Consider the following 71,028-nt stretch of genomic DNA (forward strand, 5'->3'; position numbering starts at 1 on the left):
GGCACAACCCTAATCTTGGTAGTTTGGATAAAATAAAATGGGCAGGAAGACATTATAACTACGACTGGCTCTTTTTTTTTTTTTTTTTTAGTGGAAATAATATGAAACATTTATTTGGTATTTTGGACAAGAACAGAGCTAAATAGCCCAATTCCACTGTGCTTAGAAAAAAGATCACCCCTTCAGCGCAGTGTAAGATTTAACTGCAAACTGTACAAGGGTACATATTACATAAAACACTATGTAAGACTGCTGCTGCCCGGCCAGTACTTCCAGTCCTTAGCAAGATCATATTCAAATACTGGTGGTCCCAATAGTTATACTGAAATAAATCATCTTTAAAAAGAAAAAGAAACCGTTAAAAAGCCAAATCAAAAATGCCTTAGTATCCATATATCCAACTCAAACTTTATCTTCCTAAATGAGATTTGCTACCCACACAAAAAAGACAACTTTATTCATTCATACTAAAGCCATAAATCTTCACACTGAAGTATCTTCCTTGCCCAGCAATTCAAAGGAAAAACCTAAAATGACTAATAAAAAAAAAAAACTATAGGGGTTAATAGCCCCTTTGAATGTTTTAAATCTTTTTTTATGGTTTAGAACATGTTTAAGGTTTGTAATTCCTAGTAGGAAAACATTATCTGAATGAATCGCTAATGGTAAGCCATTGTAAAACACCTCAGCTCCATTTTGTGCAGAGGGGAAGGGATTATCTTTGAAGCACCCCAGCTCTCCTTATGAGGTCAGAGGTACACTGGTTTGTATTATTGGGAACATCCAGTAAGTGATCTAGGTTGCTTTTCCTTGAGAAAGGGCTTTGTTAGATGAGCATTATGCTTGACCTCCAAATTTGGCTGACAATTTCCTGATGAGATTCATAACCTTTGGATTACTCTGGTATTTTGACATATTTGCAGGATTCTGGGCCACATCCTGGAAGGCCACCATAACTTCTGGATCCTGCATGGCTGCAAGGACCTCTGGATCACTGAGAATCTCATGGAGCCCAGGCATTCCTGCCATGCCTGCTCCCATTCCAGGCATCCCTCCTGACATCACCAGGCATCCCCCAGGAAAGCCACCTGGAAAAGAGCCATACTGAGCTCCTGATAGTCGTCTGGCTTCTTCCTCCCTCTGGGCCTTCTCATGCTCTTCCCGAGCCTTCTTAACCCTTTCTATTCTTTCTTTGATCTCTCATTCTTCACATTTTTGCTCATACTTCCTTTGATGTTCAGCAATTTTCTGGGCCCTCAGCTGAACTTCTTGCAGCATTGCACTTGCATCCTCGTCATAATCCAGCTTACAAGCAAGGGCAAGATCATGGGCTGCTTCTTCCCAGTGGCCCAGAAGTCTGTGTGCTTTCCCTCGCCACTTGTATGGTTGGGCTGAATCAGGATTTATTTCAATGGCTCTGTCACAGTCTCGAATGGCAGCATTTGGCTTCTGCAATTTGATGAAGACACTGGCTCTCTTGGCATACCAAATGGCCAAGCGAGGATTCAGCTTGATGGCATCTGTGAACAAGTCAATGGCTTTCTGTAGCTCCCCATCATTTAGAGCATCAATGGCAGCCCCTTTCTTTTCATTCGCCTGATCCATCATCTCCTCAGTTATCTCTACATTTTCATCTCCTATTTCTTGAGGGCTATCAGTGTCTGGTTCAATTACACCTTCATTGTTAATCTCTAGATCACTTTCCTCACTTGATGGCTCATCTGTCTTTATGTTTTCCTCCGTCTTCTTACTATCTGTTTTTTCTTCCTTGATATTTTCTTCTGATTTAGCTTTATGAGTAGCAGGTGGTACTCTACCCCCATGCTCTCCACCCACTCCCTCAGGAAGCGCATCTCCTCGGTGTGCAGGATGCTCGGATCTTGCTTACACATTTTCGCGAAGGCATGAAGCTCGAAGCTCGTTTACTTTGCGGGGATCCATGGTCAGCACACCACAGGCGACTGCTATGGAGGTTGCGGCCCTATCCAAGGCCTGAGAGCTGCTCCCACGACTGGGCTCTTGAACTCTTGGTGATCTCCTGTTGCTTTTTTTCTTTGTTCCAGGAATCAAGTTTACCACTTCGTGCTTGCCAGGCAGGTGCTTATACTGATGAGCTAAATCCCCAGCCTTTCTCTTGTTGGCTCTGATTATCTTCTGCCACTGTGAACAATTTGCTTCTCTGCCATTCCACTATGTGTTGGAGTGAACCAATTATGAACTGAAACCTCTTCAAACTGTGAGCTAAATGAAGCTTTCCTTCCTTAACTTTGGCCATTGGATATTTTGTCTCAGCAACGAGAGAAAAGTAACTGAGACAACAGGCATGTACCGACACCACACTTGGCTGTTTTCACTTTGAAAATTCTATCCTTTTGCCAGGTATGGCTGTGCATGCCTGTAATACCAATACTCAGGAGGCTGAGGCAGGAGGCTCTCAGGAAGTTCGAGGTCAGCCTGAGCTACATAGTGTGACCTTGCCTCAAAAAATAAATAGACAACCATAATAAATAAATAAATTATATCCCTTGCCACCTGAAAATGATTCGGTTTTATTTTGTCCAATATATTTACCTTTTCTGATATTGTTTAGACATCATTTAGACATCAGCCTCCTATCATAGCATCTGACTAGTTCTTTGTTGGTTGGTGCAACTCAGTGGTGAGCTGATACCAAACCCCAGGTCTGCAGAGTCATTCTGCATACAAATGGCTGTATGCTGAAATTGGAAAAGACAATACTGTAATGAGACATACTCTGTGCTAGGAGTTCTGGGAGAGTTGCAGCCAGCCTGCGCTGTGTCCCGCGTGCTTAGACAGGTGTATCTATCCCTGCTTTGGTGCACCTGTTCCCACCAGCTTTCATTGCCTGGGGTCGACCAAGCTGGTGCTGCTGGAGCCACAAGAGATAAGTATGAGTTAGACTACCGAGAAAAAGAAAAAAGTGAAACAGGAGATAAGAGCTGTGAGAATAATTTTCTTCAAGGTAATTTCTTTTTTTTTTTTTTTTTTATCGGTAACTCACAACCGCCTGCTTGCAAGGCAGGTGCTTATGCAAGCTGAGCTAAATCCCCAGTCCCCTTCAAGGTAATTTCAAAGAAGAAAAATTAGTGTTGTCAAAGATAAAGCAGTGTGTTAAGATATAAGGGCATGATTTGTGGACCGTGGGGTGGGGAAGTGGGGAGAACCAGGGGCCTCCCCAGGAGGTGATCCCAGGCCTGGAAACCAGCCCCTTGTGCTGGCTGTTGGGAGGGAGTGGGCACAGCCACACCCAAGCCTCTCTCTGTGAGTCAGCACCATTCATGAACTGCAGAGGGAGAGACCAGAGCCTCCCCAGGAAGTGATTCCACCTGGAAACCGTATCTTTTTCATTGTTTTGTTGTGTTGGGTTTTATTAGTCTTGTTCTGTTTGATTATGTTAAATCTGAAGGCAGGAGCAGCTATTTGAAAGATAACGAGACATATTATGGTAGCCATTGTGGATTTACTAGTGGCTTGAAGTCCTTTATTGCATTCATTGTTTTATTTTTTTTTAATTTTTTTTTGTCTTTTTCTTTTTATTAGTACCAGGGATCAAACTCACGACTGCACACTTGCAAGGCAGTCGCTTATGCAAGGAGCTAAATCCCCAGCCCCCATTGTTTTATTTTTATTGTTTTTATTCTATTCTGTTCTTTTCAATTTTTACTACATCTGAAAATATCTACAGCTATTTTAAAAACAATAAAAGGCATTATGTACTATTGTTGGTTTTGAAGTCCTATATCACTTATACTGGTTTATTATTTTTTTATTGGTTTTATTCTGTTTTACTTTCCTGGGTTTTATCCTCTTTAAAATAAAATTTTAAAAAATGAGAAAGGAGGGCTGGGGATTTAGCTCAGCAGCATAAGCGCCTGCCTTCTAAGTGCACAGTCATGACTTCGATCCCCGGTACCTAAAAAAAAAGATATAAGGACATATTTTAGTCAGTCATATATTATTATAATAGGGAAGATTCCAGTGCGACCTGAACTCAGATTCCGTTTGTATGAGTACAAAGATGACTGAACATTTTACTTATTTTAGGTTTTATTATTTTATTTATTATAGGTATGTGCTCATAGTACATAATGATTGCTTTCATCTTGGCTGATTGGGTATATTAAAGGGAGAACGAGGCACTAGAGAATCAGAGGAACAGCGCTGAAAAATAAAAAGCAGGAAGTGAAAGTTGGTCTGCATGCAACCCGTCTATGTTTCTTATCTGCCTCTTCTCTGTGTTTATTAACTGGATCCAAGTTACCCTTTTAACCTCCACAGAGGCTGGAATATAAAAGACTATCTTCAAATGGTGGCTGGGACAACAGTAAATTCTTGGCAGTTATTTTCAGAGGGAGCAGAGCTGATGTAGGATTGTACCTTTGATCTCTTTGAAAATCCATGAAAACTTTGCATAATTTTTTTTTTTTTACACAGGGTCTCCTGTGTAGTTCAGGCTGGCCTTAAGTGCAGTAGATAGCCCTGACCAGCTTCAAACTAGCTTTGATCCTCCTGCCTCAGCCTCCTGAGTGCCAGGTTTACAGGTGTATACCACCATGCCCGGCAAGTTTTGTGTAATTGTTTATAGGCCAACGTTCTGGCCTAGCAGTGGGCTCAGAGAACCTGGCAGTTAGTCAGAAGAGAACACTCTTCACTGTTTGTCTTCCTAAAAGGACTTTTGTGAACAACATTTATTTAGCTAAATGTTTATTATTTGTTTGTTTTGAGACAGGGTTTCACTGTGTAGTTTAGGCTGGCCTTAAACTCACTGGGTAGCCCAGGCTGGCCTCAAACAGGTGTGTGCCACTCTGCCCAGTTTATCTTTTTAAAAAAATTTTCTGCCTGGTTTATTGTATAATCATACTTCAGCGATGTGGTAACTTTTTCCTCATGATTTTTTCATCCATTTTAAGTTTCACTGGCACTATTATTTTGAAAGGCAAGAGTAAAGAATGAAAAAGCCTTTCTTTTTTTTTTTTTAATTTTGAAAGTAGTAAAATACAACAGAACAAGACAGAATAAAGCCAACTGAGACCATGTAGTGAAATTGGTACAGAACTTCACAGCAGGTTACTGGGATAACAGTAATAGGTATCACAGTATATTTCGTTTTCTTTACAATAGTTGTTCTTTCAATCATGTATATCAAAATAAAATGAAATATAGAACATTATAGAACTTACCAAGACAGAATATTGAATAGAGCAGTAGCATTAATCAGAATAAAGCAAAACAGTAATAAAAATATTTGCCTTCAAAGAGATGGTAGAAGGAAATCCCCCTTATTTGCTATGATCAACCTCCCAGGAGATGCTCAGATGTCTGGTTCCCATTTGCTAACGGGGGTGGGGGTGGGGATAAGAGAAGGGGGGTATGGGAAGTGGGATGTTTGACTCAAGGGTGTGCACCAGTAGATTCACTATTGCTTAGCAGGGAGGCAGGCTGCTTGCTTGGTTTCCCAGCATCCTAAGTTCCACCATGGTGTGGATCTCAGGAGACACTGGTGGTTCTCCCCCTGGATGGGCTGTAGTCTGCCACACCACAGCCACTTACCAGGGAGGGGAGGTGCTTCGAAAAAGCCTTTCTCTTACCATTTGCAAATATTTTAAACTATTTCATTGAAGTGCTTCCTTGTTCAATAAATTCTTTCTCAAGATTTCAGTATCTAAACTCAGTTTCTAGATATGACCTGCGGGTCAAAGGTCACTAACATGGCCACTTTTAATCAACCAACAAATAGTTATTGAGGACCTTGTCTATTTAATGGACTGAGGGTATTACGGGTATAATGTAGTTGGAATGGGAACTAATAACCATGGTTTAATTTTTCTTTGTCATTTCTAGATGTAGTGAAAAGGGGGATTAAATCTCCTTATTTTATCTTCTTGAGTAGAAGTGCTTATTTCTGGCAGCATCTGCATCCTCACCCATGAAACCTTCACACCCTCCCTTCTCATTGTGTTCCTTTGGTCTTCAAGTAGTTCCTCAAACATGCCAGGCATTTGTTTGCTCTTTCCCTTCATATCTACATGACTCACTCCCTCACTTCCTAGGAGTTTTTGCTCAAATACCACTTACACGATGAGGCCTACCCTGAGCACCCCATCTATCTGTCTGTCTATCTATCTAGGAAACTAAAGAATTATGCTGGATGTAGTGGTGTATTACTGTCATCCCAGCACTTGGAAGACTAAGGCAGGAGGGTCACAAAAGTTCAAAAGTCCAGTCTTGGTTACACTAAATAAGGTCAGTGCCAACCAGAACTACATAGTGAGACCCGGTCTCAGAAAACAAAACAACCAGAACAAAAACTAAACCAGACAAAAAAACAAACTAAAGAATTATTTCATTTAGCAGAAAGAGGTGGGTAAATGAGAGCTGTTTATACACTATTAAAAATGATGGTTTTCCATAAAGGAAACTAAGGTGTGCTCTCCCATATCCAGCTAACCATCTTTAAAGGTTGGCAGTATTTGTTTTTTTTTTTGTCTTTTTCCTTTTTATTGGTACCAGCGATCGAACTCACAACTGCCTGTTTGCAAGGCAGGCGCTTATGCCGCTGAGCTAAATCTCTAGCTCCCAGTTAGCAGTATTTGAATACTGCACTCAGCTCTGTCTCTGCTAGGCTAGCACATGCCCAAAAGCTGTCTGCTTTTTAGCCTAGAATTCTTTTCAGCATCTGACAGGGCTTGACCAGCAGCTGTAGAGCAAGAAGCATTTTCTTCAGAATTTGGAGGTGAACGGACTCCCTGAGTTGTCATTCATCAGGATGTTCTCTCTCTTCACTGAAATGAACTTTCTTTTTAATTACTGAGGATGGAAGATCGTGACGTTCTGGACTACTTGCCAAAGGCAGTTGCTGCTGTTCCTTTAGCAAGCCGTAGCTCCTGAGCAGGCTCTCTGCTTTGGCCAGTGTGTCCTCTGCTAGTCTCTCTCTGAGACATAAAGCTCAGATTCCTTCTGTTCCAGTCTCTTTTCCTGGACTCTGAGGGCTCACTCCCACTTATACAACTGTATTTCCTTCAATTTCAGTTTGCTCAATAGGCTGGAATCCTTTCCTCTCAAGATGGCTTTTTTGCTTTTCTGTAGCCAAGTCTGCTATTAGAGGGTTCTCAGTAATTTCTTCAACAGAAGTGAGGGTTACCTTTAAATTCCATGTTCTCCTAATAATGTCATTCACTTCATCAAAGTAACCATATGGGTTTGGCCTGAATTCGATTTCTCTGATCTTCCCAGCTAGTTCTTGGTTGAAAGCTGTAAATAGATACATTAGTATACATAATTCATACAACAAACAACTCAGTGACCAGACATCTGATTTCTCCTTATAGGACGCATGATTTGTTTAGGAGATGTGGAATAAGATGTGCTAACGTTTTGGCAAAGCTCACACCATAGTTTAGTATTCTAGCTAGCCCAGAGTCCCCAAGTGCAATGTTTTCCTTGCCAACCAGGAAAGCATTGGCTCTTTCCAGACCCTGATGCAGAGCCGTCTGACAGCCATCATTTCATCTGTGGCATTCCCCAGAGCCAGGATCACTGAGTCATTGCTGGAAGGACAAACTTTTCATCTAAATGTGGTTCTTCCTTAGTTCCCTCACAGCAAGGTCTCCTCCTTGGAAATGTTCTATTCCAAATGTGGACTGTTGCATTGGTTTGGCCACTGATTGCATCATAGTAACAAATTGTGTTTGAGTATTTCCTTCAGGCATTTGTTTCTTAGCTTTGGTCAGGAACCAAAGTCAGATTCTTTCCAAGCTGATTGGTTTTTCAGGCTACAGTTGGCTGGCTCTGAGCAGGCAGGCATGGTGGAGGGCCTCGGTAAGGGAAAGCTGCTGGCCTTATGGAAGTCAGGAATCAGAAAGAGCCCAGTGTATTTAAAATAACAGTTCGCTTGCCAGTATTGTTACCCCATTCCTACATTATAACATTTACTTATCTATTCTAATCATCATTCTCCCTTCTCTCCCTCTCTCTCATTAGAACATCAGCTTTATTATAGTAAATATCTGTCTATTTATTTATTTTGGTCTTTTTGAGACATGGTCTTGCTATGTAGTTCAGGCTGGTCTTGAACTCACTATTTTTTCTTGGCTCTCTTAAGCTCATAGTAATCTTCCTGTCTTAGCCTCCTAAGTGCTGAGATTACAGGCATGGAACATCATGCTGGCAGGTTTTTTTTGTTTAAATCTGATTTTTCACAAGCATTGGTCCATTGCCTGTCACTTAGAATGAACTCTAATATTTTCCCAGTTAATGAATATTTTTTTGCTTTGGATTTTCTACTCCATGTTTCCAAGTTCAGTATTTCTTTTTACCTAACTCAAGTTTCTTCGTTTCCACTATTCTTTTTTTTTTTTTTGTCTTTTCTTTTTTATCGGTACTGGGGATCGAACTCACGACTGCCTGCTTGCAAGGCAGGCACTTATGCCGCTGAGCTAAATCTCCAGCCCCATTTTTTCTTTTTCTTTTTTTTTTTTTTTGTCTTGTTTCTACTATTCTTTATGCTTATTTAGTAGTTACTTTTCTTTCTTTCTTTGGGAAGGAGTATTATAAATTCAGAAGTGGGATCATGCTTTACTCATCATTCATCCACTGGCTTTTCTCAACTAATAATAGCAAGACAATAGTTTTGAGTATGCATAACATTTTACTGTATGGCATCAGTACAGCATCAATATGTAGTATATATAATTTTCTGAGTTCTTGGTTGGGACAGACTCTTGTAAGAAAAGACAAATTAATGAGAAAAAAACAAAGCTTGATAATTTATATTTCACGTATACATGGAAAATACCCAGAAAAATAAGTAAATCTCAAAGAAGTGGCTTCAAATTCAGGTTTATACAGCATAGTCCACAAAGGGCAATATATTGTTAGTGAAATATATTGAAATATATTTAGTGAAATACTGAAATTTTTAGTGAAATTTTTAGTGAAAAATAAAAAGGATTTTTAGTGGCACATGCCTCTAATTTCAGGCTTCAGGAGGCTGAGACAGAAGAATTTTTAAATTTATTTTTTATTTTTTTATTTTTTGAGGCAGAAGAATTGATGCGAGTTTGAGGTGGGCCTGAGCTACAAAGTGAGTTCAAGGCTAATCTGAACTGCAGAGTGAAACCCTGTCTCAAAAAGTCTCCAGGGATGCCAAACTGTGGGGAAGCAAGAAAAGGGTACAGACAAGGTCTTTGGTACAGTTTGTCATATAGATTCCTCTGCTCCTGGCTGATTAAAATCTATCAAAAGACAAAGTTACAACAAATTTAAGGTTCAGCTTTTGTTGTAGTTGTGTGTATGCACTGAGTATCAAACCTTAAGTACGCTAGGCAAACACTTTATTTTTGAGCTATGTCCTCAAAGCTCTTCACCTGGGCTTTAGGAAATGTTCCTGTGAGCTGAGCAGTAGATGTTAACTTTATAGGCAGAAAAAGCAGAGGAAAGCAGAAACAGAACAAAGAGTGGATGGGTCTTTTTAGATACTCAGCAGAGGGAACTTCCTTATTGTGTCTGCTAAAACTAACTTTGTCTTGAGATTCAGCTATTGTGTATCTCTCCCGATTTTTTGAAAGGTCACATAGGTTCAGCGTGGTGGCAAGGAACTTAACCATAAGTGGCTCCATTTTGGTTTGGTCTGTTGATCATAGTGTACCTGCTCAGTCCAAACCAATGTTTTCCTGTAAATTCTATTTAAAAGATCTAAAGTTGTCTTTACCAATTAACTCTCGTCTTTCCAGGTTCAAAGGGGAGGAGGGACACTTTGCTTTTGTAAATTTGTGTCCTGTCTTTGGGTAAATGGGGGAGGGCTGAGAGCTTTTCTTGTATCACATCCTCTCAATTGCCTTCAGTTCAAAATAATTCTCAGAGCAGACACATGTTTGGGGTGGCATATCCTGGTCTCCTGTAGGCACACTACTTTTATTCCTGTCCATCGCTAGATTCCACTCCCCTCACTTTGCAATGCCCAACCCTCAGTCTCTTTCATTTTCTTTTCCTCTAGCACTATTTACCCATTCATTTCTTGCCCAAGATTCTCTGAAACAAAGGCATGGTTAGTATCTGTTGCTCCCTTGGCCTGTTTTGACATTCTCTGTGTGTATTTTCTGAGTCGGTGCCACTGCGGAGACTCCAAGGGGGTACCATCAAAGCCGCTTCACCCAGAGATGGCGAGGAAGGAGAGCATCTGAGTCTCCTCCTGCATCTTAGAAGTCTTCGGTAAGAATGTGGGCCTCGGACGGCCGGGAGTGCCAGGGAGCCCAGCGGCCTAAGGGAGGGAGCTGCCGGAGGGCCGGCGTGCTTGGGGGTGGGGGCTCGGGGAGGGGCGGGGCTGGAGGCCTGGGCGGGGCGGGCGAGCGCGCAGTCGCGCGGCGATTCGGAGCCTGCAGGACGCTCCCCGCTGTCTGCGAGCTCTGAGAGGCCATGGGGCGCGCATCCGTGGAGCTCGAGTCGTGGCTGCTTACGCTGTGGCTGCTGTTGTGCAGCTGGGGGTGCCTGGCGAGCGCCGAGCTGAGGGCCCCGCCGGATAAGATCGGTAGGCCAGAAGGGGGCGGCGTAGGAGGGCGCCGGAGCGCCGCGGCCGCGCCGCGCAACTCATTTCGCAGTCTCGTTGTTCTGGCCTCTCCGCGGCTGTCAGTCTCCCTGCGGACCGGATCGTGCATTCCTGGGCAGGGAGAGATGCCCAGTAGAGGCAGGGGCGGGGGTGGAGACCACGCGTCCTACAGTTCAGACTTGGCGCTGGGCTCTGGGGAGACGAGGATCCCTCTTGCCACCCTCCTTGTGCTGCACCTTGCGGAAACAGTCGGTGCCCAGCAGACCCGGCACCGGCCGCGGGGGGAACGCGCAGCGTGTCTGCGGCGCCGAGGCTGCGACCCCTCCCCATCTCCGCTTTGCTGAGGTCGGCCTGTTCAGAGGCCCCAGGCCTGCACAATTTCTTTGCCTAGGACTGCTGTAGCTGCCGAAACAATCCGCAATCTGTTGACCTTTTCGTTTCAGTCCCTTTGGATTTTGGCTCCCCCCCCCCCCAGTGAAAGCCGCACCCCTTGGGATCGTTAACCTGTCTACACTGAGTCTACTCTGAGACAAAAGACTGCAGCTAGGCGAAAATGGCGGCCACTTTAAAAAAGGCGTGCTTGGTCTCTTACAATGACTTGGGGACTGAGAAATGGGTGATGGCCTGTTGTTGCCTTTAGAAAAACCAATGAGAATCTTTGGGCATTTGGAGGAAAAAAAAAGACTTAATGTCAATTTGCAATTTTGGAAGCAGGGATTTTTATCTTTAAAGCAGCCCTTCCCACCTCCATTGTTCTCTAAATGGTTGAGTAATCTCTATTATTAGTGAATGGACTTCAAGAAATAAAATCCTTACTGGTAAGAGAAAACAACTGTCCCCTTTTTCCCCTCATAGCCATTATTGGAGCTGGAATTGGTGGCACGTCGTCAGCCTATTATCTGCGACAGAAATTTGGGAAAGATGTGAAGATTGATGTGTTTGAAAGACAAGAGGTAGGGGGCCGATTGGCCACCCTGAACGTGGAAGGGCAAGATTTTGAGGCAGGCGGTTCTATCATCCATCCTTTAAATCTGCACATGAAGCGTTTTGTCAAAGACCTGGGTATGTAATTTTGGTCTTAGAGCTAAACAGATTTTTGTGTGACCGTCCCTGGGTATTTTTGCCATATGGAGAACTGAAACTTTTCTGTCTTGCTAATTATCTTTTACAGTGGAACTGGTAAAACTGAATCCCTTTGTGTCCAGTTGACTGTTGGTACTAGTTTAGTTAAGAGCCATTCTCTTGTAAGGGGACACTGGTTATCTGTATCTTCAGTTATCTGGAATTACAGCCATGGGGTGGGGTGAGGATGCCTGCTGTTGTGAATTCTTAAACCTCTGGGTTTGCATTGAAGAATCAGTGACTGTTTTGAGCTAGCTGAAACCTTAGAATGCTCATTTTACAGCTGAGGAGATGAGGCCCAGAGGCTAGCAGTGTCTGACTTGAAGTCATTTGTACAGCTCTGGGTACAACGATGTGCTTGCTCATAACACATAGGATATCTGGCTGCTGCCACCCTCCCCGCTGGCAGAATAGCTGAGCGGGTTGTGGCAGCAGTCTGGCAGGCCTTGCAGACTCCTCAGGGAATATTGTGTAATTTTGGCTTCTTTCCATGTAACTGAAATGCCCAGTTTTGCAAAATAAGATCTGAATAGGCACTGCCTTCCACATTTTCTGTACTACGGTCCCACGTTAGTATTTCCGCCATGACTCAGAGTAACCTGTTTAATTTTAATATATGTGCATGACCTTCTGACCTATCTCCTGAGGCTGGTTTTGGATAGGCAGTGAGTAGATTGCCCTGGTCTAAAAATAGAGCTCCCCAGAGAAGTAGGGGAAGCCAGGAATTCAGTCATGTCAGAATGTTCCCTGGAGGTTCTCCTGGATTTTATTGGACCAGTGGTGGAAATCTAACTTAGCAACTATCCTTTCTCTTTTCTGTTTTTTCAGGTCTCTCCACGGTTCCAGCTTCAGGTGGCCTGGTGGGGGTGTACAATGGAGAGACTTTGGTGTTTGAGGAGAGCAGCTGGTTTATAATAAACATGATTAAATTAGTCTGGCACTATGGATTTCAGACTCTCCGGATGCATATGTGGGTAGAAGACATATTAGACAAATTCATGAGGTAATTTTTCCCTTTCCCATTTGACTTAAGAACTTTCAGTTTGATGGGCTTTAGGAATTCTAGTTTTTGGAGCAGTTCTCTAGATAGCTGGAAGTCCTGTTTATAACATTGTTCGGCAAAATGTTTTGTAGAAAATGTGCAGACTACTGATATACTTGGAAAATTGAAGGTATAGTTTATTTTTGTCTCTGAATTGTACTTTGCAAATGCTTATCTAGTGTTGCCAGATACTCTTAATATCTATGAAAATTAACTTCTTGAATTCTTATGGCATCTTGCTTAGGTAGATACTGTTGGCTTTTTTTCAGATGTGAAAGATGGAGGCCTCTCTCTTTCTCTGACTCTCTGTTTTTAGTTCTAGGGGTTGTACCCAGGATTTTCACACTGAACTACATGCTAGCCTTTTGTTAAAAATTTTTTTAATTTTGAGACAGGTTCGCACTAAATTACCTAGGCTGGGCTTGACTTTGTGGCCCTCTTTTTTGAGCTTCCTGCATTAAAGGCATCTGCCACCATTCAACTGCATTTGAGGAGTTTTTTTTTTTTCTTTTTTGAGATGGGGTCTTGCTATGTAATACAGGCTGTCCTTGAACTCATGAAAATCCTCTTGCCTCAGCCATCTGACTGCTGGGATTGTAGTTGTGAACCACTATGCCATCTTGTATAGGAGTTTTAAGTATACTAGCTCACCCATGTAGAACTTAGTGGATCTGGGAGTTTCCACTCAGAAAGTCTGGATCTAGAGCCCTTACTTTTTCTTTTACAGCACTGAGAATTGAACCTAGGGCCTCATACATGCTAGACAAGCACTCTACATTGAGCTACATCCCCAGCCCTTTTTATTTTTTGAGATAAAATCTCACTAAATTGCCCAAACTGGCTTCTAACTTGTGATTCTCCTACCATGGTTTCCTGAGTAGCTGAGATTACAAGTGTGTTCCTGTTTACTTGGTTGAGACCTCACTTTTAAAGTCTGAACTGTATTGGTGTGCAGATGAATGACAGAATAAGTATAAAAGCTTGTAGAAAATACAATAGTTAAATGAGTTTTTTCTCTATTTTTCTTCTCCAGTGCTTGAACTCAAGGTTTTGTACATGCTAGCCAAGCTGAGCTATATCTTCAGCCTCTTACATGAGTTTTCCTAACAACATGATGTTTCGGAGCCTGTAGCCTAGAGCAGTGGTGACAAACCTATAGCATGTGTCCTGTGGCTGGCTGTTCGTTATCTTTGAAAGCTCTAAAAGGTTTGCCATCACTGCCCCAAGAATTTAAATCTCTCCCTTCCTCCTTTCTGTCTTTCGAGGTGCTGAGGTAGTCCCCAGGGCTTCATGCACACTGGCAAGTCCTACACCACTGAGCTACACCCCCAGACCAGTGTTGACAGTTTTTACTGTTTTTTCATTGCTTTTATGGAGTAACAGATTCCTAGAGGTTCTCACTAGCCTTCTGGAAATGCTGCAAGGCCTCCTGCTTTGCTTTTCTGACCGTGCCCCTTCCTGTTCTCTGAATCTTTCTCCTTCAGCAGCTCTGGCCTCACTGTTTCTTTTTATCTTTTTTTTTTTTGTCTTTTTCATTTTTATCGGTACTGGGGATCGAACTCACAACCGCCTGCTCCCAAGGCAGGTGCTTGTGCCGCTGAGCTAAATCCCCAGCCCACATGACTTGTATTCTTACCTTTTCCCTTTTCAGATGTTACCTTCCCAGTGAGGCTTGCTGTGACCACTCCACTTTATGGAGCTTCTTACTTAGAGCTGCTGTTTTGCCAACTCTGCATTCCTAATTTTTTTTTTTCTAAATTAATTTTCTCTTTACTTTAATCCTCCGGACCTGGGGGTGTAACTCAGTGGTAGAATGTTTACCTACTATGTACCAAGACCTGGGTTGGATCCCCAGCACTGAAAAACAAACAAAAGGTACATTGATATGGTATGATAAAGTGGGTAGGTAGTATTTATAGCTTCTCATTTTCCCAATAAAAAACGCTTTTTTTTTTTGAGACAGGGTTTCACTTTGCAGTTCAAGCTGGCCTTGAGCCCACTATGTAGTCCAGGCTGGTCTGGAACTCCCAACGATCCTCTTGCCTCAGCCTCCCGAGTGCTGGGCTTACAAGTGTGTAATAACCATGCCTGCTTTGGAACTCAGACTTTCAGAAGGAAGTAGCTGTTCTGTAAAGCTGTTCTATACTTGGAATGGGAAGTGTATTTCAGAGATGGGGAAGAGCTTGTGTAGCAGTGGAAAGCTACACATAGAGCATATTAAAAGACCAGTGAATGGGTCAGCTGAGATAAGGTAGACAGTGTATGTGTGTGTATTGTTTAGGAGGGAGAAAGTTGTGCTTAAGGTTTCTACTTGTCATATTATCGTTAGACAAAGTCTTCTACTTCTGTATTTGTTTTTTTAAAATTTAATTTAATTTTTTTTTCACCTGCAATTATAACAAGGGAGGTAGAGCCAGATGTGGTGGTGCACCCCTACAACTCCAGCACTTGGAAGGGTGAGGGAGGAGGATTGCTATGAGTTCAAAGCCAGCCTGGGCTACATAGTGAGTTCAAGACCAAACTTAAGACTGTCTTTTTTTTTTTTATCGGTACCGGGGATTGAACTCATGACTGCCTGCTTGCAAGGCAGGTGCTTATGCAACACTGAGCTAAATCCCAGCCCCAAGACTCTGTCTTAAAAAACAAAACCAACAATTCCCCAAAAACCTCCCCCCCAAACCAACCTAACATAACAAAACAACAACAACAACAAAACAAACAATAAAATGAAACAACTCCCCCACCCCAACAAAGGAGACAGACTTGATGAATCTGTTCCTAAAAACCTTTTTTTTAAAAGTCAGGCTGATTTTAAGTTTTGTTTTTAAATTTTATTTTAAATAAAACAAAGTAAAACAGAATAAAGCCAATCAAAACTGTGAAAGCGATACAAGACTTCAAAAAAAATGTAATAGGACATAATCAGTGGCTACCCTATTGCCTAAATTGTTTTCTTTTTTTTTGATGCAGGGTTTCACTATGCTGGCCTTAAACTCTCAGCGATCCTGTCTCAACCTCCCAAGTGCTGGGATTATACGTGTGTGACATCACACGTGCCTTTAATTTCAGTTAGTAAGCAAGATGGGTTTTGATTTCATAGATGAGAAAATAAGTATTTTGGAGCTTTGGGGAGATTCAAAAATATTTCAAAGTAAAGCCAAGCATGGTGGCACACACCTATAATCCCAGCCCTCTGGAGGCTGAGGGAGAAGGATCATTGTGAATTTGCAACCTGCCTGGGCTACAGAGTGAGCTCAAGGTTAGCCTCAACTGCATAGTGAAACCATGTCTCAAAAAGACCGCCTCCCCCCCGCAAAAAATCAAAGTAAATAAGTCAGGAATAGGTAGATCAGTTATTCACTAAGATTAAGATGAGGTGAGTGAGATTGAAGTTACAGGAGAGATGTGAGGAAGATCAATAAGGTTTCCACTTGGATGGGAGAAGTAGAAAGTAGTAAAAAATATTTAAACTTTGGCATTAAATGCACTGACGATGATATGTAGGATACGTGGACTAGCCCCCTTTTTTTGGTGGATGTTTAATTTTCATTAGTACATGTTTATAGTACAAATGATTACGTTCATCATAGGGAGTTAGTATATAACACATCTTTATTTTGTTTGCAGTTCCCTCAATCCCTTGGTCTGGCTCATTATTTTTGGATGGGGTATGGTGGTGAAGTTAAAACCTAGCAGGAAAATCAAATTTAATGTTGGCCATATGTAAGTGCCGCTGGAAGATACAAAGAACGAGCTGGGTGAGGTGGAGGACACCTGTGATCCCAGGACTCAAATGGATGAGGCAGGATTGCTGCGATTTTTCCAGCCTGGGCTACATAGTGATTTCAAGGCCAGCCTGAACACAGTGAGAGCCTGTCTCAAAAAGCAGAAGGTATAAAGCAGAAAAGAAAGAGTGTGTGCAGAGAACAGCAGGAGAGGGTAAAGGAGGGAATGGAGCTGATGGTGATCTTTCCCTTCCTTCTGTATCCCCTTTCTCCATCGTGGCGTGTAATGGCCATTTGTCTTCTTTTCAATAGGATCTACCGCTACCAGTCTCATGACTATGCCTTCAGCAGTGTAGAGAAATTGCTGCATGCTGTAGGAGGGGATGACTTCCTTGGACTGCTTAACCACACGCTTCATGAAACCTTGCAGAAAGCAGGCTTCTCTGAGAAATTCATCAATGAAATGGTTGCTCCTATCATGAAGGTCAATTATGGCCAAAGCACAGACCTCAGTGCCTTTGTAGGTGAGCCAGAGAGAGTACTTTCATGGACACTGTCTCAAAAAAGGACATGGCTAATGATTCAGTGGCTCTTGATTAGGCCAGAGGTTGGGGAAGGCTTTCTCCAAGTCTCAGACATTAGCAGCACTGTGTGTTGATAGATGCACATTTTTTGGTGTCCTAAGCATCCATTTGTTCTTAGCTGGCATTTTGGCCCAAGGCTCATTTGGTGGTGTCTGGAGACATTTGGAGCAAAAATAACTAAGAAAGGAGAGTGGGGAGAGGGCCGCTTACAGAGTCAACACATTTTTTCTCCTGCTAACAGGGGCAGTGTCAATGACTGGTGCTGATTCTGGCCTTTGGGCAGTGGAAGGTGGCAATAAAGTTGTTTGCTCACGGCTTCTTAAGGCTTCCAAAGGGAATCTTATATCTGGCTCAGTAATGTTTATAGAGGAGAAAACAAGGACCAAGTTGACAGGTGAGTTTAACTCCTTTTGTTCCTAATCACCCTTTGGAAAGTTGATTGTTTATGAAAATAATCTTTCCTTTTGGAATCTCTCACTCACTTCCAAGGTGAAGGAACATTATGTTGCATATGTTGTGCCATGTAGAAATATTTTCAGATGTGCCCAAGTACAGTGGTGTGACTCTGGATTCAAAAGTAAAAATTCCACATTTTGTACTTATTGAAACTCTGAATAGGAAATTGTCCTCAGCGTAATAAAATCTGCAAGGAATAGTTATCTTTTTTAAAATTTGCTTTTATTTTCTGCTTAATTTATTGTCATGCGCTAAGGTTTGTTTCTTCAGCTTCTCCAAAGATGTTCCTCCTCTGGGTTAGGAACAATTTGCTCCTTTCAGTCAGGGTCAACTCAGTGTAGCTCAGGGAGCTCATGTATGGGTGAATCCGACCATGAGCTCTGTAAGTACTGTGATGGTGCTTTGTTCACCTAGATATGTTCAGTGACCAGAGAATCCAAATTTAAAGCCTTAAATTCAGCTTTACTGTTTGTGCTTTTAAGCATATACAGCAAAAATTCATCACTGTTTTGGAACATTAACCTTGTGTTTGGTCTGGGCTCACTGGCCAACTCCACCATTGTGAGAGTGGAATGGCACATCTTTCAGATACTGGTGGCCTTTTGGATATGCATACCCTTGATGGGCCGGGCAGTTTCATGAGTGTTCTTAAAGTGAACATAAAGATTTAAACCTCTTGATTTGCATGATTTTGTGGCATTTTCTGGGTCAAAAGTGTAGCAAACCATTTTCACAGGTCAGCTCAGCTGCTTGTTTACAAGAAAACAGTTAAATATTTTGGTATTTTTTTATTTTTTGGAGACAGGGTCTTGCTATGCAGTTCAGGCTGGCCTTGAGCTCACTTTGTAGCCCAGCCTGGTCTTGGACTTTAAATAATCCTCCTGCCTCAGCCTCAAGAATGCTTGGATTACAGGTGTGTGCCACCACACCTGGCTTATTTTGGTGTTTTTTTTTTTTTTTTTTTAATTTTGGTGTTTTTGAGACAGGCTTTGCTGTCTCAGTGCCAGGTAATTCAAACTGGCATTAAACTCACTATTTGGCCCAGGCTGGCCTTGAACTTGTGTTCCTTCTGCCTCAGCCTCACTGATGCTGGGATTACAGGTGTGAACCACCATCCCTGGCAAGAATTATTTTTAAAAAATATAAAATAAATGTTAGTAACACTAAAGCAATGTATACTTATTCCCATTAGGAAATCCCACAAAGATGTATGAAGTGGTCTACCAAACCGGATCTGAGACCCTTTCAGACTTCTATGACATCGTCTTGGTGGCCACTCCATTGAATCAGAAAATGTCCAATATAACTTTCCTCAACTTTGATCCTCCAATTGAGGAATTTGACCAATCCTACCAACAAATAGTGACAACTCTTATTAAGGGAGAATTGAATTCAACTGTATTTAGCTCCAGAGCCAAAGATCAGTTCGGCCTCTCTACAGTGTTAGTCACTGATAATTCAGATTTGTTTATTAACAGCATTGCAATTGTATCCCCTGTAAGGGAAGAGGAAAATCCTCTACCATCAACAGATGGAACATACGTTTGGAAGATATTTTCCCCAGATGTTCTTAGTAAAAAGCAAATTATGAAGTACTTTTTGTCATATGACTATGCTGTGAAGAAGGCCTGGCGTGCGTATCCTTTGTATAAGCCCCCGCAGAAGTGCCCCTCCATCATACTCCATGACCGGCTGTATTATGTCAACGGGATAGAGTTTGCTGCGAGTGCCATGGAAATGAGTGCCATTGCAGGTTACAACGCGGCTCTCCTCGCCTATCATCGCTGGAATGGGAATGCAGACATGATTGACCAAGACGGCCTATATGAGAAACTTAAAACTGAGCTATGAAATAACACTCTTTTTTTCCCTCCTGGTTCCCAGTGAGTATCACCGGCAAAAATCACTGAATTTGAGCAGAGATGATTTTGAATCAGATGTTTTGCCATTATCATCATTTAATTAACCCTTATGGGTCATAAATGCAAGGTTCAATGGATAATTTGCATTTAGGACATCTCCAGAATTTCCTGCTCTTTCAATATCCATGAGCAATGTTTCCCAAACTTGTCTCATTGTAGCAATCACCTGGAGCTTGTTGAAACACATGGATCGCTGTGTACACGTCTGTAATCTCAGTATTCTGGAGGCTGAGGCAGCAGGATTGCTGAAAGTTCCAGGCCAGCCTGGGCTACATAGTGAGTTAAAGCCTGAACTACCTAGTGAGACCCTGTCTCAAAAACAACAAAACAAAAACAAATACAAAGAAACCAACATGTGGATTCTCAAGTTTCTCTTTCTTTTGAGACTCTGATTCAGTAGGTTTAGAAGTGGAGCCCTGGATTTTAACCGAAACTGTGGAGCTGTTCAAGGTGAACTCTTGAAGAATTTAAAGACATGTTAGGGACTGGCTCATTTGAGTTTCACATTTGGGTACGATCCTTATTCAGACAGATAAAACTGCTTTGGAAGTCGATGTTTGGAGGCTGGCACTCAGCAGTGTGCACCATTTGACCCGAATGTACCTATGGTTAATCCTGGACTTTCACAATGTTATTCTTAGATTGCTTTGTTACCATTTTATTAGGGCAAAATTCAGAAGTCATACGAGTAAAATCTTAAGGTTTTATACAAAGATCTCTAGGAAAATGGAAAGTAGATATGGGCTAATTAAGAAATTGACATTCTAATATTAAGCATTCTTTTGAGCTTTAAAATTTATTGATAGGTCCATACATGCAGAGACGGATTTAATGAGTTGAGGATATGAAGTTGGCATTACAGTTTTCTCAGCTTCCTAATGTGCAGCCAGTATTAAGAGACTTTTGGACATGGGTGGTGAAGTGTCTACAGGGGTTTTTAGTGCCTTAGAAGTCCTAAGAAACCCAAACCATTATCAAAGCAGATTTCACAAGGAACGAGTCTTCTCAGGGAGAACTTTCACGGTAATCTTGGTAAGAAGCACTGACAGTCTTAATAGCAGAGGCAACTTCTGCTGAGAGTAGTTGGCTTTAGGACACCAAACTCAGTCAAATCCAGGATATGCTCACAGTGCTAAACATATCAGCTACTATACCCTGCTAGGTTAGAGGGTGGTTGCTGAAATCAAGCTTGCCTGCACATTGGAATCAACTGAAGGACTCAGAGCTTCACTTATACAGCCAAACTTGAGAAAGCCAGTTCTATGTTTGTCATACAAAGGTTATGATCAATTGTCGTAGCACTGGTACAAAGAACAAGTAAATCTTGTGAATTCTGACAGTAACTGCAACCAGGTTAACATGCACTGTCACTTAAAGATTCTTTCATCAGATTATGTCAGTAGCTACTTTAGGAAAGTGGTGTGAGAGGACACTGACTCATAATAAAAATTCTTCCCTAGTCCAATTGTGACTATTACATAATATACTGATAAAACTGCCAAGATATATTTGATACAAGGGCAGGAATTAAACTCATGGTTTATCAAAGGTTAGCTCTTTTCTAGTTTTAACAAGTGTGAAGAGGCATTTATATATTTTCTCCTTTTGTGGTTTTAATGAGGACAATTTGTAGAGACTGTAATGCTGTTATATATACCACAGTAGTCCCTCTTATCTGAGGGGGATGTTTGTGGATCCCTGGTGGTTGGCTGAAACTGGACAGTACTGAACCCCATATATACTGTGTTTCTTTCTATACACACATACTCATGAGAAAGTTTATAAATTTATAAATTAGGCAGAGATGAACAGTATCTAATCATAACAAAAACCCTAACATAGTATAAAGTATTTAATTTTTATGATTTCTGGCATTTTTTGTTAAATATTTTTAGACCATGGTTGGTTCTTGGTAACTGAAGCTATGGAAGCCAAACTAGATAGGGAGGACTACTGTAAATATTGGTGTATACTAATGAAATGATTTACTTTCTACCATTTGTAGACTTTGCAATCGGATATATTTTTACTTATAAAAACACCAACGTAAAATGTTGCTGGTCTTACATCAAACCTATTCTGATTCAGTTTTCCAATAGGGTATCTGAAATTTCTTTCCTAAGATCAAAACAGGTGGAGTCATCAGACATAGTAGATATTTTCAATGTAACTACAATATTAATACTTTTTTTAAAAGAAAATTGGGAAAAAAATATTAGCGCCTTCTACTCCAGGCATATTGGGGTAATTTTACTGTAACTGCAGCATTAAAGAACAACTTTATGAAAGGAAAAATAGTTTCAAAGTTTGCTCCGCTTACAGAAGAGACGGGTAACCGTGATGCAGGGGCTGAGTGGGAGCCAACTCTACTCCAGTCCAAGTGAGTTAAGTATGCATCTGAATTACTTGGAATGAATATGAAAATGCTGCTGTGTCCCACCCTAGGATGTTACTTAATAGGATTATAGTGGCACACAAAAACTTGCATTTTGGGCTGGGGATAAAGCTCATTGACACAGTGCCCTTGCCTGGTAAGCACCGCAGTCTTGAGTTTGGTTCCTGATACTAAAAAACAAACCAAGAAACCTGCCCCCCTCCCACAAACTTGCATTTCTATGAAGTTTTCAGGTGATGCTACTATTGTAGGAACCACAATTGGGGTTCCTAGACAACCTCTTCTAAAATCAACATCTATGAAGATTTAGCGATGCTGAAGAATAGAAGGAAAATGACTGGACTTAACATCAGTTCTCCTTACTGTGATTACTTGATTTGTTTTATTGTAAACGTTTTCTATGAAGAGGAAACACCATTTATATACACCATTAGTTGTTTTAAAAGAATCTTACAAGCTCACTTGTGTATACATCATTTTCCAGTTTTAAACTGATTAGAGACTTGCAGGGTCTTGACAGATCACAAAAAAGCAGATAGACCTTCAGGCATTTGCTTAGAATGTTAGGGTTAGCTCATAATACAACCATGTGTAATATATGTCATTTGAGCTGCTGAACCAAAAACAAAATCCATGAAGTAGATGAACATATTGTTGGCTACATTTTCACTACTCAGTCACAATATGCTGTGTTCCTCTGAAATCCTGTTTCTAACTCTTGAAGTTTTCCCACTGAGTGATTGTGTTAACAATAAATGACTGTGTCAGTACTTGTTTTGTCGCAGAACCTTTAAGTATCAGTGTATAGTGAAATACTCCAAAATCTTGATGCCACAAGTGGAAAATTCTTTTCATCATGTAATTGGTCAGTCAAAATACAGGCACTGTATAAAATTACCTTCAGGCTACATGGATAAAGTGCACATGTAGGTAAAATACGAATTTCATTTTTAGGATCTCATTGTATGCCCAATGTTATTTTGTGGTGAGTATATAAGTATTCTGAAATTGAAAACATTTGTTTCAAGAATTTTTAAAAATGGACAGCCTTAGAAAAGTCACCGATCAGCCGGGTATGGTGGCTCATGCCTGTAATCCCAGCACTCAGGAGGCTGAGGCAGGAGGATCGTTTGAGGCCAGCCTGAGCCAGAAAGGGAGCTCAAGGCCAGCCAGAACTGCATAGCGAGACCCTGTCTCAAAAAAAAAAGTCACAGATCAAAATTACTATTTCAGAAATCCACTCAGGTTGCATTTTTTTCTTTTTCCAGTATTGGGGATCAAACTGAATGGTACTCTACTACTGAGCCAAATACCTGGACCTTTTTTTATTTTCAGGTAGGGTCTTTTGTTAAAATTGCCCAGGCTGAACTCAAATTTACTTTTTTGGGGGGAGGCAGGGTCTGTGTGTAGCTTAGGCTGGCCTTGAACTTGTGGTGATCTTCCTGTCTCAGCCTGAGGGATTACAGGTATGTGCCTGGTTGAACTAAAACTTTTTGATCCTCCACCAGTCTCCTGGGTAACTGGTTTTTACAATATGCAGCATCACACATGGTTTACAGGTTATCTGCAGTGGTAAAAGATGGAGAAGATATACACTTGGTGTGTTTCACATTTAGTAACATTCTTCCCATATATAAAGCCTCTTTTAAGAACTTGGCAGACAAGTGTTTCCTTTGTACTTTAGGCTGGCCTCATATTTGAGATCCCCCTGCCCCAGCTTCTGGGATGCTGGGATTACAGATGAGTTCTACACCATGTCTGGCTGCATAAAACCTCTGAAATCAGTCTCACCAAGAAAATTCATTTTAGAAAGAGCTCATATATTTATACACTCAAAACATCTAAGGAAGTATTTTTGACTTAAAAAAGTTTATTTAACAAAAAACAGTACGAAAATGTGTATGACTCAATTTTGAGTCACTGAAACTAGCGCTTTGAAGAGGACCATGGATTTCTCTGCTGAACAGTCAGTCATTGTTTAAACTCGTTCTAAGGCTTCCAGCATAATGATACTATTTCCTCGTATTACCTAGGAAAGAGAAAACAGACATCAATTTTTACACAATTTTCACCAAATCATTCTTTAGTATTAGAGTTTGTGAAGCTTTTCTTTTGTTTTTTTGAGACAGGGTTTCACTATGCAGTTCAGACTAGCCTTGAACTCACAGCAATCCTGCCTCAGCCTCCTGAGTGCTGGGATTATAGGCATGCACTACCACACGTGGCATTGTAAGGCTCTTTTCAAACCACATGGATACCAAATAAACGGTTTAATCACCACAAGAAGTCACTTATTCCTTTCAAAGAAGATACACATCTGTGTTGAAGGCCAATAATAATTAACTTTATGAGATGCTGAGTCACTATGACTTGTTTGCCTTTTAAATGGCAGGACTTATGAACATGCTCACCCTGTCCTTGGCAGCTCAGGTACAGTAGAAATATGCCAGTTGAGGGGTGTAAAGTCATTTAAAGAATAAACCAGGATGGAAGTTGTAGAAAGCAGGCCATGACAACATTGTAGCTGGGTTAGGGAACTGGGTAGAATTTGATTAAGCTGGCAAATTGTAGATAGAACCAACGTGAAGACAAAGTATAAAGAAAGAAATTTTGAATGCAATGAGAAAGTCATAATGGGAAGTAGAAAGCAAAGGAAGCTGGCATCCCACCTTAGAAGGCTTTGAATGCCAATCTTAGTGTAGGGGACATCATGAGAGCAACAATTTGCTAGTTAAATGCTATATATGGGGGGAAAGGCAGTAACCATCCTGCCCCCCCCCAAAAAAAAAGAGTTTCAATGAGATGGTACTTAGAGGTAAGAAAAAAGGGCCTTAGGAGCACAGCACCTGGCTTGGTAGATAAGCTTTAAATGAAAACAAGCAGGGACACCTGTCCCTATGGAAATACAGGCAAGATGACTAGTATTGAGTTCACACGGAAAAAACTAAGTGAACCTGGAAGGCATGGGGATTGGAAACAGCAGGTCCTTGATGAATTGTACATCACAATGATCTGGATAGGGAAGGGCACAAGGGGGATGACAGGCAGTAATCTGAAATGTTTATTAGAAATAGAGGCATTCTGAATGAGACTCAAATGGAGCTATGCTTTTAGCCAACTACAGTTAGACCAGCTAGAACTTGTTCTTTTCTCCCAATGCTGCAGGTAGCTTTAATTACACAAACACATACACACACACACACACACACACACACACACACACACACACAGATTCTGTCTCACTGAAATGTAAATTCTAGGACAGCATGAGAATAAATCAGAAAAATCCAGGTTAACTAAATACACAAAGTAAAAAGTGACTGGCAGATCTGCATTGGGTAGATTAAAAATGTGCAGTACTGTTTTACTCTCTACCTCCTGAATATGAATCTGCAGATCAACACGATATGCCGGAGATTTATATACATGTTAAAGTCTGAAAACTATGACCCTAGTATTGATCTATGTGCCTCTTACAGAGTACTGTAAAGCTCAAAATGATTTCCAACTGCTGGGTGTGATGGCATAAGCCTGTAATCCCAGCATTTAGAAGGATGAGGTAGAATCTCCAGGAGTTCAAGGCCAGTCTGAATTATAGTGGTACTTCAGTTCATGAACTCAGTTCTCTTCATGATTCTGGTCCCAAACAGAATCAAATTTTTGCATAAGGTCAACATTGAACCTAACCACTGAATTTCATTTGGTTCTCAATCAACTCAAGTTTATGAAGAGAATGGTGGAGAGAATGAAGTCCATGAACCAAGGTAACAATGTACATTGTGAGACCCTGTCAAACAAAAATAAATAAAAATGATTTCCAAAAGTGATTTCAAGCCCTAGAACTTTGGAAGCTTCTATAAAATTGAGATCTTACCTACAAGTTATGGGGATATTATGACAGTTACATGACTGTGTATGTTAAACTAAAAAGGAAATGAAAAGTCTTATCTTGCCTGTCACTTGCCTTTTTTTGGTACCAGGGATTGAACTCATGACCTTGTGCTTGCCAGGCAGGCGCTGTGCCACATCCTGGTCCGTTACTTGCTTTTTATGAATAACTCTAATTTGTTTTTGGGAGGGAAGGGCTTGTGTTTGTGTGTGTAGTACATATTGTTTACATTTCTTGTGGCTAACCCCAATTTATTTATTTATTTATTTTTGTCTTTTTCATTTTTATCGGTACCAGGGATCGAACTCATGACCACCTGCTTGCAAGGCAGGTGCTTATGCCGCTGAGCTAAATCCCCAGCCCTGTTAACACATATTCTTAAGAAATAAGAGAAGTCTTATCTTCACTTACCACCATTCCAATATTGTTCTGTTGCCCACTAGTTGCCATCTCCACACATTCATCTATCACAAGATTCATAAAGGGATCAAATCCTCGCAATATTCCTTGGACATGCCTGCCACCATTTAATTTCACTATGAAAAAGGAGAAAAGTTTTAATAAAATGTCTTCTCAACTATCAACTATTCACTAGAAATCACATGGGATAAGTAAAACACAGTTTATAGTGAAATAGTTGCAGACGCCAGTAATGTGGGTAGTAAAAGAATTTACCAAGATATGGCTTGGTATGGTGATGCATGCTTGTAATCCTTGCCTTCCCTAAGAAGGCTGAGGCAGGAGGAGGCCAGCCTGGGCTACGTAGTGAGTTTCAAGTGAGTTGCAGTTTGAGGCCAGCATGAACTACATAGCCAGACTGTTTAAAGAATAGAAACAGGGTCAAAAGAAAGTTTAACAAGTATGTATGCAAGAGCAGGGGCAGTACTTTTTTAAAATGGAGAGGCACAGGCTGGAAAGGGGAAGTGGCCCAGACCCAAAGACATGGAAGAAATATTAGGGAGGATAAAGTAGAGTGTTCTTCATATCCTTTGGGCTGGCAATGTATGTTATCTTTATGATAAAATATGGTACAGGCATATAGAGCAGTATCGGCGGTTATACTTGTTACAGGAAGGAAAACAATTTTCTTCCTGTTTTTTTTGCACCAGGGATCAAACTTATAGCCTCATGCTTGCCAGGCACTGTGCCACTGAGCTAAATCCTGGCCTTTTTTCCCACTGTTCTGAGACGGGATCTCAATGTGTAGTTCAGGTTGACCTGGAACTCACTATTTACCCCAGGCTGGGCTTGAATTTGTGGCAATCCTGCCTCAGTCTCCCAATTGCTGAGATTACAGGTGTGCACCACTACGCACAGCCATGCTGCAGGTTTGTGAAACAGCTCATTTTGAAGCAGAGTATAGTGTTACCCTGGTTCAGACATTTAATTCTTTCCATGGTTCTGGTTGTAAACTGAATTGGAAGAGAACCAAATCAAGTTTCCCCAGAAGGTCAACACTGAACTTAACCTTTGAATTTGATTTGGCACTAGAGCTGTGAATTAAAAATTCAGTTGGAGGTACCACTATAGGTGACTCTGGTCTAAAGATGAAGAGAGTAGGGGCTGGGGATTTAGCTCAGCGGCATAAGCACCTGCCTTGCAGTCGTGAGTTCGATTCCCGGTACCGATAAAAAGGAAAAAGACCAAAAAAAAAAAAAAAAAAAAAAAAAGATGAAGAGAGTAGCCGAATGGAGCCCAAATCACTCTGTTTTGGTTGCTTAACACTTCAAAAAATTTACTTCCACATTTTATTTGTTTGGTTTTTTTAAATTTTTTTCCAGTACCGGAAATTTTTCACGACCTTATGCTTGCGGGGCAGGCACTTATGCAGGCACTGTTTGGTTTCTTGAGACAGTTTTACTATATATTCAGGCTGGTCTTGAACTCACCGTGTAACCCAGTTGGTCTCAAATTCTCAGTGATCCTCCAGCCTCAGCCTCCTGAGTGTTAGGATTACAGGTGTATACCACCACACCTAACACTTTAGCATTTTAATTTATAAGCACCTTATAAAGTAGTGCATACTCTATACATGAAAACGAATTTTAAGTAATAGGACTCACGATTTCACAGCTACTAACCTATGGCAGAGCTAAGATTCAAACTAAAGGTTTCTTACTTTTAAATCCCTTGCTTTTAACCCCATTGTATTTCAAATACTGCATGAGTTAGATTTTAAATTAGGCTGAACAAATCTGTTTTTTCTACATATTTCCAAGAGATAAGAATTAAGTGCTCCTTGTGTAGGTCCTTTGTGGCTTGATTTAAGGAAAAAAGGCTAATAAACCTGCAAATCTTACATGGGAAACCTCTGTTAATTTTCTCAAAGTGGGAGAAGGCCTAAATCATCCAGAGTGCTGCTGGAAATTAGGTAAGGAAAGCTGTCTAGTTGGAATTTTGATAAACTTACTTAATTAGTGGATATGAATCAGTCTGATAAAAAAACTTACATGATAACTTCTTGTCCATAAATCTGGAAAAGCAAAAGAGTAAAAATTACACATCTGAAAATTTATACAATAGGAATATGAAATTTAAAATAGAAAAAATTTTGTATTGTAAAGAGAGAACAATGGAATATCTAAATTAGACATTACACAAGTAATACCATTTGGAATGGGACAAGATAATAAAAACCATATCTAATTCAATAGCTACTTCATATCTGAGATACGAATGTTAATACTAAAGCATTAAGCTTAAGTTTTCAGGATAGTTCTAAAACACATTTTGCCAAAGTATGTATTTTAAAACTTTGGCCAAGTTGAATTAAACAAGACTATCCCTTCTCAGTATGATAGAATTAACCATACCAAGTCATTAAGCCAAAATCAAATCAATTTTTACCATTTTGTTATAGTTTAGAAAATACGATTTCTTTTTATTTCGGTTTTTTGGGACAGGATTTTGCCATGTGTAGGGCTGCCTTGAACTTGTAGTGATCCTCTTGTCTCAGACTCTTGAGTGCTAAGATTATAGGTGTGTGTTACCATCCCTAGCTAGAAAATTCAATTTTAATGCATAGAATATCATGGGACAATTCAAGACAAGTATAATATAGAGCCCAGTAGTGTCAGTGGCACACACTTGTAATCCCTGCCTGCTACTTGGGAAGGCGAGGGAGGAAGACCACAACTTTAAGGCTCTGGATTCAGTACTCAGTGTTGGGGGAAATATGACATAGGAACTGAGCATAGTGGTCCATGCCCACAATCCCAGCTACTTGGGTGAGTTGGAGGGAACTCAGGCATAAAGAGCTCCTTGTACAGTCCCACATGCAAAATTCTAGTGTTATATAGAATAAAGATAGAGCTACTCAGTAGCCACAGAACAGATTAAGTTCAGTCAGGAAGTGTTCAAGCGGCCAAAGTTTCAAACTAAGTTTTATGTACAGGAAGAATATCCTACTGTTTGATGGTACTAGGGTACTGGGTCAACAGTAGTCTTCCCTGACTGGGACAATGAATGCTGTTACAGTTATAACATCAGAACAGCATACTACAGTACATTAAAAGTTAGCTTAATTATGGGACAGTAAGAATGTACTCATTTATTGAAAAGCCGCATGGTATCCCGTTAATAACATTTTATGTTTTGGCTTTTTGAGACAGAGTCTTGCTATGCAGCTCAGGCTGGCCTTGAGCTCACTTTGTAGCCCAGGTTCCTGCCTCAGCCTCCCAAGTGCTAGGATTACAGTTGTGAGCCACTATGCCTGGCTCATGGTATTTGTACACTGGTTAAAATTAACTTATTTTAAAAAGGTGCAAGAAAAATAAATGAGCTATCCATGCAAAAGCACAAAGAAACAGCTACAAACACATTCTCTGTGGCTTAAGTGGGTTTTCGGTTCCTTACATGCTATTAAACACCTGCATTCCAGCCAGTTCTGTAACTCCTTATGAAATTAACCCTCCAGCCATCTTACTCAGAACATGATGCTATTCAAGATGTTCACCAAAAGGTGGCATTGGAGCTCTTCAAAGAAGGAAGAATCTCGTGAAGCAGACCCGGGCCGGGAACTCAAATTGGTCAAATGGAGGCGCCCTGGACGCCGACCGGCCCGACATGTGGCATCTCTAGTAGCTTCAAAATCGGAAGCGTGGGCCCCTGGACGGGATCCAGGCGGGCTCAGGCTGGAAGACGACGAGGTAAAGGGACTCAAACCTTTTGGCATTCACCCGCCAGATAATAGAAGGCAAACAGAGAGACCTAAGGGACTCGGGGCACGCAGAGAAGCGACCCCTTGGGCGAGGTCTCACACGTAACTTACTTTTTCAGCTCCGGAGGGTGAGCTTTGCTCATCTTGTCTAGTCCACGGGCTCAGAGAGTCTGGCAAAGGGAATTTGCGGCCACCTTTACGCGCCTACTGTGGGTTCGGCGCTTTACGTCTGGCGTCACCACACGCCGCAAGCCAATCGCCGGTCTGCGATGTTTACATTTCACCTCGCGATACTTAAGGGAACCCAGGGCTTGTGGGTAAGCCGCCGGTTTCCGGTTTCGTTACCAGCAAGTGGCCAGGAGGAGAGGTGGGACTTCCTCTGGTCCATTTATTTTATGTAAAATTGGGATGTCGGTATATCTCTGGGCAAGGTTGGCCTGTCCTTTGTAACAACCAAATTAATGACCTTTCTGCAGTAGAAAAGTAAAGGGACTGGGCCTAGACCCGGGAATTTGAAGAACCCTGAAACGTATTTCCGACTGAGGATCCCGCAATTCTTGTAACATTGTTTCCAGGACTCCCACTTAATGTCCCATTGTCATTGTATATAAAATGTGAGGTGTGGCATATAAGTATTCTTTAATATGAATACTAATTTTTTAAGTCAACTAAAAAAGTATTAAGAAAGTGGGCTCCCACTTGTTTCTGGTTGTTATTAAAAAATAGGAAAATCCATGGATTATCGATTATGTAACTCAGAAGGATTTGATGACTGGAAGTAGGGGATGACTCTCCAAAATAAAATTCATTCCCAGTGTTCAAGCTGGCTAGATTCGTAGGCGTAATGGTGCAGGCTTGTAATTCTAGCACTCTAGGAAGTTGAGGCAGGATAGTAAGTTCGAGCCCAACCTGGGCAATTCAGCTAGATCCTAGCTCAAAAGTTTAAAACACCACATCAAAGGGAGGTGCGGGCCTGTGGATGTAGCTCAGCATGAAGGCCCTTGGCTCAATCCCCAGTACCATCAAAAAGAAAAAGAAAATCTCTAGGTAACAGTGATACATCACCTATTTTGTGTTTCTTTGTTGCCAAAGAGCCCAAATACTGCATTTTTCCCTAACGGGGTCATATTTCTTACACTTGCTGTGTTTTGTTGAAACTAAAACCTTGGATACTGAATTTCTTCTTAGCTTCATAGGTGGTTTAGTTTTTTCCTTTTTGAGACAAGGTCTTGTTATGTGTATGTAGTCTAGGCTGGCCTTTAAAAACCCAGGATCTTTTTGCTTCAGCCTCCCCAAGCGCTGAGATTACAGGCAAGCATGACCATGCCCACTTGTGATGGTTTCTTTTGTCTGAGATGGAGTTTTGCTGGGTAGTTATGGCTGGTCTTGAACTTACTAGCCCAGGCAGGCCTACAACTCACAGTAATCCTCCTGCCTCAGCCTCCTTAAGTGCTGGGATGACAAGTGTGCATCACCATGCCCAGCTGACAGTTTCTTTTGCACATTAGTGGACTTCAAGTCCACTGTGCTCCTTTCCTCTGTGCTCCCTGCTTTAATAACCTAGTCCTGCATCTGAATTGTAATACATAATGAATTCCCACTCTTGTGAACATCTTCAATTTATTTTAAACATAACAAGAGAAAAATACTGAGATAGTTATTTACTACCCAGACAAGAAAAAATACAATAGTGAAGATACAATGAAGTTTTTTATTGTGAGACCAAACCAATAGGAAAATATATCACAGCCTTGATACTGCAACAGACAGGCTATATTACCATTTCAAGTAATAAATTGGTAAAAAGGTAACACATCCCTTATTCAAAATATAAGATGCCATGCTGGGGCAGGGACACTGTGCATTGCAAAAGCCCCAGGTAAAAATGGTATTTGGTAAAGGAAATCACAACTCAACTTGCTTAATTTTTGACTTTCCTGTTGCCAGGGGATTATCTCACTAAGGCCGTTAATTCAGGAGGCTAAGAAAACAATGCTGGGTTTAGGCTTTTATTCCATTCTGTTCTATAGAAACCAGTTTCTCCAAGTTCAGTAGTTCACAAATCTCTTACCTAGCCAACAGTTCCAATGTTGCTTAATCTTCAGGAGAAAAGTCACTGTAAGATTGTACTGCAGCAAACTGCAGCAAAAAGCCCAAGGGTCCATCAGCCAGCAAATGAAGCCCTGCTTCCCATGAAGTGACACTGACCCTCATGATGGCAGTTGTCTCTGGGTTGAAAGATACAGCTAATAACCGTTAAGACAAGCACACCCATTTCTTGACAGCTAAAAAAGGATATACGGAGCTTTTCAGAGCTCTTACCCTCTCTCTCTCCCTCTCAATGCATCTTAAATCCAATTCATGCCTTTGCACCTCTAAATCAAGCAAAATATTCTCCCCCCAACCCTGGGTTTTACTATGCAGTTCGGGCTGGCCTCAAACTCACAGCAATCCTCTTGCCTCAGCCTCCCAGATGCTAGGATTACAAGCATATAAGTTAGTTGTCTGAATTTTGTTTTTCATGGCTTAGAGAAAACAGTGTGGTAAACAGGAGGTTGGCTATAGACATCTCTCTTGCAACTCCACCAGGTCATAGGCAGATAGAGGAACCTGCCAGGCTGCGGCTACCTGTGGACTGAGAGAACTCTGGTACCTTGTAAGGTTCTTGATTGGTATGAGGGAGATCTCTACTGCCAGGATAAGGTCTTGCCACATAAAATTTAGGCTCTAAAACACTTTTTAATGCAATTTTTGACCCGAATTTTAGCACCAGTTTTTTATTTTTTCATTTCACTTTCCAGCATCCAAACATAGAGGAACCAGGGTCCAGACGCAAGTGAAGTATGTCTTTTTTTTTTTTTATTGGTACCAGGGATCGAACTCACAACTGCCTGCTTGCAAGGCAGGTGCTTATGTCGCTGAGCTAAATCCCCAGCAGTGAAATATATCTTAAACGTGCTGTTATCCTTAAGTTTCTTCATTCATAAATTTTACTTAAAAAACTTAGATTTCCATTCTTTTGAAACACACTGCCATCCTCAGTCCCAATGGCCACTGGCAAAGACTTTTTTTTATTTCCCAATAGACGAGAGGGATTCCTTCATCCTCTTGGTCATAGTTGGAATGAGGTTCATGTGGTCATCTACACATTTAGCCACACAACTGTCCAGCTGCCGTTTCACCTGAGGCTCCTTATTCCCTGCATCCATTGAATCTTTGGCTTTGTCATTGCAATGCATCGTGCACCGGGCCAGGCGGTCCTATGACAAGGAGGAAGGCAGAGAAGGCTGAGAGGCTGGCCTGCATTTTCTGGGTGCTGACTGTGTGCCAGATTTGGCCTACATGCTTGCAGTCTATTATCTTGTTCAGTTAAATGATCCAGAGCGCAAGTCTGCCTTGGCTTGGGGGTGGTGATGTAGATGGAACATGAGGCTCTGGGTTCAATTCTTGGTACCAAAAAAAAAAAAAAAAAAAAAGAGAGATTGTCTTGGTTGATACAGAAAGTGGCCCTGGGAGAACTCAGACAAATCATTACTAAGCAAGGGGATGAGCAAATAAATTGTACAGAAGACCTGTTGCTATAGTGACAGGTCACTATAGGTTACTATTAGGGTTACAAACACTTTGATTCCTCTGTGCTGTTTTGCAGTAGTGGGGACAGAATCCAGGGAGCATTGAGCTACATTCCTGCCATTTTTTATTTTGAAACAAAGTTTTGCTAAGTTTTCTTAGCCTGGCCTCAAGCTTGGGATCTTCCTGTATCAGCCTGCTGAATAGTTGGTGATGGGCCACATCATCATACTCAGCCCTATCCTGATTCTTTAATGTCGGTCTTGGCTACAGAGAAACAATGTGATTCAAATACAATATATGTTGAGCACCTACTATGTGTCAGTCTTCTAATAATGTTGTGAATATAGCAATAAGTAAAGTGGATAAAGTACTTGCCCTTGGGACTTACATTTCAGTGCAAGGATAAAATAAGTGACTGGAGATGTTAAGGAAACAGCTGGATATGTGAAACTTGAATTTAGGAATTAGGTCTGGCCCAGAGATACAAATGCAAAAGTCGTTAGCATAGAGACGATATATACAGCTATGAAGAGCCGAGTCCAAGGACAGCATATATCCTCCAGATGTGGGAGGGTGGAAAAGCCAGCAAAGCAAATCAAATCAAAAAAAGACAGGCCAGCCAGGTGTGCTGGTGCATACCTGTAATCCTAGCACTCTGAGAGGTTAAGGCAAGAGGATTTAGGATTGCATTTGAGCCCGGGCTGAGCAGTGAGAGAGTCAAAATGGCAGGGACACTGTTTGGTACAAAGGCCCTGGGTACAATCCCTAGTATGGAGGGAAAAAAACAAAGAGGGGCCAGAGAGGGAGGTGGAAAACCAGGAGGTGTTCTGGTGGCGAAATGAAGAATAAAATTCAAGAAGATGCAGTCAGATTAAGATGAGGTGTCATCACTAACCAATGGCCTGTGGAGGGGAACTCACAACTACAAGACCAGAAGGCACAGCGCAAGAGTGAAAGGCTACCTGGAACAGACTGCAAAGAGGATGGAAAGAGAAAGTAAAAAATAACCCAAGAACTAAATTTTAAAGAACTCATGCACAAAATTTGATATCAGAATGAAAACAAACCCTTTGGAGTTTTATGATCTTGGAGAAGCTTTTCTTTCATAATGAGGCAGTATATTCTTTTTTTTTTTTTATCAGTACCAGGGATTGAACTCACAACCACACACTTGCAAGGCAGGTGCTTATGCCACTAAGCCAAATTCCCAGCCCCAATGGCAGTATATTCTGTACAGCAGAATGTAAAAAGGTATCACATTTTAGGGATGATGTTTTCATGTGAACAGAATCTCAGGCTATGAAAGACTGACTCAGAATGGGGTGTTTCTTTCAAATTCCACAAAAGTATACTTAGAACAGTGATGGTGAGCCTAGACAGCATGTTACTTGTTTTTCGTTTAAGACAAAAGATTAATGTTTCAGCTGTTTTTTTTCTAAACTAAAACCTCAGTATTCCGGTTTAATTTCAATGTTAACACTGAGATAAACAAGTTTTTTTTTTTTTTTTTGTACTGAGAATTGAACTCAGGATGTTGTGCTTGCCTGGCAGGTTGCTGCAACACTGGGCTGTATCTCTAGGCTCAATAAGTGGGCTTTGGATTATGGTTTGGACAGTCATCTCTAAAAGGTTCACTCAGATAAAGGGAATAAAATTAAGTTGTAGATACCTCACCTCTTGTTTCAGAGAGGGAAAAATGGAGTTTTCTTAGCAAGCATGAATGGGGCTTGTTAAGCCAGGGATCACTAAGCCAACAATAATGCTTCATATAAACTGCTGTACTTCAGCGACCCAGGAACTGTTCTCTGGTGTAGCAAGTAGGGACAGACGTGGGGTGGGTGGGTAAATCCACAAAACAATGGTAGGATCTTGCTATAATCTGTTCCTTTTCTTTGTGGTACTAGGGATGGAACCCAGGGCCTCTGCACTGAGCTACATTTCCAACCATTTTTATTTTGACACACTCTTGGTAAGCCAAAGGTCCTCAGGCTGGATATGAATTTACCATCTTTTTGCCCTAGCAGACTGTTGGATTACAGACATGTTACCAAACCCAGCTATCTTACTCCATTTTCGGGGCTGGGGATTTAGCTCAGCGGCATAAACACCTGCCTTGCAAGCAGGTGGTCGTGAGTTCGATCCCCAGTACCAGTAAAAAAAAAAATTGCAAATATCTTATTCCATTTTCCTATTTTATTCCACTTTCCAGGTGATTCTGCTGTTTTAAAAAATGAACTAATATACATTTATACATTTTAGGGAATTTTATTTTATTTTACTTTTGGTACCAGGTATTGAACTCAGTGTCTCATACTTGCCAGGCAGCTGAGTGATATATTTATATATTATTTAAAAATTCATTTTATTCAAAGATAAATAGGAGGAGAAGGAAAAATATAACAAAACTTCAAAGCATGTCAATTGTAACAATTAGGGAGTTTTAACCTATACAATAAGGTATCCCGGTGCTCAACATGACAAAACAACAAAAAAGAAATAAAGGTTTTTTTTTTGCCCATGTACTACTTCCCTGGTAACTCGTAACTATACCATTGTTTTTGTGGGAGTATCAACTTCACAGCACTCAATTTTCAGGACTTTTTCCAGAATTTCAAGCACTGTGAAGACAGACTAGTCAGTCAGAGGACTGTCACAAATGTTAACAGAACCAAGACACTAAAGCCAAGAGTCCTGAGCAAAAGGGGTGTCATCTCCTGAAGTAGGGCACTTCAAGGACTAGAGATCTCTGGTTGAAATTCTGCTCACCTGGAACTTTTCCAGCTCATTGGTCACCAAGGCCTGGGCCTGAGCTAGAGGTGCGTGGCAGCGCTCGATGCACTGGTGCACCTGCTGCATGGACGCCTGGTTATCCTCACAGCAGCTGGCACTGCACCGGAACATGAGGCCCTGGGAAGGAAGCAGGGCAGAGTCCGGTTAGATAGGACAGTCTCCAAGGACAAAGAGGACCAAGGACCACAAGGGTGGGAGGCTACGTTTGTGTCTGCAGCATCTCCCTTTCCACTTTTAAACAGGCATTTTAAAACCACGACTGGGAAAATTATTCTCTGCAACTACGAGGGTGTTTCAAGGTGTCCTTGCTCTAGCTCACTGGAACCTGTTGCACCAATGGTTGGGTGAATGGGGCGGGCAGGGGCGGGTCAGATGAAGCCATGTCCTCAAGTCCAGGTACCAAGTTCAGAGGAGGCAACCTGGGAATCTGCGTTCCAGCAGGACAGCCGATCCATTAATCAATGACTCTAGACTTGAGTTATGCAGGAAACCCATAACGGAGCGAGGGGGCAGCACCAACCCTAACAAATCATTTAGGAGGTCACCAGGAAAGACCCCACGGGGCCCGGCCCCAGAGTGCGCGAGGGGAAAGCCGAGGCGCCCCGGCTCCGCAGCTGACAGGGCCCAGGACTCCAATGGTGGGGCTCCGCCCGCCCGCTACCTGCATCTTCCGGATGTTCTCTCTCTCCACACTCTTCACCATGGAGTCCACCGCCTCCTGCACCCGGAGCTGCTGCAGCTCCGCCATAGCGACCGCGCGCTGCGCTACGCCGGCGTCCACATGGCTTCGCGCAGCCCCGCCCCCTCGCCGCCCGTCCTTTCGCGCCCACGCCGCCCCCTGGCGGCCCAGATGCGCAACTGCACGCTGGTGCCCTCCCTCGCCTGAGTGCAGCTCGGTTCTGTTTATTTATTTATTTAAATCGGTGCCGGGGATTGAACTCATGACCACGCGCTTGCAAGGCAGGCGCTTATGCCGCTGAGCCAAATCCCTAGCCCCTAGTTCTGGGTTCATGACTGCCTCTCTGGCTTCCTAGTTCCCTCTTCCTTTCCCCTCTCCTCCTTTGCGCCCTCTCTGTCCCTTCCTTAAAGTTATTAATGTATAGGTAACTCTAAACAATTTATTTAACTGAAATAACTTCCATTTCCATAACCGAAGTGATTTCCATTTATTTTGATACATCTTTTCCCCGTGGTGATTTACAGGATCGTCACCTTAGTATTACATATGTTATAACTATTAGGCCATTTGGGTATACACTTAGACAGTACCTCAGCAGTATCTTTCAGCAAAAACACCGGAGAGTAAAGACCTGAGCCAGTTAACGAGGTAGAATGAAAATCTGCTCCAAATACTTGTTTCTGAGGTAAAGGCTGCACACACCTGTTCAATTAAGAAAACCATCCTTACAACACAGGATGGTTTTTTATTTTTAAGTAGGGCCTAGAACACTTAGTTGTCGATTAGGCGCTGAGTGGCAGAGCTACCTCCCCAGTTTATGCCATGAATTCATAGGGAATAAGTTCCAAGGACTCAGGCTCCTTCCCGTTGGTTCTCTCGGGGGCCAGGGCAGGCCAGCGCTTCAGTTAAACCCAGGTACCTCTCTCTTTGGCTTCCACCTTTTGCTGATCATTTTCTTTGATCCATTTCAGGAATCTATCATGAGTCTTTGAGTGTTTAATATGCTCAAATGCACGTTAATCCTCGTGGCAAGTATCTTGCCCTTAACTTGCTTGTTTACAACCATGCCAACAGCATGCTGGCTAACATTGTAGACTTTCTGGATGCCATTTGTGTGGCGTTCCTTTTTGCAGGTACCCATTCCCTTGTTGCCTACTGTTAGAGTATTCTGGCACACTAGAGAAGCAAAAAGTACCAAATGAACCGGTTTAGGATGTGGAAAGGGGCACACAACTCATGGCAGTTGGGCTGTCTCCTTTGAGCAAGGGGCGGAGGGTTATATGACCTTTGACCGGAAGTGGTGCATGGGGCGGGCATTGATGATGTCTGAGGAACCGATTGGAATTCTCTGTGCGTGCAAACAGGAAGGGGGTTGCAATTAGGGCTGAAGAAGCAGCAGGAAGTGGTAAGTGTTTCCGCTTTGGCCTTCTCCACGTTACAGCATCAGCATAATTGTACAGTGATTTATACTAGGGCAAGAACCTTTCATCTACAGTATCATCCTTTTTGGAGATTTGCATGTATGTGGCCAAAGGAACAGCCCCATCTTTTCTTTTTGGTACTGGGGATCAAACCTTACAATCTTGAGTTTGCCAGACAGGCCCTTATGCCACTGAGCTAAATCCCCAGCTCCTAGCTCCACATTTTCTAACAGGCCTAGAGAACATATTCTGGCTTCCCATCCTCATTCCCTTTGTGTTCTGCTAGGATTATTTCCAAAAGATGAAAAATATTTCCAAAAGATGAGAAGTATAAAATAAAAAACGGCCTTTATTCTGAGAACACGGAGAGAGATAACCGACACCCACACCGCTGGCGGCCGCGATCTCTCCCGTGGACACGTGGCGTGGGGGCAGGTAAATAGCCTCGGTTTGGGGTGGAACCTAAGGAGGGCATTAGGGATGTACTGGTAGCTCATTGGTCCTAGGTTTGGCGCCATATGTAAATTTCCTAAGGGCGGGAAGATGGCGTCACAGGTAACTTCCTAGGGGCGGGGGAGAGAGGGGCTTCCTGCTTCCCGTTGAGGTTTTCCTGGCTACAGTGTCCTATCTGGGCCAAAACCCTTTCATGTTCGTTTTGGCAAATTACTGGAAGGTGGCAGTTCAGGCAGAAAGGAAAAAAGCTATTAACATATATTTAATGTAATATAATTAATGTAATTTAATGTTGGATCTTGGTTGTGAAGTTTGAGTTTTTCACTGATAGAACTGTGGGGGACCAGCGGTGCTGAAAAGATAAGAAGTATGAAATATAAATGACCTTTATTTTGGGAATGCGGGGAGAGACACCCCTGACCCCCTGGGGCACGGCATGTCCACCCCGGGGGCCAGCGATCTCTCCGTGGAACACGTGGAGTGAGGCACATAAATAGCCTTGGCTTGGGGTGGAATCTAAGGGGAGCATTAGGGATGCACAGGTAGCCCATTGGTCTTTCTTTGGCGCCAGAGGTAGATTCCTAAGGGAGGGGGCGATAGGAGCTCCTTGGCTTTACTGGCTACAGTGTCCGGCCTGGGCCAAAACCCTTTCATTCACAAACCTCTGTTTGTCAGTGTGTACTTTTCTCCTGTAACTCCATGGGTCTGTTTCTATCACTGTGGATTACATTTTCCCATTCTAATATATGTATATATTCTTCTTGTGAATATGTATATATTTCACTCAGCACAATGCATTTGATATTGAACCATGTTTTTTTTAGTTCTTTTTTCTTGTTGAATAGTATTCCAGTGAATAAACATAATGACCTAGTCAGAGACCACCATGGGGACAGGGGACAAATGCAGCCTTCACCTGTTACTCATGAAAAGCATGCTTTGTGTTTTCTTCTGAGGCACTCAGAGACTTAAAAGCATTTTTTACTAAAAACAGTGAGTCTTCCTTTAGACCTATGATGCTCAGTAGTAATTAACAGCCAAACAAACCTGACCTTTATTTTGAAAAGTTTGAGTCAAATCCCTTTTCAGCTTAGCATACAGGCAAGTCAGTCATATAGGGAGGGCCTGTTTAAAAGATGGCCAAATAGTTGAGTAGGCCTCGATTTAAGTAACTTATCTCATCATTCATAAGACTGAGGACACCAGGATAAGAATTTACAAAGACATTCAGTTTCATGCAGAAGTCTCATCACCCTAAACCTATAGTTACCTTGGATTCCAGCAGTCTCACAAGACTGAGACCACTGCTCCAGGAAAGAATAATCATCCTTTGGGAACTGATTTGCCCCTCTAGTCAGCAGGGTTCCTCCGGAGCTTCTTAAATAATGGTCACCCAGACCCCAGCCACACTGCACCCTAAAAATGATACCTAGTCTTGTTGCTGTGTCATTGTGATCTTCAAATCGGTTTCCTTGTCAGACAGAGGCCTTTTTCCTATTTTTCTTGTTCCTTTCTTTGTTAGTGGGACGGCTTGATTTTTGTCACAGCCTCTCCTTCATTTTCTCCTACTTTCCAATTTTTCTGTGAATTCATGTGGATCATCTCTATTTTAATTTCCATTATCACTAAAGTAACAACTTGCATTAACTGGTGACAGTATCACAACTTGCTTAGCCATCCATCCTCATTTCTGCCTTTTCTAGTTATTATGTTATAAATAAAGCAGTGGCTATGAACATCTTTGAATGAATCTTTGATAGATATGAATTTTTAAAAGTCTTGGGTAAATATCCAGAAATGGAAATGTTGGGTCATGTTTATGCATATATTTCTGATAAAAATTTAGCCTCAAGGATAGTGTGGAAGCCAGAGATATCCAATCAACAGCAAAACAGGTACAGTATATGCCTGCAGCATGGAGCAATTTCTGAACCCCCAGAATAATTCTATCAGTATGCCCCACCATCTTTACTATGCTAGCATTCGTTTATCAAACACACATCAAGCACTTGCTGAGTAGGGGCTGCGCTACCAAGGGAGTTTGGTGGAGAAGGGGAAGAGGTTAGTTGTAGGCAGTGTGGGAAGGGCTGTGCTGTAGACAGCCAACCTGGCTGGAAGCGAGCACACAGTGGTCTCAGGAAAGCCCTTCTAGAGGAGGCGAGGCTTCACCGAATAAGCAGGCCATTGCTTGGCCCTTGAGAGTGTGAAGAGAGTGCCAGGGCAGGAGTGGGAGACGGCCTTGCAGCGTTGGGGAACCGCCTGGAATAGAAAAGGAGACTGGTGGGCCAGTTCTGCAGGAATAGGGCCCTCTTGGTGGCTTTCAAACATTTGCTGTCATTGGGCACTAGATGGCAGGGCAACTCTGGCTGCCCTCAACAGGCCTCTCAACAGTTACCTTCCGTCACCCAGCCTTTCCTCTCCCTAGTGCCAGCAGCTACCCAAAATCACTGTTGGGGGCCAGGACTCTGGTCTACCTCAAGCCAGGTGACAGGTAGCTCTTAGCAGCATTTCAAATCAGTGACACTGCCTGTTACCTGCTGGGCCAAGTGCTTGATACCGATTATCTCATTAAGCTCCCACAGCAATCCTCTGAGGTGGGTACTTTTCTTCCACTCAGACAAAGAACAGAGGCCTAGAAGTCAGTCGCCAGCTGTCACACATTCAGAAGCTGGTGGAGGCAGACTTGCCACGCTAATGAGCTGATGGTGGCTGTGCGTGTGGGAAGTCTCCCTCATGACTGACTTACTGTGTGTGCCAATGTCCCCATGCTCCACAGAAGGTTTCTTTCTTCTTATAGCACAATCTGAAATTCCTCTCTTTCCCTCCTTTTCCTAAAAGGTGGATGAATTTTTCTAGCACCTTATATATATGAGCACCCAGTTAATTGCACCAAAATGAGTTTTAAAAATCTTTGAATCAGATAGCCTTGTTAGTTTGTATATACGGCTGTACACTAGCAAAAAGAGCTTAGTTATGTTTGTGTTACGCCCAAAGTACCTGTAACACCACCTACCATTCTGTATGCGTGCCCCCCCCCCGACCTAATTGATATGTTAATCAATGCTCCCCTCTGTAAAGAATTGTAAGTCCCTGGGAACCTAACCTAATTGATATGTTAACCATTGTTGCCATTTACAAATAACAGATGTGGTGCTAAAATAAGCTGACAAAGGATTGTTAATTACTGCTAGACTACTCTGTCCTCTGCTAAGGAAAACATTTCCTTAGCAGATTTCTTGATCTACGCCCATAACCCCTTATTTTGTAAACTGTGCTCTCTACAAAAGGCCTGGAAAGTTTTGAGGGATACACACAGCTTTTGCAAACTCCAACTGCACTGTGTTGCTGGGCCCAGGATAAAGTAAATCAGTGCTGCTTTAAAAAAAAAAATGTCAGGACATGTTTTTTGAACTCAAGTTTGGGGACTCTGGGGGGGTCGTTTGTGGATTACAAGATATGCAAAAGGAATGATTCTTGGTGATAGTGTCTCTTCCCCTTTTCTTAGTGTCTGGCACATACCCTTCAGCACGTTTGTTTGATGGATAAATTAATTCCACTTTAAAATTAATTAATGGGATTACTAAAATATTTGGAAATTAGAGAAAAAGAACAACAAATAGATAAAAAATGTCAACTGAGTACTGTGGCCCATGCCTGTAATCCTAGCTACTAAGGGAGGCTGAGGCATCACAAATTTGAGGCCAGTTTGGGCAACATAGGAAGAACCTGTCTTTTTTTTTTTTTTTTTTTTTTTTTTAGTAAGCCCATAGTATTACCCTACTTTTTTTTTTTTTGTGGTATTGAGTATGAAACCCAGTCTTTTTTTTTTTTTTTTTGTCTTTTTCATTTTTTATCGGTACCAAGGATCGAACTCACGACCGCCTGCTTGCAAGGCAGGTGCTTATGCCGCTGAGCTAAATCCCCAGCCCCCATGAAACCCAGTCTTATGTAAGCTGGAGAAGTGCTCTGTTGCTATACTACATTCTTAACTATTTTAAAGTTGGTTTACTGCTAGCATTTTGATCTTTGTTTCTTTCCTTCTTTCTTTTTTTCTCACATAACAAATATTGATTTAGTTGTTCTATCATTTCTAGGGGAGCATACCTATAAGACTAATTTATTTTGCTAAGTACTACACTAATAAAATACATATATTTGGATATCTTGCTTTTACATTTATAAGGGTTTTTATGTCATTATGTACAAATAAAGGAAAACAGCATGTAGCTAGTGATTAATGATAAGTAAAAGAATGTAAATGTACAGATTTGAGCAAATCTTTGGAACAGAGTTGCTAGAACTCTCAAATGAGTTAAGCACTCCAGGAGAAGGGGCACATATGCCTTTTCTGAGCCCTAAGGACTCAGAGTGGTGATGATTTCAAGATGCATCTAGGCAAAGAGGGCCTCAGTCATCCCCACAAGATCCTCCAGGGCTCAGTGTGACTGGGAGCTGTCTCACAGGGCTACCAAATCGGACAGGGCCTTGGACAGCTTGGGATTATCTCTTTCTGTGGGCCAGAGGGAGTGACTCAGTGGTCTCCATGCAGCTGAGAGAAGCACAGAGCATGGCAGTAGCTGAGAGAGGTGGACCTAGGAAGATGTGGTGGTTGGGAAGAGGTTGACATTGCTTGTGTCCTCTGGTCTCCTTTGTGTTGGAGGTGATTCTGGACAACTTGCTGAGGGGCTGCTGGGAAACACAGATCAAAATCAAATCTCTCACCAGGCATGGTAATGCAGGCCATAATCCCAGCACTTGGGAGGCTGAGGGAGGAGGATTGTTGTGAGTTCGAGGCCAGCCTGTGCTACGCAGTGAGTTCAAGACCAGTCTGAACTACATAGTGAAAACCAATAACAACAAGAACAGCAAGAACATCAGCAACAACAACAACAAACAAGCCTTTCATGGGGAAATAACTTTAGCTAGAATCATAGAGAGAAGAGAGTCCTGTAGGGGATGGTAGGTTAGGACATGGCTGGAAGTTGTTCCCAACTCTGTGGATTCCCCAGCTAGAGGGCTGTGGATGACACCACTGTTTTTCGCCCTCCTAGATTCAGTTTCCTAATTTGAAAAAAAAGGCAACTCCAGAGTCACTAACTAGTTTCAGGAAAGTAAAAACAATACATTTAGATTCTTGGAAGAAATTCACTACAAAGTTATTATTATGAGTGAAATTATTTATCCCTGATCCCTGGAAAGAATAACAGGGTAAAAAATGGAGAATTTTGTTTTTCACTTATGAGAAGATTTTGAGGGCTTTCCATCCAAAGTAGCCCCTTTTCTTTTTCTTACCTGCCAACAGCCCCAGGGGGCAGAGAGCAAACCTTCCTTGCAGACACCGAGAGCTCAGTTCTAAGGGATAGTGCAGATGGATGGAAAGCCTGAGGCTTTTGAAATGTCCCTTGGATCAGTTTCCTTTATTTTTATTACCACATCATGGTGTGGCAGAAAATGCCCCCCCCAGTATACTTCAGTCGCTTAAAGACACTTCCTGTTGCTTCTGTTTCTTAGAAACGATTAGTCACTGTGATGTCAAGCTGGTCACTATGATGCATATTATAAGAACCAATGAAAGACAACCAAGTACTCTACCTCTGTATCTCCCTTTTGCAACCCCATAAAAACTTCTCTGCCTGGGCCTGTGAGGCCTGACATTTTTATAAGGATTGACTCCTTGTCAATGCCTGTCTGACACTGTTAAATAAATCTGCCTTCAGTTCCTGGGTGTTGTTTCAGTGAGTCTGCTTGCCATTACATCTGGTGCATTGGTCTGGAAGGCCACTGTGCTGATGTCTTTGCTCACCAGTCATGGCCTTCTTGGATGGAACAAGAACCTCTCTAGGTCCTGACAGGAAGGCAAGCCCTTGAAATTTCTCAAGGCCCCTCAGAGGTCTGGAGGGAGATTCTTAGCTCCCTGCTGAGTGGCTCACATCAGATCCAAAAGGGCAGAGATAGTAGTAGCAGCATCAATTCTTTTTTTTTTTTTTTTTTGTCTTTTTCAGTTTTATCGGTACCGGGGATCGAACTCACGACCACCTGCTTGCAAGGCAGGTGCTTATGCCACTGAGCTAAACACCCAGCCCCTCAGCATCAATTCTTTATGCTAGATATCCTGGGTGTGTTAAAATGGGATCTCTAATCCTCTGTATACCTTTGTGGATATTATGATTATCCTTTAGACAAGGGAGTGTCAAATGAAAACAAATGCAGGTTTAAAGAGTCACTGTGATTCTGGAAGTTGTTGCAATAGGGAGAAAGAATGTTAAAATAAGGCTGAGGGGCCTGGAATATAGCTCAGTGGTATAGCACCTGCCTGGCAAGTGCAGAGTCCTGAGCTCAATTCCTGGTACCGCACTCCCCCACCCCCAAGAGGAGGGAGACTCTTGCAATATGGTGCGATAAGGGGAGGAGGCAGTTATAGTAGGGAGCACCCTGTGACCATAAGATCTGCAAAGGCCTCAAGAGTTAGAGAGTCTCTGAGTTATGGAGGAGTAAACAAAGCAAGAAAGAATCAGGGTTGAGGAAGGTGAGTGAGCATGAAATGATCAGTGGAGAGTAGGCTGGAGGATTTTGTCTGGGAGGGCATTAAGGGGGCAGTCTGCTGGCTCAAACTGGTAGCAGATCAGAGTTGGGGGCCTAGGGAAAGGAAAAGCTCAAAACAAAGCGTAATGAACCCCTTGTTCTGATTGATCCATGGGGACATGCAGTTCAGGTTATCATTTATTTATTTGAGTACTGAACCCAGGACGAGTGTTCACATATACTAGGCAAATGTTCTATCACTGAGCTATTCCTTCAGCCTCTGTTATTATATCTTAACTTCACCAATTTAACTATATATTTGTTTTCTTCTGATTTCTTTATGTAAGTAAATTTTTCTTACTTTCTTACTGAAGAATCTCTTTCAGTTTTTCTCCTGAAGGACAGCACTTTCATCTTCTCCCTCAAGATCTACTTTTCAAACTGTGAATCACAAGACATTAGTCCATGTAGGTGACTGCAATATAATTTAAAACACATTAGTCCATTTAGGACACTACAATTATACTTTAAAAAACAAAATAGAATAGACTTGACAATATAGAAAATATGGAAATAGTATATGGTGCAGAGTGAGGGTTAAAAGATAGTTTGTGAAAACTTTTATGTGCATATAAACGTGTAATAGACATGGAAAGGTGTAAATGTAAAATTATTATCTCTTACTGTGGATAATAGTTAAAAGAGTTTGGGAAGCCGAGCTGAGGGGCATATTGTGTGGGTCACAGTCATGGTTCTATTGAAACTCTGACAGATTCTATCTTGGGCTGAGCAGCCAACACTTCTGTGTCCTTAGCGTACCTCTGACAATCTGACTTTTGGCTAAGTCAGTGACAGAGGCACACCTCCTTTCTCTTCTTTTCTTCTCCCGCCTGTGTATTGTGGACAATATTATTAATTCTCAGGGGTGTGGTGGCAGGCCATGAATTAGTGCTCCTGAGGTATGAAGTAAATAATTATTATTGTTGTTGAGAATTTTGTATTTCTCTTTCTCTCCCTCTTATTACTTTGTTTGTCACAGTGTAAACACCAATGGTGGTAGTGATACTCTCTGGTAGAACCTACTGAGGAGCAGGCTCTGGATCTGAGGTGCTGAGGAGCCCCAGTAAGGAAGGCCTCTTGACAATAATGTTCAGTTTGCTTGGAGGAGGAGATTGGGCCTGTCGCACACACTTTTAACTCACAGGGCTGTGCTTCTCATTACAAGGAAGGCCCGTTTAGAGAACTCTGATGGAAGTCCTCAAATCTGCATAGGTCTTAGCCCTACATTTTGGTGGAACTCAATTTCTTTATGTAAAAATGGATGGAATTGGATTAATTTAATTTATCTATCTATCTAGTTCTTATCAACAGTATTCCCTACAGCACCCTTTACCAGAGACACTGAGGGTCCTTTGTTAATCGAGAAGCATACCTGGCAGTCAAATTCTGAAGAATTAGAAGGGAGAAGAGATCCATTCTGAGGCTGTTAGGTAAGTTTCTATTACTGTTTCAAATATCTGAGATAATCAACAAAAAGGAGGAAAGATTTATTTTGCCTTACAGTTTTGGAAGGTGCAGGGCACAATCAGTTGACTACATTACGTTTGGGCCTGCAGTGAGGCAGCACATCATGGTGGAGAGCACTTGGCAGAGGAAGCTGTTCACCTTAGAGAATCTAGGTAACAAGAGTTTGTGTTCCAATATCCTCTTCCAGGGTGTGTCCCAGCGACCTAATTCCCATATTCAGCCTACCTCTCAATGATTTATGGATGAGTGACCAAGCCCTTAACATGTGGGTCTTTGGGAGATACTGATTCAAACTTTAGCAGAAGCTTTCTCATGACTGGGTGAAGGTAATGCGAGTCCAGAGGTACTACAAAATAGAGGATGGTTAGAGGGCTAAATGAAGAAAATGGGCTTCCGAGAGGATAGGGACTAGATAAGGGGTTTTACGAGGAAAGAGTTGCCAGCAACTTATTTCATCAACTGTGAATACTGAATACTTAATCTGCTATAAACATCATGCAGTGTAGATATTAAAAAGGCACCCACATTCAACGAGAGTGATACAAATGGACTGGATGTAGTTTTCCTTGGTGACATTAGTTGTTGGTGGCATCTCACATAAAGTATAGACAGTTCACATCTGACAGGGCAGACGTAAGTGGTTGATTTCCCATTCAGGACTGCTGTGGGTCATTTGGTTCTAGAGAAATAGAACAATTACTGCCAACTTTTAGGTACCTGTTAGGACAGGATAGCTACATTTATTTGTCTTTAAGTCACCATCACTTAGTGGGGCATTGGTGAGGTGATGGTGGGCTGGGAAGAGAGAGTTGTCAGGTGCTGAGGTGGGTGACATGCTTCAGGGAGTGAGAAAAATTGTCATCTTAATGACTGCTGGTCACTAGGGCTTCTTCTAGCCCTTCTCAAGCCACAGCTTGAGATTTCTGGTCAGGAATGGGAGAGAGGCAGGACCAGCAAGTTTCAGTTAAATTCATAGCAGATTTGCAGGGAGGTAAGGATGAGATAATGTGGACAATGACCAGAAGGAAAATCAGCATAATTTTTGTCTCTTCACTGCTGGAGGCATGCAGAATACCTAGCAGAGGGTTAGGAAACACATTCTTAATAGAGACACAGAAGAGGGAAAGAAAACGTCTCTGTCCACCTGCACCAGAGGAACCCCTGCAGGGTGGAGCTTCAATCTACCCAGAGAGCAACTGTGTTTCTCCCAGGAGTAAGGCACGGGGTGAGGTCAAAGCTGGGTTTCTCCATCATTTGCACATGGGAACAATAAAGCTAAAATGTGTTTGACAGTCAGACACAAAGCAGACAAGCTACGGTATTTAGAGAGCCATAAAGGCATGGGCTGTGCGTGGAGAGGTGTGGTGGCTGAGGGAAAAGGAAGGGACCAGCCAGAAGGCAGCCAAAGAATTGTCTGAAGTGGAGGCCGGCAGTCTGCATTTAAGTCTCAAGTGTATCAGCACCAGATTCCTCGTGTCTCCCTGCCTCTCCCTGCTCGTGCACTGGAGCTGTCATCTCCTGATGGCACTGTGGGCCCTGTAGCCTGGAGGATGGACCTCATGTGGGCTGTGGGAATAATAGAAGACCAAGAAGAGCAAAGGCTATTTACTTTAAACATGCTTGGGAAAAAGTTAATTACCATAGCCTGAATTTTAGCTGAGACCCAATGTCAAGCAAAAGATTGGGATGCTTCACAGTGGAAAAAAGAGAATGGGCATGGTGACACACAGCTGTAATCCCTGCAGTCTGGGAGGCTGAGGCAGGAGAGTTACAGATTTGAGCAAAGCCCAGACCATTTAGCAACACAGTGAGATCCTATCTCAAAGGAGAAAAAGGGCTTGGATGGTTACTAAGTGTGAAAGCTCTGGGTTTAATCCCCAATCATGAAAAAAAAAAAAAAAAAAGCGAGAGAGAAACAAAGGAAATAAAAAAAGGGAAGCACCAGCCCTGTCCTGATTGGAGGCTGTTGGCCTGGGTAAGCTGTAATTGGCTAACCAGGAACAAGCCTAATGTAATTCATTGAGGGTACATATTTGACTTTTTCCAGTTGGTTCTAATACGGAAGTAGAGACAGAAATTAGGGGTGCTGTCACTATTATTTAAGTCCTTGCCATTTTGAGGAGATTGTTACAGATGTTGTTTAGCTTTCTGAATCATTGAGGTAGTAATTTGGCCTCCTGCAAGTCTGACAGAACAGACTGGCTTCTTGGGTTGTTTATTGTAGATAAGGGGTTGGTTTCCTGGGCAGGTTGCTGCAGGTTGCAGGCCAAAGTTCTATTCTTAAATATGTGCTGGCTGTTGTATATCCAGGCTCTTGGGATTGTCCTGACAACATACAGCAGGGATCTCCAGGGCACGCCTCCTTCCTGGGAGTCAGCGTTTCTCTCTGGAGAGCATGGGGACTCTTGGGGCTCTTGGGTCTGTGGTAGTGTTCTCTTCAGCTTGTGTGGTGGGGGCAAGGAGCCTGGGAAGGCGGCTTGGAAGAACAGAGCACAGCCAGATCAGCACAGCTGGTCCTGTTCCAATTACTTAAAGGAGGAGTTTGATACATGATGGGGAAGTCACAGGGCAGCACGTTCTTTGTTTTGCTGAACACTGGGCACCTCCAAGGAGAACTCGAGCTCTTGTGCCTTTGGAACGGGGCTCTCTGGAGCTAATGCTGTGCCTGTGCCACAGAGACCGTGGAAGTGGGCATGGAGCACTGTTCCTCTTACTCAGACCTTTTGTGTTTCAAGGCCCAGTGTGAGTCCCACCTCCCTGCAGGCCGCCTTGTGTCATACTTGTCTGAATTTCTACAGCACTTGTTGGCATAGCCTTTCCCCAGCTCCTCATCCCAGACAGCTTTGCAGTTCTCTGACTGTGAACTCAGAGCGTAAGTCACATTTCCTTTAAATTTTTTTGAAACCTAGAAAAGTCCTGCACATAGCTAGACAGCCAACTTCATGAAGACGCAATAGAAAGGTCATCTCCTCCTCCTCTTTTTTCTCTTCTTCATTCCTCTTCCTTTCTTCTCTTCCTCCTCCTCCACTTTCTCTCCTCTTCCTCTACTACTCTTCCTTTTCTTCTTTTTTTACCTCTGGTCCTGCCCCTCCCTCACCTCCTCCCTCTTCTTTCCTTTCCTCCTTTTCCTCTTCTTCTTTTCTTTTCTTTTTTGTGCTGATCTGGCTGTGCTTTTGATAAGCTTGGGTGCTGCACACTGGAAGCCTTCAGGAATGCAAGGCCATCAGCACAACACGACTGAGTTAAATCCCCAGCCTCAACCACCAGGACACGATGACCTGTCCAAGCTGACCCCTCGCCGCTGTGTCCAGGGGCTCCTGAGGGCACCCGCACCCGTCTGGAGCCTGTCGACCCTGCACAGAACCAGGTCTTGCTGATGCGGGGGACATGGGAAGGGTGGAGTCGTGCATGGACACGGAAGCCGTCTTCTGCAGCTTTTCACCCGGTACTGGGGCGCCAATCCTGCTGCCCCAGAGCTGGAGCGGACACCCTGTGACAGAGTGGGAACGCAGGCCCTGTTGCCTTCTTCTGCTCCAGGTCAGAGACGCAGATCTTGGCATCGGGGACACTTGGGCCTGCCGAGCGGCGCTTTGGGTGTGGACGCCGAGGGTCTTCGGGGACCGCGAAGAGCGCCTCTTCTAAACTTCTTCTTTTCTTATTTCTCCTTTTTTCCTCTTTGTCTTCTTTCTCCTCCTCTTTTTTTCTTCTCCCACTTCTTCTTTTTCCCTTCTCCCCACCCTCCTCTCTTCTTTTCTTGCCAAGGGGAAGGATTCAGAGACTAACAAATGCTTTGCAACCCGAGTGGTTCAGCTTTTTTAAAATTTTTATTTAAAGAGAAGAAACAAAACAAAAACAGTAAAAGGGTACAAGTAATACAGAATTTTAAGAAAAAAATGTACAGTAACAAATCACTAGCTAATACATTACATATTGTCATCGTAGAAATAGTTGTTCAAATTACAAAATTAAAGCATGCAAACTGGACATTCAAACAGTGAGACTGCAAACAGTTCTGTTCAGTGATCCAACAAAAACTTAGTAACATGGTTTTCTATCTTACACACTTAAATATACATGCGGTTATATCCTTTAGATCACTTTCTTTTCCTCTCTTTTTTACAATAACAATCACACATTTTGGGTTTTATTACTCCCACAGTTCTTATTGCTTTTTTTGAAGAGAAAAAAACCAAATGTGACAAAGCAAAACAGAGTCAGACCAGAAGGGTGGACATAGTATATGATGTAAAAATAGAATACCAGGTGATCAACAGTGGTTACCATTATGCCTCTTGCTATCTTAAAAAGAATTGCCTATATCATCAGGTATAATAGAATTGAACAAAATAGAACAGAACAAAACCAATAAAACTTAAACATTGGAGACCTTACAGGACTTCAAAAGAAGATAATAGTCAAACCAGAATGGGCATCATAGTGAATCTTATTGCCCTCAAAGTGCTTGCCTAGGGGGCTGGGGATTTAGCTCAGCAGCATAAGCATCTGCCTTGCAAGCCTGTGGTCTGAGTTCGATCCCTGGTACCGGTAAAAACACAAAGTGGTTTTCTATACCCTCAAAACTTGATACTATCAAACAAAACAGAATAGAGAAAAGTCAATCAAAACAAGATGGGGAGAGCAATACAGGGGTTCAAATCAGATTAATAGGAAGACAAAAAAGTTACTATAATATATCTTGCTATTTTTTTGCCTAATTAAAAAAATAGTAAAAAATTATCTTTTTTTTAAAAAAAGGAAAGGAAATTGAGATAAAAGAAGACATAACAACAGAACAACACAGGTCAGAACAGAACAATTTAAGCATCATAGTGTTTCACCACCAGATAACCTGACATAATAGTAGTTACCATAGTGTCTCTTTTCTTGAAATATTTGAATATAACTTTGTATACTATAGCATCAAGCATATCAAGACAGTGTGAAACCATTCAAGAGAATGAAAGTATTACAGGGTATTTAGAAACAGCTAACAGAAAATGAACAACGGTTTCTATATTATCTCTTTGCTTATAAAAAATTTTGTTTATACTATCACATATATTAAAATACAATGAGATACAACATGTTAAAACCAATGGAAACAGATGAACAACAGCTCGATGGGACTTTAAAACAAGATGATATTAAATCAGCACTAGCTATTATGATGTCTTGTTTTCTTCAAAATAGCTATTCATACTATCACAGACAATAAAATCAAACAACCCAGATTAAAACCATTCCAATTAATGAGTGAAAACATTATATGGCTTCAAACCAATATAATTGGGAATCATGATTACCACATACTTTTATGGCATTACCACATACTTTTATGTATTCTTATCATTTCTTATACTAGGGAAACTATTCGGTATTTATACATGTGAGTTTGATTTATCTCACTTATGAGTATGGTCTGAAGCTGTGCCCATTTATTTATAAATATCTCTATGTGATCCTTTTTTTATTTAAAGAAAGATTAAACAAAACAGAAAATAGGTAGAAATAGTACATACATTTAGAGAAAAAAAAAGAATAAGAAATCACTAGTTGATGTCATTTTACAAATAGTTGTTCAAGGTACAAAAATGGAACATGTAAAGTGGGAATTCAAACAGAGAGACTGCAAAAAGTTCTAATCAACTGTCCACCAAAAACTTAGTAACATGGTTGTCAATTCTATACATTTAAACATACATGCAGTTATCCATATCTTCATTTATGTTTATATTAAACAAACTAAAGCAGGTTAAAATCATTTTGAACAAATAATAATAGTATTGCTGGATTTCACTTCATGACACTCCATGATCAGCACTGGGTACTGTAGTGTCTTCTTTTTAAAACTGAATTTAAAGAAAGACTAAAAAAACAGAAAACGGGTGGTAATAATACATACTTTCAAAGAAAAATAAACAGTAAGAAATCACTAGTTGATTACAGATTGTCTTCTTACAAATAGTTATTCAAGATACTAAATTGGAGCATATAAAGTAGGGATTCAAACAGTGAGACTGCAACCAGTTCTGTTCAACTATCCAAAAAAAATTAGAAATATGGTTATCAATCTTATATACTTAAACATATATGCAGTTACCCATATCTTCAATTATGTTGACTTTCAATAAATCCAAGCAGGCTAATATCACTCTGAACAAAGAATAACACTGTTGTTGGGTTTCACATTCTGACACTCCAGGATCAGCACTGGGTATTTTAGTGTCTCCTTTTCTTCAAAGTATCTGTTGATTTCATCAATTGTCATAAGATCAGTTCTCATAAACTGTTCATAGATTCTACATATGCATGGGTCTTAACATGTATTTTTTTTTTAATTTTGAAAGCAGCAATTATGCAACAGTGTAAGACAGAACAAAGCCAATCGGGACAATGCTGTGAAATTGGTACAGCGTTTCACAATAGGATACTGGGATAGTAGTACTAAGTACTATGGTATATCTCTTTAATTTAACAATAGCTATCCAGTCAATTACGTATTGTTAAATCCAACCAAAAATACAACATTGTAAAATGAATTGAGAATACTGAATAGAGCAAAAGAAATATAACAAAAAGTGAAAACAACCTTTGCCTTCAAACAGAAGACAGAAGGAAATCCCCCATATTTGCTACACTGCTTATGGTCATCCTCCCAAGAGATGTTGAAATATCTATCCCCAGTAGGTAAGGGGGAAGGGGACAGGTGGGAGAAGGGTGCTTGATTTTCAGCTCCTGTGGAAGTTGGCTCACAGGTAATGGTTCTCCTCCAGGCCCAAACTGCAGGTGCTTATCAAGAGGGCAGGTGAATAAGCTGCCCGAATCCCTCCATGGCCGGAACTCTGGAACTCTTTCATTGTGATCCTTCTTTATATCTGAGTAGTACTCCACTGTATAAAAATACCACAACTTTTTAATCCATTCCTCAGTTGATGGACACTTAGGTTGTTTCCACGATCTGGCTATTACAAACTGTGCTGTTATAAACATGTGTGCACATATATCACTGTGGTATGATGCTTTCAGTTCTTCTGGGAATATGCCTAGAAGTGGAATAGCTGGGTCAAATGGGACTTCCAATCCCAGCTTTCTTAGAAATTTCCAGACTGACCTCCACAATGGTTGCACTAGTCTACACTCCCACCAACAGTGCAGGAGAGTTCCTTTTTCCCCACAGCCTCTCCAGCATTTGTTGTTGGTGGTTTTCTTGATCTTGGCCATTGTTTCAGGAGTGAGATGATATCTCAGTGTGGTTTTAATTTACATTTCTCTGATGACTAATGATGATGAACATTTTTTCATGTATTTATTTGCCATTTACATTTCTTCATCTGAGAATTGTGTATTCATCTCAGATGCCAATTTTTGGGTTGGGTCTTTGAATTTTGGGGGTCTGATTTTTTAAAATTCTCTATATGTTTTAGACAGAAGTCCTTTGTCTGAGGGACAGTTCACTAAGATTTTTTTCCCAGTTTGTGGGTTTTCTTTTCACTATGCTGGAGATTTCTTTTGATGTGCAGAAACTTTTTAATAAGAGGTGATCCCAATTATTGACTCTGGGAAGTATTTCCCGTGCGGTTTGAGTCCTGTTCATGAATTCTCTACCTACTCCTATGTCTTCAAGGTTTTTATCCAATTTGTCTTCCAATAGATTTAGTGTTTGTTTTGGGGGTCTTCTATGTAGAGTATTATGTCATCTGCAAATAATGATAATTTAACTTCTTCTTTTCCTATCTTTACGCCTTTTATTTCTCTCTCTTGTCTAATTGCTCGGGCTACTATTTCCAGTACTATATTAAATAGGAGTGGTGATAAGGAACATCCTTGTCTTGTGCCTGATTTTAAAGTAAAGGCCTTCAATTTTTGGTGATTTAGTATGATACTGGCTGTTGGTTTGTCATAGACGGCCTGTATTATATTGAGATAAAGAGCATCTATTCCAATTTTCTGTAAGGTTCTTATCATAAATGAATGTTGGACCTTATCAAAGGCTTTTTCTGCATCCATAGAAATGATCATGTGATTCTTACTTTTGGTTTTATTGATGTGGTGGATTACATTTATTGATTTATGTATGTTGAACCATCCCTGCATGCCTGGGATGAATCCCACTTGGTCATGGTGTATAATCTTCTTGATGATTTGCTGGATCCTATTTGCCAATATTTTATTGAGGATTTTTGCATCTGTGTTCATTAGGAAGATTGGTCTGTAGTTCTCTTTTTCAGTTGGGTCCTTCTCAGGTGTTGGTACTAGAGTAATATTTGCTTCTAGGAACGACTTAGGAAGGATTGCTTCCCTTTCAATTTCATTGAAGAGTTTGAGGAGTGTTGGCATTAGGTCTCCTTTGTATTTCTTGTAGAATTCTGCAGTGAATCCGTCTGGGTATTATTAACTGAATTGAGGTGATCAGATTCACTGGGCAGATTTAGGGGAAAACAGTAAGATATTTTCTATTTTCCAATGAAATCTTTTTTGGAGACCAAGGTCTGTGATTTTTTCCCACTTTGGCAAAGGTGCTCAGGTATAACGTCCATATGGGACACTCAGTATCTACATCGTTCTCCTGTCCCTTAAGATTTAAACAAAATTGGGTTGGGGATTTAGCTCAGTGGCACAAGCACCTGTCTTGCAAGTGCGAGGTCATGAGTTCAATCCCTGGTACAAACAAACAAAAAAGAAGGTTTAAGCAAAATTATCTTGTATCATGCATCAACATCTGCTGCCAAATATTACATGTTCTCCCAGGTTCTCTGACATGGGCTTCCCTTTGTCTATTTTTCTTGTATTGGTTGGGGTGGAATCCAGGACATCACAATTAAGCACTCTACTGCTAGCTACTTCTCCATCCCTTTTTATTTTACTTTGAGAGGAGGTTTGACTAACTTGTCCAGGGCACCCTTTAACTTGTAATTTTCCTGCTTCAGCCTCCTGAGTAGCTGGGATTTCAGGTGTGCTACCACGCCTGGCTACATTAACCTGGTTGGAACTTCTTGCTCCTGTGGCATTCGCCCTGCCTGCCCCGTTCCATCTCCAGTGTGTGCCATGTGCTATCGCATTTCTAAACCTTGCCTCCCTGTACAAGGTGCTGTCCTGATCCTCACAGCAGACACAGTGGAACCTGCGCGAATGGCAGGTGTTTTTTTTTGATACTGAAAATTGAACTCACGACCTTGCATTTGCCAGGCAGGGCCTGTGCCACTGTGCTATATCCACGGCCCAAGTGGCAACTGGTGACTGAAGATTTGAGGCAGTAGGAAAATTGGCATCACAACCCAGCAAGCAATTTAAACTTGGAATGATAACATTCATCTCAGGAATTTGTGCCTGTGGGTGATATGTCTTGCTGCTGCTTTTTTTCCCAGGTCCCTCCTCTTCCTTCAAGTCTTCTTTCACTGCTTATTTACAAAAGCTTTGTTTCCAGTTTTTCTTGCCCCTTCCTTCCTTTCCTCTCCTCCCCTTACTTGCCTTCCCATTTGAACATTTTCTTCCCATTTCTCAATACCTGTGTTTTAAATCTTTCTTGCCCTTTGTGGCAATCTGGAACCTCCTGCCTGCCACCCCATCATGTCCTGCTCACTGTTACAACTCCTCCCACCCCATCCTCTCTGTGATTTCATTTGGTTCATCCAACCCAAGTCCGAGAAGCTCTGCTTTCATACACATGTGAAATAAAGGAAACCGATCTCCAGGGCAGGATCTCACTGCTGTGCTTAGAGTAGCTGTGTCTCTATATCTCTACTACATAGATGTTTTAAAAATTAGTCTTCCTGATAAGCACATAGGTGTTGGCTATACTAGTCTCTGTATAAAGCTTCCTTTTTACTTGAAGCATTTCAAATTAAATAATTAAAAGGAAGACAAATGGAGACAATTGTGTAACCCATGACCAGTGCCAGGTTTACAGGAAGTATGTCAGATGGAATGGACATGCTTATGTATTTATAAGCACCTACTTTACTATGTGTCAGGTATTATTCTAAGTGCTTTACAAATATGTATTCATTTAATCCTCTGGGGTTGGTATTGTTATTGGTCCCATTTTACAGATGAGGGGGCAGGACAGTTAAGTAGCTTGTAGAAGGCTATGAATTTGCAAATAGTAGAGTCAGGATTTGCTCCTGAGATTTGGCTTCTGGGAGCAGTTTAGAGTGCCAGCAAAGTTCTTCACGGATACAAGAGGTGTTTTCTTGGTTTAATTGGGCTGGATGTGAGAGGAGGAGGGGAAGGGAAGATTTGGTGGACTGGGAGGGGACCTGCTTGCCTATCAATGTGACTGCAGCAAAAACCAGGCAGAGGGCTGCGAGATTTGATGAAGATGTTAAGTAAGGTTGAAGAACCAATGGGTGTCACATAGCAGAGTAATTTCACTGAGCATGTAGAAGACTCATGCAACAAAATAGTTCTTCTCTCGTGATCATCTGCACCCTGGTAGCCCCAGGCCACTGGATAGCTCCTTCATCCTAAATTACTTGAGCTCTTACCTACAAATGGACAGTGTGGGATCCTAGTAAAAAATCATCCACTCAGTTTCTAGAAATATCAGACCTAGGTGAAATGCCTATTTATTTATTTACTTACTTATTTTAAGGAAAGAGTTGAGCTACACCCCAGCCCTCAAATTCTTACATTTTAAGAATAAGTACACTAAGGAAAAACCAAACCAAAGTAAACCAACACCAGCACAAGCACCAGCACCAGCACCAACACCAACACCAAAACCAACAAGGAAACAAATCATGTAAAATGCCATGAGTTCTAGAAAAAAATTCCATGATTTGGAGTTGAGCATATAAAGTTTTCAGGGCCCTGGGCTTGATTCCCAGCCTTGCAAGGAAAAAAATTCTTGGATCTATGAGGATATTGTGACATAGGAAAAGTGGAGGAGAAAATATTTTGAAAAATTTATTGCAGGAAACAAAAGATTTCTACAGAATTTAATATCTGTATTGTTCTTTAGATAAGTCAAGAAAATAGCTTCCAGAAAATGGAAAACAAGGTGAGATAATGGGACAGTGGACAAAAATAAACACAGAGAATATAAATAAAAGGAAGGCAGATGGCTGGGCCTGGGTGGGCCTGTAATCTGAGCACTCTGGGCAGTTGAGGCAGGAGGATTGCAAGTTAGACCTTATCTCAAAATAAAAAATGGGCTCAGTGCAAAGACTTTGAGTTGGCTCTAGATTCAACCCCTAGTACTCTAAGAAAAAACAAAAGGCATAAAAATGAAAGAATAATTTGAAATGAAATGGTAGAGGTGGAGTTTCCACAGAATTCAGACATTTTAGAAGTTGGGGGCCATGGGAAAGTCTAGGCTTTCATTAAGGCAAGGAGGTGAAGAAATGGCTCTACTAAAAATATTTAGTGGAAAGATTGACTCTGTGGGAGGATTTATTACAAATAAAATGAATTCTGGCAAGCACAGTGGAGAATTTTGGGAAAAAAACAGAAGGAAGTTGAGTCAGGATATAACAATTCTGAGTGGCAAGAGCAGGGTCCTGAGTTCAATTCCTGGTACTCAAAACAAAAAACAAAACATAAAAAACATCCAGAATAGACCATATACTGGCTCATGGACCATGCTTCAGTAAAGGTAAGGAACTGAAATTATCCCACGCATATTATCAGACCATGGTGCAATGAAATTGGAAATCTATGCCAAAGGACACCACAAGAATTTCATCAATACATGGAAATTAAATAGCACCCTATTGAATAATCAATGTGTCACAGATGAATTAAAGAAGAAATTAGACAGTTTTTAAAATTCAATGATAATAATAATACAACATACCAGAACTTGTAGGACACAATGAAAGCAGTTTTAAGAGGAAAATTTATAGTAGTAAATGCCATATCAGGAGAACAGAGCAAGCACATATAAACAACCTAATGAAGGTAGAAACTTCTAGAAAAAGTAGAGCAGGCTAAACCAAAAGCTCATACAAGGGAAGAAGTTATAAGGATCGGAGCAGAAATTAACACACTGGAGACTAAACAAACCCAAAGAATCAATGAATTGAAGAACTGGTTCTTTGAACGATTAAATGAAATTGACAAACACTTGGCCAACCGTATCAAAAAAAGGAAAGCAAAGGCTCAAATCTATACAGTTAGGAACAAAAAGGGTGAAATTACAACAGACCCTGTAGAAACCCAGAAAATCATCTCTCTCTCTCTCTCTCTCTCTCTCTATATATATATATATATATATATATATATATATATATATAAACACATATAAATCTATTTTGCAGCATCTGGGCTTTTAAATCATCTATATTTACTTTGAAAACTTGTATTCTCTTTTTTTATTTTTATTTTATTTTTTATTTTTATTTTATTTTTAAAGAGGGTAAAATTAAACATAACAAAACAGAACAAAACTGGTCATAAGATAACAATGTAAGAGACACAGATTTCAAAGCAAGACAGCTGGAGATCTTTACTGTCTATCATACTGTCTCTTGTTTTCTTCCAAATAGTTGTCCATATCTTCACATACAATAAATTCATACAAAACAAAATAGTATAGAGCTGATCAGAACAGGACAATGAAGGCATTTTAGGTCTTCAAGACCAGACAATAAGGAAGTCAACAATGGTTGCCCAAATGTCTCTCATTCTCTTCAAAATAGATGTCCATACCTTCATGTATGTTGAAATTAAACAAAACAAAACACTAAAATCACTCTGAACAAAGGAAAATAATATTGTTGGATTTCACATCATGATGCTACGGAATCAGCACTGGGTACCTTAGTGTCTCTTTCTTCAAAGTAGCTGTTCATTTCATCATACATTGTATTACGATACTCATAAACTTTTTAGAAATTCTCGCATACATGATCTCTACATGTACACCTGTCCTTTCTGTATTAAAGGGAAAAACAAAACAAACCAAGATAAAACAAAACAAATTCCTAGAAAAACATGAAACGAAAAAGACATATAAACAACAATAGCAAAGAGCCCAGAACACTGACAATACAGGCCTTCAAAACAAGGTGTTAGGAGCATAACTAGGATTGTTATTTTATATAATGATCTTCAAGAGTTCCTCAGATCACCATACAATAATATGCACAGTTGTTCCAATCCTATGAATGTTAACTATTTTGTTCCAAGAACTTACAGGTTTGTAGAGCAATCATCTTAGCTATTCTGTGTGTTTATATAATTTTAGACATCTTTCTTTTCCTTTTCTTTTTCTTTTTTTAAAAATTTTTTTTATTTAAGGAGAAAAGGAAAAAAAAACAGTGAAAGGGTACAAGTTATACAGATTTACATAAGAAACAAATGAACAGTAGGAAATCATTAGTTAATGGATTTCATATTGCCATCTTAGAAATAATTGTTCAAGTCACAAAACTAAAGCTTGTAGAGTGGACATTCCAACAATGATACTGCAAACAGTTCTATTCAATGATCCAATAAAACTCTGTGATATCATTTTCTATCTTATACACTTAAATATACATGCAGTTATATAGTTTAGAGCACTTTCTTTTCCTCTCTTTTGTACAATGACTATTACACTTTTTGGGTTTCATTGCTCCCAAAAAGCTTTTTTGGTTCTTTTGCTTTTTTGGAAGAAAGTAAAACCAAATGAGACATAACAGAACAGAATCGGTCAAGTCAAAAGGGTGGACATAAGATAATATAAAAACATAATACAAGGTGATTAACAATGGTTACCATAATGCCTCCCGCTATCTCTAATAGAATTGCCTATATCATTAGTTATAATACAATTGAACAAAACAGTAAAGAACAAAACTGACAAAACCAAAACATTGGAGACATTGTAGGTCTTCAAAAGTAGATAAAAGTCAACGAGAATGGGCGTTATAATGAATCTCATTATCTTCACAGCTGATGCCTAAACTTTCGAACCTGATACTATCCAGCAAAACAGAATAGGGGAACATCAGTCAAAAACAAGATGGTGAGAGTAATACAGGGCTTCAAATCGAGATAATAGAAAGACAAAGTGGGTTACTATATTATATCCTGCTATTTTTTCCCTTTAAGTAAACGGATAAAAATAAAAAAAGTAAATAATGGAGTGGAGATTGAGAAAAAAGAGGGCATAACAGCGAAACAGCGCAGATCAAAACATAACCATTTAAGCAGAATAGTGTTTCACCACCAGATAATTCCGACCCAAAAGTAGTTACCATATTGACTCTTTCCTTGAAGTCCTTGAGTATAACTTCGTATACTGTAGCATTAAGTATATCAAAACAATGTAAAACCATTTAAGAGAATGACAGCATTACAGAGTATTTAGAATCAACTAACAGAAAATGAACAATGGTTTCTGTATAATCTCCTTGTCTTTAAAAGGTTTTTGCTTATACTATCGTACATAATAAAATCCAATAAGATACAACCTGTTTAGACCAGTGGAGACAGAAGAACAAAAGCTAGATGAGACTTCAAAACAAGATGATACTAAATCAGTATTACCTATTAAGATGTCATTTTCTCCAAAATAGCTGTTCCTATCATCCAATCTTCTCTGTCTCATTTCTGTTGAGCTCTTTTTCTGTCAGTAGCTGTCAGTTTGTCTTCTTCATTTTGTTCTCTGCTCCATTCGTTGTGGCCTCCCCGCCACTATTTCTGGGTTCTTTGTATTTTTCTTTTTTTAGAATATCCTGCAATACTTTCTGTAGGGTTGAATTGGTGGTTGCAAATTCCCCCAGTTCCTCTTTATCCTGGAAGCACCTCGTTTTTCCATCAATTTCCAGGGACAGTTGTGCAGGATATCTCAATCTTGGCTGGAGATTATTATCTTTCAAAGCTTGAATTATTTCCCCCCATGCTCTTCGTGATTTGATGGTTTGTGCAGAGAAATCTGCTGTAATTCTGATGGGTGTTCCCTTGTAAGTGGTCTGTTTCTTGTCTCTTACAGCTTTTAATATTCTGTTCTTGTATTGAATTTCTGGAATTTTTATTATTATATGCCTGGGTGTTTCTCTGTTAGGGTTGTAGGTAGCTGGGGTCCTGTATGCCTCGTACATCTGAGTATCTTTACCTTTTGCTAAATTAGGAAAATTCTCCTGGATTATTTCTGTGAGTAGCTTTTGTAGTTCACTTGTTTGTGTCCCTACTTCTTCTTTTATGTTCTTAATCCTTAAGTTATGGCTCCTCTTATCATCTTCTTGTCTTTGTATTATTGCTGTTTGTTTCTTTGTTATTTTTAAGAAGTTTTTCATTTCATTCTCCCATATTACGAGTCTGCCCTCCAGTTCAGATAGTCTGTCCTTAGTTTCTTTCAAGCTGTTATGCCAGTCTTGGATAGACTTCTTAATTTCTTGATAGTCCCTTTGAACCTGCTTCACGTACTCTATGCTTTCTCTGTTTTCTCCATCAAACAATTCTCCCCTCTTTTTCTGTTCTTCCATTCCACCATCTGTTTTTTCCTGGGTGGTGCTTAGCATTTCTCTAACTATTCTGCATACTTCTAGCTTCAGGTCGTTGATAACTTCATTCCTGAATTGGTCTATGAGGCTCTCTAGATGGCGCTTAATGTCTATTGGTGCGGTGTCCGCTATTGCCTGTTTCTCAGAATTGGGGGCCGAGGAGCCTTTCTTGTTGCTTCCCTTCCCCATATTCTCTGTTCCTTATAAAATGCAAGCTTACATAGGAGGCCCGGCTTCCCTGCCTGTCAGCCACAGCCTGATCAAATTGCGCTGGCTAGGTGTTCCCGCCCACCGCTGCGCACCAAGGAGTTACGGACTAGGCAGCCTACACGGGAGTCAGTCGCCCCTCCGGGCCACCGTCAGGCTCTGGGATCTGGGTTAGGCCAGCCTACCAAGTCCGCCCGCAGCGTCACGCAGGCCAGGCACTTTTCACCAATCCTGTCCGAGAGGGGAATGTGTGGCTGGAGTCGCCACCGCGCCCTGCTCTTACAGGACTGCCCGAGCCCAGAAAGTCCTCCGCTGGAGTCAAACTGTGGTAGATTGTCATTTTCTCTCACTCACCTCGCCACAAGTCAGTATACGCCTCCTTGTCCGTCCTGTTTTCGACTCCGTTCGCAGACTCCCGTTCCCAGAGCTTCTGTGCGTCTCCCCTTGCGGAGCCGCTGTGGAGGCAGCCAGCCGCCGAGCGCTGGGAAACCCAAATTGCGGTTTCCAATGGCGCGGGGTCCAGCCTCCACACCAAGTCTTTTCTATTCCTATTTTAGTGCCAGGACTGCATTCCAAGTTGGTTTCTCTCAGCCCAGTTCGTTCCTGAGTCAGCAGAGCATATCTCTACTGGCTCATGTCTCCTTAGTCCGCATCATTCCTGACTTCTGAGCTGAGCTTTTCAGAGAGCCTCCGGTAGTTGCTGTTATCTGTCCACCATGTTCTCCCGGAAGTCTTCTTTTTCTTTTTCCTCATTTCCCTTGAGATATTATTTTTTCCCCTTTAAGCAGATTCTTATCCTTTCACTGTATTTATTGAGCTTTTTGTGTCTTATGTACTCTCACCATTTCTTGCACTAGGGACATTATACGGTATTTACACATATGAGTTTGATTTATTTCACTTATGAGTATGGTTTTGAGTTGCGTCCATTTACTTATAAATATCTCAATGTGATCCTTCTTTATGGCTGAGTAGTACTCTATTGTATAAAAATACCACATCTTTTTTATCCATTCCTCAGTTGATGGGCACCTAGGTTGTTTCCAAGATCTGGCTATTACAAATTGTGCTGCTATAAACATGGGTGCACATATAGCACTGTGGTATGATGTTTTCAGTTCTTTTGAGAATATGCCCAGAAGTGGGATAGCTGGGTCAAATGAGACTTCCAATCCCAGCTTTTTGAGGGACCTCCAGACTGACCTCCACAGTGGTTGCACCAGTCTACACTCCCACCAACAGTGCAGGAGAGCTCCTTTCCCCCCACAGTCTCTCCAGTATTTGTTGTTGGTACTTTTCTTGATCCTGGCCATTCTTTAAGGAGTGAGAATCTCAATGAGGTTTTAATTTGTGTTTCTCTCATGAGTAATGATGATGAGCATTTTTTCATGTATTTATTTGCCATTTGTATTTCTTTATGTGAGAACTGTGTATTCATCTCAGATGCCCATTTTTGGATTGGATCTTTGAATTTTGGGAACCTGATTTTTAAAATTCTTTATATATTCTAGACAGAAGTCCTTTGTTTAAGTGACTGTTCACTAAGATTTTTTTCTCAATCTGTGGGTTTTATTTTGGCTATGCTGGTTATTTCTTTCAGCATGCAAAAACTCTTTAATAGGATGTGATCCCAGTATTGATTCTGTGAAGTATTTTACATGCAGTTTGATTCTTATTCATGAATTCTCTACCTACCCCTATGTCTTCAAGGTTTCTACCTACTTTGTCTTCCAGTAAATTTAGTGTTTCTGTTTTAATATTTAGATCTTTTATCCATTTAGACATCGGTTTTAGTACATGGTGATAGGCATAGGTCTAGTTTTAGTTTTCGGCATATGGAGAGCCAATTTTTCCAGCACCATTAATAAATAAATTAATAAATAATTAATAAAGAGACTGTTGTTCTTCCAGTGGACATGTTTGGCCCCTTTACCAAAGATAAGGTGACTGAGTGTATTTGTAGTTGTAGTTGTATCTTCAGATCTATTCCATTGATCTTCAGGTCTGTTTTTATTCCAGTACCATACTGATTTTATTATAGTAGCTTTGTAGTATAACTTCAAGTCAGGGATTGTGATGCCTCTTGCCTTGCCTTTGCTGCCTAGAATTGCCCTTGCTATTTTGGGTCTCTTCTGGTTCCAGTTGAATTTTAGAAGTGATTTCTCTAGATCTGTGAGGCATGCTAGTGGTATTTTGATTGGAATTTCATTAAATTTGTATAACAATTTTAGGAGAATGGCCATTTTCACAATGTTTGTTCTCCGTATCCATGAACAAGGGGTGTCTTTCCATTTTCTGAGGTCCTCTTCAATTTATTTTTTCTGGGTATTATAATTTTCCTGAATAGATCTTTTGCTTCTTTTGTTAGATTAACTCCTAAGTATTTGTTGGATGCTATTGTAAAGGGTGTGGCTTCTCTTATTTCTCTCTCAGCGGTTTTGTTGTTAGTGTATGGGAATGCTACTAATTTTTGAGTGCTGACTTTGTGTCCAGCTAAATTACTGAATTTATTTATTATACCTAGGAGTCTTTTAATGGAGTTTTGGGGGTCTTCTATGTAGAGTATCATGTTATCTGCAAATAATGATAATTTAACTTCTTCTTCTATCCTTACTCCTTTTATTTCTCTCTCTTGTCTGCTCTGGCTAGTATTTCCAGCACTATATTGAATAGGAGTGGTGATAATGGACATCCTTGTCTTGTTCCTGATTTTAGGGTAAAGGCTTTCAGTTTTTGGCTGCTTAATACAATGCTGGATGTTGGATTGTCATAGATGGCTTTTATCTTATTGTGGTAAAGACCATCTATCCCAGTTTTATGTAAGGTTTTTTATAATGAACAAGTGTTGGATCTTATCATGAATAAGTGTTGGAAAAAGCAGAAAAGCTTCTATAGAAATGATCATGTGGTTCTTATTTTTGGCTTTGTTGATATGGTGGATTACATTTATTGATTTATGTATGTTGAACCATCCCTGCATTCCTGGGGTGAATCCCACTTGGTCATGGTGTATAATGTTCTTGATGATTTGCTGCATTCTGTTTGCCAAAATTTTATTGAGAATTTTTGCATCTATTTTCATTAGGGAGATTGGCCTGTAGTTCTCTTTTTGGTTGGGTCTTCCTCAAGTTTTGGTATTAGAGTAATGTTCGCTTCCAGGAAGAATTGTATCCCTTTCAATTTCATTGAAGAATTTGACGAGTGTCAGCATTAAACTTTCTTTGAATTTCTTGTAGAATTCTGCAGGGAATCCATCTGGACCTGGGCTTTTCTTTATTTGTAGGAATTTAATTACATATTAAATTTTGTTAATTGAAATTGGTTTATTCAGCAGTTTTACATCTTCTTGACCCAGCTTTGGTAATTCATATGTTTCTAGGAATCTGTCGATTTCTTCTGTGTTATCAAGCCTATGAGAGTAGAGGTTTTCAAAATAGGTATTGATGATCTTCTGTATTTCTGTAGTGATTTTACCCTTTTTATTCCTTATTGCATGAATTTGAGATTTTTCTTTCCTTTTTAAAATAAGGTTGGCTAGAGGCCTGTCAATTTTATTTCTTCTTTCAAAGAACCAACTTTTTGATTCATTGATTCTTTGTATTGTTTTCTTGGTCTCGATTGCATTGGTTTCTGCTCTGACCTTTATAACTTCCTCCCTTCTTTTGGCTTTGGGCTTGACTGTCTCTTCTTTTTCTAGATGTTTGAGGTGTAGCATCAGGTTGTTTATTGGTGCTCATTATGTTTTCCTGATGTGGGAGTTCACTGCAATAAATTTTCCTCTGAGGACTGCTTTCATTACATCCCACAGGTTCCATTAAGATGTATTTGTATTTCTGTTTGCCTGAAAATATTGTTTCATTTCTTCTTCAATTTCCTCTTTGACCCACTGATTGCTCAGGAGTGTATTATTCAGTTTCCATGTGGTAGGGTTTTTGTAGTTTCTTTTGTGATTAATTTCTAGTTTTATGGTGCTATGACCTGATAATTTGCATGGGATAATTTCATTCTTTTGCATTTACTTAAGCATGTTCTGTGGGCTAGTATATGGTCTATTTTAGAGAATTCTCCATGTGCTGCTAAGAAGAATATATATTTTGGTGTTGCTGGGTAGAACACTCTATATACATCTACAAAGTCCTTTTGTTCACAGGTATGGTTCAGATCTGTTATTTCTTTGCTGATTTTCTGTTTAGTTGATTTGTCCCTTTGTGTCAATGGTATATTAAGGTCTCCTGTTATAATTGTGTTATTGCTTATTTGATTTTTCATTTCTGTTAATATTTGTTTTGTATAGGTGGGTGCTCCCAAATTTGGTGCATATATATTTAAGATTGTTATCTCTTTCTCTTGAAGTTTTCCCCTAATTAGTATATAGTGGCCTTCTTTATCTCTTTGGATCATTCTTGGTTTGAAGTTCACATTGTCTGCAAACAGAATAGCTACTCCTGCTTTTTTGGGGGGGGGATCCTGTTGCATGGAGTATTGTTTTCCATCTCTTGGCTTTCAGTCTATGAGCTTCCCTTTGGATCAGATGAGATTCCTATATGCAGCATATGGTTGGATGTTGTTTCTTTCTTTCTTTCTTTCTTTCTTTCTTTTTTTTTTTTTTTTGTCTTTTTCCTTTTTATTGGTACCAGGGATCAAACTCACAACTGCCTGCTTGCAAGGCAGGTGCTTTATGCCGCTGAGCTAAATCCCCAGCCCTGGATGTTGTTTCTTGATCCATTTTACCAGTCTGTTTCTTTTAATTGGTGAATTGAGGCATTGACATTAATGGTTATAACTGATATATATTGGTTTACTTTTGATATGTTATCTTTCTGCTATTGATTTTTCACCTTTCCACTCTGTTTAATTGTTTGCCTTGGTTAGTGATTTTTTCCCTATGTCTCTCTAGAATGTCTTTCAGTATTCTTTGCAGGGTTGGTTTGGTGGTCATGAAGTTCTTCAGCTGTTCTTTGTCATGGAAGTATCTTATTTCTCCACCCATTTTGAAGGACAGTTTTTCAGGGTACATCAGTCTGGGTTGGAAGTCGTTTTCCTTTAGGATCTGAAATATTTCACTCCATGCTCTTGACTTCATTGTTTGTGTTGAGAAGTCTGCTGGGATTCTGATAGGCTTTCCTTTATAGGTGATCTGTCTTTTCTTGCTAGCAGCTTTTAATATTCTGTACTTATGCTGGATTTCTGGGATGTTGATTATTACACTTCTGGGTGTAGTTTTATATTGGTTATGGTTATTTGGAGTTCTATATGCTTCACTGATCTGTATTAAGTTTGCATTCTCATATTTGGAAATTGTCAGCTATTACTTCTGTAAACAGCCTCTTGAAATCATTTGTGTTGTCACCTTCCTTTTAGTTTATACTTATCAACTTGGTGTTGATTTTCTTTGCATCATGTTGCAGTTGTTGAATTGTTATTTCCTGGTTCCTTGTTATTTGTAAAAGATTTCCTTTCCTGTTCACTAGCTGCAATCATGTCTTTGAGGTCTGAAATTCTATCTTCACTTTCCCTGAGGTGGTTTTGCCAACTGTTGATGGAACTTTTGATTTCCTGTATATCTCTTTGAATCTGCTTCATGCATTCCATTTGTTTTTTATGTTCTTCATTCAGAGTTTCTATCTTTTTGCATTATTTCTCTAATTTTTAAACTATGTCTTCTAAGATGTGTTAAGCATTTCTTTCATTACATTTGTCATTTCTTTTTTTTTTTTACCTGGGAGACTATTTCTGGTTTGAGTTCTTTTATGGTTTCCCAGAGTTGTTTCTTCTTTTTTTCAGTAAATATCATTCCAGGAATTTCAGGTGTATGGCTTATATTTTCTTCTGTGTCCATGTCTCCTAGGCTTGCTTGGGTTTGGTTGGTAGTTTGAGATTGCATTTTGCTCTTTCATTTTGTCATTTTCTTATATTTCCAGGTTTTGAGTGATGTTTCAAAGCCTCGCCCATGCACTGAGAATCACTTGGCCCACTTTTGGCTTCTGGGACAGATGACAGGCAAGAACTAGCCACTTGGAGTTCACTGTGCTTGGGCCAGGTATGCCTATGGGGACTTCCGTGCAACCTTCTGTGACTTCAGACACGTGACATGGTCTTATTGCCTGGAAGTTAAGTTCCAAGGCTTCTCTGCGTGCTGGGTTTCAACTTGACACGCTCTGGGTCCGTGCATGCTCTGGGCTCTGGACTCAATTCGGCCCTTGCCAGCTGCTTGGTGTTTGCTCGAAAACTGTATTCTTAATGGACAGATTCCTAGATACATATGAATTACCAAAGCTGAATCAGAAGATATAAAAACCCTAAATAACTCAATATCAATCAATGAAATAAAAAATGTAATTAAAAACTTATCAACAAAGAAAAGTCCAGGCGCTGATAGATTCACTGCTGAATTCTACAAGAAACAGAGATGACCTAACACTTCTAGTTCTCAAGCTCTTCAATGAAATTGAAAAAGAAGCAGTCCTCCCAAATTCATTCCTGGAAGCAAGCATTACTCTGATTCCAAAACCAGGGAAGGACCAAACTAAGAAAGAGAATTACAGACTAATCTCCCTAATGAACATTGATGGAAAAATCCTTAATAAGATACTGGCAAACAGATTGCAGCAAATTGTCAAGAAGATTGTACACCATGGTCAAGTGGGATTCATCTTGGGGATGCAGGGATGGTTCCACATACACAAATCCATAAACGTAATACAACATATTAACAGAGCTAAGGACAAAATCATATGATCATTTCAATAGATGCAGAAAAACTTTTGATAAAGTCCAGTACTCATTCATGATAAAAAATCCTACAGAAAATTGGAATAAATGGTCTTTATCTCAATCTGATAAAAGCCATCTGTGACAAACCAACAGCCAACATCATACTAAATGGACAAAAAAAATCAGAAACAAGACAAGGATGTTCACTGTCTTTACTCCTATTCAACCTAGTCCTAGAAACTTTAGCCAGACCATTTAGACAAGAGAAAGAAATAAAAGGAATAAAGGTAGGAAAGGAAGAAGTTGTTATTTATTTACAGATAACATGACACTCTACTTAGAAGACCCCAAAGACTCCACCAAAAGACTTCTAGATTTAATAAGCAAATTTAGTAATGTAGCTGGTTATAAAGTTAATACTCAAAAATCAGTGGTCTTGTATATGAATAAGAATCTCATGAGAGAGAAATCAGGGAAACTATATCTTTTACAATAGCATCCAAAAAAAATGATCTACCTAGGAGTCAATCTAATGAAAGATGTAAAAGCCCTCTACATTGAAAACTGTAGTACTCTGAAAAAGGAGATTAAAGAGAATATTAGAAAATGGAGAGATATCCTGTACTCTTGAGTGGGAAAAACCAATATAGTGAAAATGTCTATACTTCCAAAGTTGCCCTACAGATTCAATAAAATTCCAATCAAAATTCCAACAGAATTATAGAATTAGAGAAAACTCATCTGGAATCAGAAGAGACCTAGAATAGCAAAGGTGATCCTGGGCAACAAAGGTGAAATAGGGGAAATCATAATCCCTATGCTATAAAGCTACTGTGATAAAAAAAAAAACAGTGTGGTACTAGAAAAAAACAGACCTGAAGATCAATGAAATAGATTAGAAGATACAGAAATAACTGCAGACACATTAAGCTACCTTGTCTTTGATAAAGGTGCCAAACACATTCATTGGAAGAGAGATAGTCTCTTAAATAAATGGTGTTGGAAAAACTGGCTTTCTACATGCTGAAGATTAAAAATGGACCTGTATCTTTCACCTTCTACTAAGCTAAAATCAGACTGGATTAAAGATCTTAATATTAAAACAGGAACATTAACTCTTCTGGAAGACAGAGTAAGTAAAACTCTTGAAGACATTTGTGTAGGCAAAGAGTTTATGAGTGAAACCCAGAGTACATAAGCCTTATTGCAAAGAATCAACAAATGGGGTCTTATCCTACTGAAAAGCCTTTGCACAGCAAGGAAAGTACCAATACGCTGAAAAGACAACCCAATATGTGGGAGATTAGTGTTGGTCAGCTGTTTCTCAGATAAAGGATTATTATCGAGAACGTATAAAGAACTAAAAAAAAATCAGTCCTAGATTTAAAGATCCAATCCAAAAGTGGGCATCTGAGATGAATACATACTTCTTAGATGAAGAAATATGAATAGCAAATAAATATGTGAAAAAATGTGCAGCATCACTGGTCATTCGAGAGATGCAAATTAAAACAAAATGAGATTTCATCTCATTTTGACAGAAAGAATGGCTATTACTGACAAATCAGGCAAGAACAAATGCTGGAGGGGCTGTGGGAAAAAGGAATGCTTCTCCACTGTTGGTGGGAATGCAGACTGGTGCAACGCTGTGGAAATCAGTGTGGCAATTCCTCAGAAAACTAGGACTAGAGGTCCCATTCAACCCAGCTATTTTCCCTCTGGGTATCTTCTCAAAAAAATTAAAAACATCAAACTACAGCTATATATGTGCACCCATGTTTATAGCAGCACAGTTTGTAATAACCAAATCTTGGAAACAACCTAAATGCCCATTGACTGAGGAATGGATAAAACAG

At 40.7% G+C, this 71,028-nt stretch overlaps 3 protein-coding genes and 2 pseudogenes across 4 annotated transcripts; 1 reads left to right on the forward strand and 4 right to left on the reverse strand.

Annotated features, from left to right (window-relative positions):
- Positions 1-352: 352 nt before the first annotated feature.
- Positions 353-1,941, reverse strand: LOC100725650 (hsc70-interacting protein-like; annotated as a pseudogene).
- A 4,703-nt stretch (positions 1,942-6,644) lies between these two features.
- Positions 6,645-10,216, reverse strand: LOC100718853 (serine/threonine-protein kinase Nek2-like; annotated as a pseudogene).
- A 143-nt stretch (positions 10,217-10,359) lies between these two features.
- Pcyox1 (prenylcysteine oxidase 1) lies at positions 10,360-22,580 on the forward strand. Its single transcript, XM_003469026.5, has 6 exons — positions 10,360-10,546; positions 11,420-11,626; positions 12,515-12,689; positions 16,766-16,977; positions 17,279-17,431; positions 18,686-22,580. Exons 1-6 carry the CDS (start codon positions 10,435-10,437, stop codon positions 19,342-19,344), a joined length of 1,518 nt encoding a protein of 505 aa, XP_003469074.1. The 5' UTR covers positions 10,360-10,434; the 3' UTR covers positions 19,345-22,580.
- A 1,080-nt stretch (positions 22,581-23,660) lies between these two features.
- Snrpg (small nuclear ribonucleoprotein polypeptide G) lies at positions 23,661-30,122 on the reverse strand. 2 transcript variants are annotated; one of them, XM_003469025.5, is made up of 4 exons: positions 29,970-30,122; positions 28,150-28,172; positions 26,111-26,235; positions 23,661-23,839 (listed from the first exon to the last, which is right to left on the reverse strand). In XM_003469025.5, the coding sequence occupies exons 1-4, from the start codon at positions 29,999-30,001 to the stop codon at positions 23,789-23,791; spliced, it is 231 nt and encodes a 76-aa protein (XP_003469073.1). In that variant the 5' UTR covers positions 30,002-30,122; the 3' UTR covers positions 23,661-23,788. The 2 variants fall into 2 exon arrangements, with proteins under 2 accessions (XP_003469073.1, XP_063085635.1); XM_063229565.1 differs by lacking the exon at positions 28,150-28,172 and having other exon boundaries at positions 29,970-30,098.
- A 1,427-nt stretch (positions 30,123-31,549) lies between these two features.
- Fam136a (family with sequence similarity 136 member A) lies at positions 31,550-37,042 on the reverse strand. Its single transcript, XM_003469024.5, has 3 exons — positions 36,883-37,042; positions 36,198-36,338; positions 31,550-33,118 (listed from the first exon to the last, which is right to left on the reverse strand). Exons 1-3 carry the CDS (start codon positions 36,967-36,969, stop codon positions 32,930-32,932), a joined length of 417 nt encoding a protein of 138 aa, XP_003469072.1. The 5' UTR covers positions 36,970-37,042; the 3' UTR covers positions 31,550-32,929.
- Between the last annotated feature and the right edge of the window lie 33,986 nt (positions 37,043-71,028).

The sequence above is a fragment of the Cavia porcellus genome, unplaced genomic scaffold (genome assembly GCF_034190915.1).
Source record: "Cavia porcellus strain 051 isolate PalLab524CR breed Dunkin Hartley unplaced genomic scaffold, mCavPor4.1 scaffold_18, whole genome shotgun sequence".
NCBI classification, from domain to species: domain Eukaryota; kingdom Metazoa; phylum Chordata; class Mammalia; order Rodentia; family Caviidae; genus Cavia; species Cavia porcellus.

What these genes read in the sequence shown, in the direction of transcription:
- Snrpg (XM_003469025.5), bottom strand. Translation starts at nt 30,001, where the DNA reads ATGAGCAAAGCTCACCCTCCGGAGCTGAAAAA. An exon ending in TATGGACAAGAAGTTATCAT is followed by an intron (nt 26,236 to 28,149) that starts GTAAGTTTTTTT and finishes CCTTTTTCATAG; the next exon opens with TGAAATTAAATGGTGGCAGG. An exon ending in AGAACAATATTGGAATGGTG is followed by an intron (nt 23,840 to 26,110) that starts GTAAGTGAAGAT and finishes TCTCTTTCCTAG; the next exon opens with GTAATACGAGGAAATAGTAT.
- Fam136a (XM_003469024.5), bottom strand. Translation starts at nt 36,969, where the DNA reads ATGGCGGAGCTGCAGCAGCTCCGGGTGCAGGAGGCGGTGGACTCCATG. An exon ending in AGAACATCCGGAAGATGCAG is followed by an intron (nt 36,339 to 36,882) that starts GTAGCGGGCGGG and finishes CTTCCTTCCCAG; the next exon opens with GGCCTCATGTTCCGGTGCAG. An exon ending in ATGAGCTGGAAAAGTTCCAG is followed by an intron (nt 33,119 to 36,197) that starts GTGAGCAGAATT and finishes TCCTTGTCATAG; the next exon opens with GACCGCCTGGCCCGGTGCAC.
- Pcyox1 (XM_003469026.5), top strand. Translation starts at nt 10,435, where the DNA reads ATGGGGCGCGCATCCGTGGAGCTCGAGTCGTGGCTGCTTACGCTGTGG. An exon ending in GCGTTTTGTCAAAGACCTGG is followed by an intron (nt 11,627 to 12,514) that starts GTATGTAATTTT and finishes CTGTTTTTTCAG; the next exon opens with GTCTCTCCACGGTTCCAGCT. An exon ending in ATATTAGACAAATTCATGAG is followed by an intron (nt 12,690 to 16,765) that starts GTAATTTTTCCC and finishes TCTTTTCAATAG; the next exon opens with GATCTACCGCTACCAGTCTC.